The 55,844-nt window shown below is 43.5% G+C and overlaps 1 protein-coding gene across 4 annotated transcripts; it reads left to right on the top strand.

Moving 5' to 3' along the window:
* Nucleotides 1–2,125: 2,125 nt before the first annotated feature.
* AGL (amylo-alpha-1,6-glucosidase and 4-alpha-glucanotransferase) lies at nucleotides 2,126–51,217 on the top strand. 4 transcript variants are annotated; one of them, XM_081865652.1, is made up of 34 exons: nucleotides 2,126–2,392; nucleotides 2,904–3,053; nucleotides 7,193–7,403; nucleotides 10,262–10,428; nucleotides 11,088–11,291; nucleotides 13,914–14,095; nucleotides 15,344–15,455; nucleotides 16,877–16,997; nucleotides 17,612–17,714; nucleotides 17,829–17,926; nucleotides 19,671–19,810; nucleotides 20,270–20,457; nucleotides 22,774–22,897; nucleotides 24,326–24,489; nucleotides 25,490–25,591; nucleotides 26,372–26,527; nucleotides 28,147–28,297; nucleotides 29,413–29,537; nucleotides 29,638–29,750; nucleotides 30,855–30,989; nucleotides 31,383–31,513; nucleotides 32,864–33,000; nucleotides 33,125–33,258; nucleotides 35,346–35,521; nucleotides 36,213–36,315; nucleotides 36,724–36,949; nucleotides 37,721–37,832; nucleotides 38,152–38,287; nucleotides 41,090–41,202; nucleotides 41,589–41,800; nucleotides 43,309–43,406; nucleotides 44,060–44,147; nucleotides 44,257–44,390; nucleotides 47,349–51,217. In XM_081865652.1, the coding sequence occupies exons 2-34, from the start codon at nucleotides 2,972–2,974 to the stop codon at nucleotides 47,464–47,466; spliced, it is 4,596 nt and encodes a 1,531-aa protein (XP_081721778.1). In that variant the 5' UTR covers nucleotides 2,126–2,392; nucleotides 2,904–2,971; the 3' UTR covers nucleotides 47,467–51,217. The 4 variants fall into 4 exon arrangements, with proteins under 4 accessions (XP_081721778.1, XP_081721781.1, XP_081721780.1 ...); XM_081865655.1 differs by lacking the exon at nucleotides 22,774–22,897 and adding an exon at nucleotides 22,257–22,380; XM_081865654.1 differs by lacking the exon at nucleotides 2,126–2,392 and adding an exon at nucleotides 2,406–2,495.
* Nucleotides 51,218–55,844: the final 4,627 nt, after the last annotated feature.

Below are 55,844 nucleotides of genomic sequence, written 5' to 3'. Positions count from 1 at the left end.
AGCAGATTTGCACATGGGGAGGAGGGGGGGAGCCATATTGTACAGTGGTACCTCTGGATGCGAATGAGATCCGTTCCGGAGCCCTGTTCACACCCTGAGCAGAATGCAACCCACATCTGCGCGTCACGATTTGCCACTTCTGCGCATGACATCATTTTGAGAGTCTGTGCATGCATGAGCAGCGAAACCTGGAAGTAACCCGTTCTATTACTTCCGGGTCGCCACGGGACACAACCTGAAAAGATTTAGCCCAAAGCGACTTTAACCTGAGGTATGACTGTACTTGCACTGGCTTCTGCTAGCATGCTCAGTTAGTTGAATCCGGCCCTACCCAGTTGGAATTCAGGATCTGATAATAGACTGTCATTGACAGCAGACGGTTATTGCTGTTGTCGCTGGATCATCACCTTGCCGTGGTGGCTCCCAGCAGGGTCACCCAAAGCGGTAAGGTCAAAGGGGAGGAGCTAGACAAAGAATGATCCCAGAAATCCTCAAAGGCAAAATAGGTGGAAGGTAACAAGCAGTGCGTTACAACAGCTGTGAAGGCAGATGAAGGCCGCAGCAGATAAGAATCTACTGGTCCCCATGATACTCATGCCATCGGAATAGAGCATTACTGCAAAGACTGCATTGGTCGGCGTGCACTGATCTACAGACATAAAACAAATTAACGCGTCTTCCCAAAACCCATCCCAAATCCAAACCCAAGAGAGTCCCATGGCAATCAGCAAATGGTAACGGGGACAGGACCGTGAAATCTGGAAGTCCCTAGTCATGAACCAGCACATGGGTGGCGGATACAGATTCAGATGAGAGCATCAGCACTTCAGAACTGCGAAGCCGATTCCAGATTTAAAAATGTGCAGTTTTTATTGTATGGTTTTATGCACTATTGTTGTAAACTGTTTTGAGATTATTTTATGAATAGTAGTAAATGAATATTTTTGAGTAAATATTTTTTTAAAAAAAAAAAACACCAAGCAGGGTCTGCAAGAAAATGTTGCAGCAGAGGGCACCTACAAAGATATACCAATCTTCTGAGAAAGCATACTACACATCCTCAGAAACATCATATGGTTACTATTGTTGTTGTTGTTGTTTAGTCATGTCTGACTCTTCGTGACCCTTCTCTTCGTTGGTTACTATTAGTCTGCTGTTATTTGTTATTTATTACTGGCGGGTTCCCCCCCCCCCCCCTCTAGGGGCGAATGCTTGAAATTTTATGTCTCAGCTGCCGAAGTAACTTTGCTCACCTCTGGTACTATGGACCTTGACTATGCATAGGTGCTATTTTCTGCAAAAATGACTTGGGCCAGCCCTGCGCACATACTGTATTTGAAAAGAAACTTCCGCACGTGCTCAGAGGCACTTATCATCCAGGTCCCGTGAAAAGGTAAGATACCCCATGCGTGTCAAAGAGTCAGATCATTGGAAACCACCATAAAAAAATCTTAAAAGGAAACATTGGCAACACTGGCCCAGGGTGCTTGTGTTCGCTCCCGCTTCCCACTACCTTCCCCACCTCTGTGGTTGAGAAAACACGGAATATCAACTTGGTGCACAGCACGAAGAGCCACACTTCCTCAATCTGGCCATTTATCGGAGTCCCCGCCATGCATTCCCAATGCCATACACCGTGGCGCTCGGGGGAAATTGCAATTGCAGGGAATAAACGCACGCGCGCGCTCAACTCCGGACATTGTTGGACTCCAACTCCCATGAGCCTCCGCCAGCATGGCCAATGCTAGGAAGAAGGAGAACTGTAGTCCTGCAACCGCAGGAGGCCCACAGTCCCCAGCCCGGAACCTGGCCCAGTTTGGTGCCCTCCTAATAACAACCACAACAACCACTTTATTACTTGTACCCCGCCCATGTGGCAGCCACTCTGGGCGGCTTCCAGCACATCTGAAAACATAAGATGGCAAATGATCACGCCGCCTGAGGTTGAAGGAAGCCGGCAGCCGGGGAAAGAAGAGCCTGTTTTGCAAGCGCCAAAGGGCGCATTTTGCAACGGCCTTTGCGGCAACTTCCCTCGGCTTCGCAGTTCCTCTTCCTCCTTTTCCCCACCTCCTCCTCCTCCTCCTCCCTTTCCTTTGCTGCTAGAGCAGCTCTCGCTGGGCGTGGGGAGGAGAGCATGCCAAAGGCGAAGGCGAGCAACCCTGCGCCGCCGCTAGAGCCAGTCTCCCTGCACAGGGCGAGCGCAACAGCCTCCTCCTTCCTGGAAGCCCTTCAGGCAGGCGGGGCTATTCGCTGCCTTGCAGAGGCCGAGCCTCCTCCCGTTTGGGGCTGCATCCCTCACTCTTCCTTTCCTTCCTCCCTCCCTTCCCTCTCTCCGGTCCGTCTCTCTTTCGACTCCCGCCTCCCTCTTCGCGCGCAGGAGCCGCGTCTCCGGGTGAGTGGCGAGAGGCCGCGCGCCGTATTTATAGACAATCGCAGGCGGGGATAATAGGGGGGACTGGCTCTACAGTGGCGCCGCCGGGGCAGGTCGCATTGTGGTATGTGGGGCAGGTGGTTGGGGGGGGGGGTGGAAAGGAGAAAGAGTGACAGGCGCCAGCCCCTCAGGCCCCAGAGGAACAGCGCCCTCCTGCAGACCCGCACGGAGGTCCTCGGGTGCTTTGCAGCCTCGCCAGATTTGGCTGGGAGAGAAGGGGTTTTTTGCGCGCCCTTGGCAACCTTCCCACAAACCGGCCCCCACCTCCCTCCTGCTCGGCCCTCTGACACCGTTCTCTGCCGAGTCGTTTTATTGCAAAGGGGGTGGGTGAAAAATGTAAGTGCCCCCGTGTCTGGGTGACTTCTTCAGGAGTACTTTCAAGGTGACCCCTGCATGCGCCCATCTCCAACTTTGCTTGCTGCAAAACGCTGCTCTTTTATGTATTTTGTGTATGTGTCTTTTGCTTGCCTAGGAGCCACTCCTTTCTTTCCGAAGCTAATCTCTGTGGCCTGCAAGGGCTGAGAATTCCAGGCAGCCAAGATGCCCCACGGTAAGCAGACAAGAGTGCTTCTTCTCAACGACATGGAAAAGCTGGACAAGACCCTCTTCCGGCTGGAGCAAGGTCAGTGTCCGAGGCGGCTGCTTGTGTGTTCGGGTTTTTTGTTTAACAGGTTGCGTTGGATCCTTGTGCAAGAGGAAACTCAAACAGTTGTTAACTCTTCCATCTCGTCCTGTTTTCCTATGCACAGAGATTGATGTATGCTTTACAGAGGAAAAAATAGATTTTTTTTTTAAATGGAGAGGCCTCTGCCCCAAGCAGCTTACACACAGTCAGCATGCAAACTGTAGCAACAGAGGAGCTTACTTCTGGGTAAATGGATCACATATGGCTGCCAGGAGTTAAGAAATGGGTCTTGTGAAAAAAGTTGGGTTTTGAGGAAGGCTTTGGAGGAAATGAATTAGGTGCATCATCTAGCTGGGACTGTGAACACTGACATTATAAATAACTTCAATAAATAAATCAGTACTTTAACAGACGTAAGAGGCAATGGGAGAGGTGGGTGGAACCATTTAAGAAATGAGAGTTTAGTTGGCTGAGGAGTATGCATAATGCATAAAGAAGTCAATATGATCCATTAATTTTTCTGAAGCTGCTCCATGCTTTGCAAATGGTTTATGAATACAACATTCCTCTGAGTGGTCATAAACTGACTAATTATAAGTTAGGCTCCAGGCTTGCAGTGTTCTTCTTAAAAAACAAAAACGCTTAAGGGCTAAACTAAGTGTGTGTTGGCAAACAGGTCAAAGAGAACAGATCACTATTTCTTTGCTTTAAAGCAGTAAGCAGAGGTGCTCTCAAATTGTGCTGTTCGCTGCATGAAACGGGTGGGTAGAGAATAGCTCAGGAATGGCAGGGGTACAATAAGCAGGGAAGCATTAGCCACTTCTATCATTTCTGCCATACAAATTGTATGGCAGAAATTGTATGCCAGTTCATTTTTGTTTTTCTGTTTTGTAATGGAAACAGAGTTAGTAACCACAAGTTTGCCACTGAACCCTTAGCCTTGGAGGTATGGCATCTTAATGTGCCCTTAATAATTCCCAATGAACACAATGAAAGTGTTCTTCTGAATAAACTTGTGCAGCTGTGTCTAAACATGGCTATAGTCCTGCAGTTAGTTGTAAATCTGCCAGTGTTGTCATCAAGGACATCTGTTACCAAGGTTTCTGCTGTAATTCTAAGCAGTTAGTGGGATTGGCTTCCAGCTAATTTTCCTTAAGATGGATGTGCCATCTTCTAACATGGGAAGAACGTTCTGACCCTGAAAGTAAGATGCTAGGATTGCAGTCCTCAGGCCCATCTGCTGTAAGAGGAAGTACAATGACAGTTTAAGCTGTTGTAACTTTGAAGAAGATTCTATTGAAAGTTTGGAATGTAAGGAAGGGCATTTTTGGATGTGGTGGTGAATGACATGGACTAGGGAAAAATTGGAATGCACTTTCATTCCCCCACAAGAGAGGGGGCATTAAATGTTATCGTAGCCATACTGGAGCCGCTGTTGATAGAGGCTGGTGCGTGGGTTCTGACTGCAGAATTGGAAGCCAAGTCCACAGAGTTGGCTTGCATAAATGTTATCCCAAGTGCTAAGCACCCACTTGCAGAAAATTGGTTACCATGCAGCTACAGTAACATTTAGGACTGCAAACGAATGCCCCAGTTAGCTGGGAGTGAGCTCTGTTCAGTTCAGTAGAACTTACAGTGCAATCAATCCTAACCATACCTACTCAGAAGTAAGTCATATCCAGATTTTAAAAGTTGCACCTCCTCTACACAGGAGATGTTTCTGCAGTCTTGGACAGGGAACACACTAAAATAATACAGTGGTGCCTCGGGTTACGAACTTAATTTGTTCCAGAGGTCCGTTCTTAACCCGAAGCCGTTCTTAACCTGAGGCGCGCTTTCGCTAATGGGGCCTCCTGCATGCCACCGGCGCGCGATTTTTGTTCTCATCCTGGGGCAAATTTCTCAACTCGAGATACTACTTCTGGGTTAGCGGGGTTTGTACCCTGAAGTGTTTGTAATCTGAAGCATTTGTAATCTGGGGTACCACTGTGGTACCTCGGGTTACATACACTTCAGGTTGCATACGCTTCAGGTTACAGACTCTGCTAACCCAGAAATAGTACCTCAGGTTAAGAACTTTGCTTCAGGATGAGAACAGAAATCGTGCTCCAGCGGCGCAGCAGCAGCGGGAGGCTCCATTAGCTAAAGTGGTGCTTCAGGTTAAGAACAGTTTCAGGTTAAGAACAGACTTCCGGAACGAATTAAGTACTTAACCCGAGGTACCACTGTACTTCATTGACCGTGTAGGCTAGGAAATAGGTAGTTTGAAGCATTTGTGCTTCCTGCTTCATCTGTACCATCTTGGGTGCTCGTTTGTACATTAACAAGGCTATCTGTTGCTCAGAAGGAAGCTCCATTCAGGTGAATGAGACTTACCCCCATGTTACTTGTAGAGCATGGAATCCCAAGTACACAAACTGGACAACAGGCTCCATAGAAAAGAAGTAAACATAAAGCATGGTTAGGTTCAGGCTGTGAGAATTTTAATTGCTGAATGTCGAAGAACTTTTGAAGCCTCAAAATGAGTTACTTACTGAATTTTTATTTTCTTAAATTCCAGCTTTTCATTTATAAATTATGAGTCTCAAAAGTGGTTTCCCCACATACATAAAACAAAATCAATAAACAACAGCCGTTAAAATTGACCCAAATAGTAATGTAATCTCAACAACTAGCCAGAACCAAAAATAATTCAACTGTGTTTAACAAATTATGCTCCTTTAAAACTAGGAATTTGCTCAGGTGATTTGATTTTATAATTTGGAAAATGGCTAGGAGAGCACCTCAAGGGCAATGCACTATGACAGTGAAGGAAAATGTAGCTAGTTCTTATCTGTATTTCTGCTCTGCAAGATAGAAAAAAACAATTTGGGAAAACTTTTAAAATAGAAAAAGCCATGCACTTCCACGTAGCAGAAAGAACTAACAGATAGACGGTGTAACTAATATGAGCTATGCATTTTTAGTCTGCATGGGTTTTAGGGAATAAGATATCAGTAGCAAACATCTCTGCAGTCCAATCTATGTTTAGCAAACTATAAACAAACTTGTCAGGCCTGTAGCAAAAGCACAAATGACCTGATCTTGATTTATTTTTATAGACATTGTTATGAAGGCAAAGAACCTTAGGCATAACAAATTATTATTATTATTATTACAATATTTATTAAATTGGTATACCATACCCTATCCGTAAATGTCAGGGCGGTTCACAACACAAAAACACAAGATTAAAAAAAAACGCAAAATGCATGATGAAAACAAGAACAAAAATAAACCCCTAACCCCACAACACATTTAAGATGATATTGGATGTAATCAGCCAGAGGCCTATTTAAAGAGGAATGTTTTTGCCTGGTGCCTAAAGTGTAAAATGAAGGCGCCAGCCGAACCTCCCTAGGGAGAGTATTCCACAGACAGGGAGCCACTACAGAAAAGGCCTTTCCCAAAGATCTTCACACTGCTTACCAATTCATTTCTGTGTCAGTAAATGAAGGTAACAGATGCAGGTGAAATAATCATGGACTACTCATGTATATATTTGTACAACTTCATTCTGGTATTGCTTTTGAGCTGGCTCAGTTCCATATCTCCTTTGAAACAGTTATAAAATGTTGCTCTCTTGTATAATTTCGTAAATTGTGTGTAGTACTTTATGAGCTTTGGAGGCCACAGTAGCCAAGGCTGTTTTGTTTTGGATGAACAGATACTTTGTGTGGTGCTGGGTTTTTAAAGAAAATAATCTTTGTGTGAGTGCTTTGTGCTTTGTTGTTCATGGCTCCCTCTCGCATATGGTTTGCAAGATCTAGGCCTTGGTCATTAGTGGCTCTTAATGAGTGAACAACTATACCGTTCTGTTCATATCTGTAGCTCAATCGATGGAGCTGGTTGATGTCTAAATATTTAATTTCCAGCATTCATCTGCCTGAGAGCTAATGCATATAACCACATTGGGGTCTTTCAACCTGTGCAGCCCTTCCTTTCCTCTGTGGATAAACAGAACTCATGGCAAACAAACCAGCCATTTCCTCAACAGTCCTTTCTGGCAGTTGGCTCATTGAGGCACCGTTCCATGTTGATAAGTTTTAAGATACGGGTGTTTGCGCTCTAACCGTTGCCTGTCTTGCTCTGTTCAGGTTTTGAACTACAGTTCCGTCTGGGGCCTACCTTGCAAGGCAAGCACGTTACGGTGCATACCAACTACCCAGCTTCTGGAGAAGGGTTCAACCGTCACAAGTTCAGGTGCCTGTCGTGGCACAACCCAACTGGGAAAGAAGATGATTCTGACAAGTACTGCAAACTAGATCTCCAGATCTCTGGGTCATACCAGTATTATTTCAGTCATGAGTAAGTAATGGTTGGATCCAGAGGAAGATACCATAAGCACCTCCTGTTTCTTATGCTGTCGTACCTTCGATCTCAGACACCTTGGCTCCCGAACAAATCGGCTTCTGATCATTCGAAGCCCGGAAGTGAGTGTTCCGGTTTCCGAACGATTTTGGAAGCTGCTTCTCTGGCTTCCGATTGGCTGCAGGATGCCCCTGCAGCCAATCAGAAGCCGTGTCTTGGTTTTCAAACAGTTCCAGGAGTCAAACAGACTCCCAGAACACATTCTGTTCGAGAACCAAGGTACGACTGTATTGGGAGTGGTTCACATCTTAACCCTGCTGGCAGTCCTTTTTGTGTGACAGAGGAGTAGGCTGCAAACCTTAAGATAGCCCGGGAGGCTGGTTCTCCATGCAGAGGTTTGTGTGTGTCTCCCCCCACCTCAAAAAGAGATGGGGAACAGTCAAGCAGTTAGGTCTATATGTGTATTGACTTACTGTGTTGAGTGCCTCCCTCAGACATTGAGTTAAGCAAAGCTAGATGCTACCTTTCTTGTGTGGTTAGCAAACAAAAATATATGTTGGTCATTAAAAAAAAAATTAAAAATACTAGGCGCAGTGGGGGCTGGTTCTCATTGGACCACAACATGTGAAATCAGGAAGTTTTCCTCTCCAGTTGTGATCTCTCTGAAAATGTGGCCTTGTGCTGCAGTTAGCGCCGAGGGAGAAGGGAATTCACATTGGCACAAATGGACCTTTTCCCTCCCAGAGCTAACTGCAACACGGGGTGTTTTTTGTTGAGAGCACAGCTGGGAGGGAAGAGTTAAACCTCCCCTCTCAATGTGGTGGCGGCCTAATGAGAATCCTTTTCCCACCCCTTCCCTAGTACTTAATTTGGGAGCGGGGAGAGAGAAAGAGACATGACTGCTAACCAGTCGAGGAAGGTAACATGTAGTTTGGCCTAAGATAACATTTGACAAAGGCACTCCACATAACAAGACTATATATGTAGAGACTAAATTGGCTATTTCGTCCTCTACCTCTTTCTGAGGTGAGAAGAGGCACACAAGCCTCAGGTGTGCATTGCTGACACGTAAATTAAGAGAAGTTGCTAATAAAGGAAGACGAAGACCTCTGGTTTATTGAAAATGCAGTCCTTCATATTGAAAAAAATTGGTGGCATATTCTCATTGCATGTGAATGTCAAAGAGGAAATGTAAAACCACATCTGTTTGTAAGTCATTTAAAAGAAGATCCCAGTACTGTTTTAAAAGTTAAATTCTCAGATGTTGTTTGCTAGGTTTGTCATATTGGGAGGCAGTCTGTGGTATTTACAACCTTTAGGTTTGTTTTCAATAAATGTTGGGTGTTAGTGCTGATCTTCAAATGCCAGGAAAAGATCGGTTCAGCGACTTATGAGGTCAGCAGTTGTGCATGTCATGGTTCTATGTGTTTTCCTTTTTGAAACGCCACAATGCGTTTTTAAAACCTGCATATCATCAATGTTGCTTTGCCAGCCAAGCGCACCAATACTCCTGAGGTATTCTGCCTTTTGAGTGCAGGGTGCATGTTCCAGACCAGCTCATTGACCTTGTCCCATTTTCTGGGCTTCTCTACTCAGGTTACTCTAAAGGCAGGGAAGTGCTCCTGCAAATCAGACATCTATGAGGATACAGTATGGGAAAATGTAATAGGAGACCCAGAATACATACAGTTTCTCTGCAGGAAGATCCTGGAAACTTCTGTGTGGATTACAAGCTGCTTGCATAAATCTTCAGACGGAGAGATACTTAAAAGAGCACCCATGTTATTTTTGCCTTTTTTTAGGAGAGGCTCTGTATCTCAATAATTTACAAAACAAAAACCTTTTACATCTCTTGAGGCAGAATGGTTGTGTGTGAGCTGGAAAGTCTTCTGCTTTGGGCAAGCCATCATGTCCCAGCCTGAATCTGCAACAAAGCCATAATAGTGGCTTATGATCCCCAATATTTTATTTGGGTATTTTTTCATCACTGCTTTTCAGGGCCAAGGGATGACTCGGAGATATTCACATTTAAGGGTCATTAAAAATATATAATTTAAAACAGTTAAATCATCCAGCCACAAATCAAAGCAGTAGCAGTTAAAATTGTGGGCAGCCGTCCTATTCAATTAAAAACAACTTGGAATAGTAAAATCTTTAAGGCCCGCTTGAACACAACTAGAGGGGGTGGGGTCCAGAGGCATGCAGGGCATGTGGAGCATTTTGAACACTATAAATCAGGCTTCCTCAAACTTGGCCCTCCAGATGTTTTGAGACTACAGTTCCCATCATCCCTGACCACTGGTCCTGCTAGCTAGGGATCATGGGAGTTGTAGGCCAAAAACATCTGGAGGGGTAAGTTTGAGGAAGCCAGCTATAAACTGCTTTATAATTATAATTGCAGCGGCAGGGAAACAGTCTCATAATGTCAGGAAGGTCAAAGGTGAATTTGAGATGGTTCCTGAGGAAAACTCCTCAATTCTTTATAAAACATGGGCTAAATGCATTTGACTTTCCTAGCATTCCTATTTCAGCCATTCAACAGTTTTTATTCTATGTTTGGCTTCTTTTAAGAACAATTCTATGTATATCTACATAGGAGTAACATCCATTAAGTACAGTGGGGTTTACTCTTCCGGGTTAGTGAGTATAGACTTGCAGGCTTAAAGGGTTTTTTAAAAAGCAGTATCTTCTGAGCTTCAAAGTACTGTAAATGCTTTCTGATTCCCTTAAAGACATTAAAATAATTTTAGAATAGCAAGCAAAAAATATCTTGTTAGGTCTTGGTAATAATAGGTGGTTGACTCCAGCATTTATTAGCTTTTGTATTGATAAAAGATGTGTGTGTGTTCTTGCAGAGATAAGAAAAGCGGTGGAGGTTACATAGTTGTGGATCCTATTTTGCGTGTTGGTGCTGACAATCATGAATTGCCCCTGGATTGTGTTACACTCCAGACATTCCTGGCTAAGTGTCTGGGACCATTTGATGGATGGGAAGATCGTCTTAGAGTTGCAAAAGAATCTGGTAATAAACACATTGACTCCCAAATCAAATCTTTGGTATATAGCACTGATTTACTGACTGTATTTAAATATCCTATTTCTTCCGGGGAGCTCAAGGCAATACACACATGGTTCCCAGGCAAATCTCCCATTTGGATGCTAACCAGACCCAGACCTGCTTGGCTTCACAAAGCTTGCTACATGCTTTATGAAGTGTTGCTTTCAGTACTCAGCAAGGAGCAGGTGGCACTGTGGTCTAAACCACTGAGCTTCTTGGGCTTGCCGATCAGAAGGTCGGCGGTTCGAATCCCCACGACGGGATGAGCTCCCCTTGCTCTGTCCCAGCTCCTGCCAACCTAGCAGTTTGAAAGCATGCCAGTGCAAGTAGATAAATAGGTACCGCTCCGGTGGGAAGGTAAACAATGTTTCTGTGCATTCTGGCTTTCATCACGGTGTCCTGTTGCACCAGAAGCGGTTTAGTCATGCTGGCCACATGACCTGGAAAGCTGTCTGTGGACAAATGCCAGCTCCCTCAGCCTGAGAGCGAGATGAATGCCACACCTCATAGTCACTTTTGACTGGACTTAACCATCCAGGGGTCCTTTACCTTTGCCTTCAATACTTAAGACTGCCCAGTCTACTATAAGTGTCATGTTAATACATTTCATTCTTGCTTTGTAGGTTACAACATGGTTCACTTGACACCAGTCCAGAAACTTGGTATATCAAGATCATGTTATTCATTAGCTGATCAGCTGGAAATAAATCCTGATTTTTCAACCCCTAACAAAAAGTGTTCTTGGAGTGAGCTTGGACAACTAGTGGAAAAAATGAAAAATGAATGGAATATGCTTTGTATTACCGATGTAGTCTACAATCACACTGGTACGTTCATTTTTGCTGTTATTTGAATTTAACCTCAAGGGTGAAAATGCATAGGGTAATAGTTTCTCTGTCTTATCCACTGCACTTAACAAATGCACACATTTGTATCCAGCAACTTTTGCATGCATGTGGAAACTTCACAAAGACCAGTCGTATCCAGGAGTTATAAAAAGAGAATTTTAAAAATATATTTTTAAGAATTAGTTCGAGCTAGGCAGTAAATTTCCCTTTAGGCTCTGGGTGTTGTTTAAAACTGTATTTTACTTAAATAACCCAGAAAAAAATAGGGGATGGCATTTGATGGTGATCTTAAGATTTGTAACTATTTAAACATTTTTAATTGACTTGTTTTAAAAATGCTTTGAGGGTTACAGCTCCTGCGAGCAAGAAACGTTGTGTCACTGTTACCCAAGAGAAGAAAGCCCTTTCTTTTTTCAGTTTCTGAAAGGGGTGGTGGGGTGGAGGACATTTCCACGCCAATTTTCAGAAATGGGCAAAAGTATTGCAAAAATAGAAGCATTTGTGCTGCTAAGTAGAGACTGACGAAAGTGTCCAAGTGGAACTTAGCCTCATTTTGTCAGTTCAATTGGCTGGCTGCTTTTACCGCTGATGGCAGAGCTCCATGTTTATAAAGGTCAAACCTTCAGTGAAAAGTAAGATCTTCGTGGCTTTAGAATGCCAGGTTCTAAAGGATCTTGAGTTTCAATGTTGGAGGACAATTTTAGGTTAAGGAAGAACAACTTGCACCACAACAGAGCTGCTGTTCTTCCCTAGACAGTTTTCTCTGTTTCCTTGATATCCATGCAAGGGCCAGGCTTTATTTTCTGTCACTCCTATATGACACACACACACACAGAGAGAGAGAGAGAGAGAGAGCACTAATTGAATGCCCCCCTCCAGCAGGCTTATTGAGACACACATATACAGTGGTACCTTGGGTTAAGTACTTAATTCGTTCCGGAGATCCGTACTTAACCTGAAACTGTTCTTAACCTGAAGCACCACTTTAGCTAATGGGGCCTCCCGCTGCCGCCGCGCCGCCGGAGCACAATTTCTGTTCTCATTCTGAAGCAAAGTTCTTAACCTGAAGCAATATTTCTGGGGTAGTAAAGTCTGTAACCTGAAGCGTATGTAACCCGAGGTACCACTGTACCTCAATGATGGGCTGGTGAACCTTGAACTGCTTGCATCGGGAGAATCTTTGGGTCTGGATGATGGTTTGAGATGTAGAACATCATCACTGGATATATTACAGCTATCAAGTGATGAATGCATATTTGAGCTTGCACTTATCCCTGGAGAACTGTATCAGCACAAGTCTCACTCAGTGGAATAACCATTTTTTGAGAAGAGGTGGTTTTTTTTTTTTTGCAGAGTTCCTTGGTTCCTAGATGTGGGTCCTTCAACATTGTCTCCTTTGATTACAAAATTTAATAAGCTATGCATGTAGTACAATTTCAGTAGTTGGCAAAGTTCTCCCCGAAAAGGAACATAACTTGCGTGTGTGCTCTTCAAAATTTTGGGAAATGGTTTTATGGCAATGGCGGGGAAGTGACTAAAAATTAGTGTTGATGCTTTCCTTAACATTGCAAAGTATATATGAAGGACAACATTTAAACTTCTAAAGATCTAGGGCTGGATTCAGCTATAAGGTTCCATTAGTGGAAGCCAGTGCAAGGACTGCCACTAGTGCAATGGTTATCCCCATGTGTAACTCTGCATCTCCCCCAGTTCTGCTCTGGACGGTCAGGAAAAACCCCAGATCACCCCATGATGGTGAGCACAATCATTTCTGCTTGCCCAAAGGAACGATCTCGTTAGCACTACGTTGAAACCTACCCAATACTTGTGAGTGTTCGCATCAGGCTGATTAGTAATGACAGGTTATTGGAAAAACACCTGATCAGTTAACATTAGAAAAGAGGTATAACTTTGGCTGATTGCTGCCATTGAAAAACTCACTTGCCAACTGCATCCGGCAAAAGGCCAAGCTACAGATATGGACTTTGAAACTTGGCAAGGCTTTATTGCTTTAGCACTTGGTTGCTGATTCATATAGAAAAGAATGAGCAACAAATCTCACCGCTGTGGAACGGAAAGATTTATAATATCCCAGTAGTGAATCTTGAATGGAGCAGAATATATGTGCTCAGCTTCTTCTGAGTGTTTTACTTTCAGCAGTATTCCTAGACTTCTCTGTAGACCAGGCTTTCTCCAACTCGGCCCTCCAGATGTTTTGAGGCTATGGTTCCCATCATCTCTGATCACTGGTCCTGCTAGCTAGGGATCATGGGAGTTGTAGGCCCCAAACATCTGGAGGGCAGAGTTGGAGGAAGCCTGCTGTAGACAGTAAGCAGTAAACAAATATGAGAGATGCCTTAGAATTCTGTACATTGTCATTTTCTGCATTAAGAAATTAAGAAGCACCTTTAAAAAACACTAAATGTGACATATCCAATGTAAGACTTCCTGGTTTCCTGTCCATTCAGAATCTTAACTTTCATACATACACTCCATAGAGGTAATCTGCAGGATAATGGAACTGCCATCCTGAGGTGCTATGTGCTTGATATTTAATTTTCCCACCTTGCTCATTGTGTATCTCTTTGTTTTCTCAAACAGCTTCAAATAGCGAATGGATAACTCAGCATCCAGAATGTGCATACAACCTTGTAAATTCTCCTCACTTGAAACCAGCCTGGCTTTTGGACCGAGCCCTGTGGCATTTAACCTGTAAAGTGGCTGGTGGGAAATGCAGCGACAAAGGCGTTCCTCCGCTGCTTGAGAATGAACACCACTTGAATGTAAGAAATAAACACATAAAATATCACTTGATGGGACGCGGGTGGTGCTGTGGGTTAAACCACAGAGCCTAGGACTTGCCGCTCAGAAGGTTGGCGGTTCGAATCCCCGCAACAGGGTGAGCTCCCGTTGCTCTGTCCCTGCTCCTGCCCACCTAGCAGTTCGAAAGCACCTCAAAGTGCAAGTAGATAAATAGGTACCACTCCAGCAGGAAGGTAAATGGCGTTTCCGTGCACCGCTCTGGTTTGCCAGAAGTGGCTTAGTCATGCTGGCCACATGACCTGGAAGCTGTACACCGGCTCCTTCGGCCAATAAAGCGAGATGAGCGCCGCAACCCCAGAGTCGGCCACGACTGGACCTAAGGTCAAGGGTCCCTTTACCTTTACCTATATCGCTTGATAACACGTGCTGTCACTGAATGGAAGGGAAGTCTGATTTATAATTTGTGGAACTTCTAACCGTTTCACTTTTCGGATTGCCTTTCTGTGGGAGGACTAAAAGTTCATTTCCTTCAGTATGGCAGTAGTCTTTTTATATAACAAAAAAGACGGCATCTGTATGCTAATCCTTCCTATTGTACTTCATAATATTTGTCTTAAGTACAGTAATGCTGGGTTAGATCCAGTGTGTGGCAATTCTAAGGTTACCAGATTTTTTTTCAGAGAATCCAGGGATACTTTTCAACTTCAATGGATTTTGTATGGGGACTGATTTGTAAATCCGGGGACTGTCCCCGGGAAACAGGGACATCTGGTAACCTTAAATTAGACTCCTGTTTGCACAGCAGGACTTTCCATTCCTCTCTTCCCGCTCTTGCCTCCTCAAGAGATGTCTTGTTGCACAAGGAAGAGAAGTGTTGTTATGCAACAAGACAGGCTTTGCCCATCTTAGTTCCAGGGTATATTTTTTTTTAAAAAAAGTTTTTCTTTCTGGCTCTGTATTGCAAGTGGTCTTGCCATGAATATTTTGTAGAATAGTGACTCATAAGTTCATATAAAAGTAAGTCATATATGTACTAGGGTTCAGCTAAAAAACTTTCCCTGTTTGTTTGTTTTTCTAAATAAATAAAGTATTTGCTGCTGGATCCTGTGCTTTCCTGTGGAACAGTATAAATGCCTCACAGAGTGTTATGTATGTAATAAAGGAATGATGGCTCGGAACAGTTTTGGCGCAGGAGCATGTATAATTAATTTTTGCATATGGCACTGAATTTTGTTTACCTGCCTGACGTGCTGCTTTTATTTTTGCAGAATGTCCGTAAAATCATTTGGGAGGATATTTTCCCGAAGCTAAGATTATGGGAATTTTTCCAAGTAGATGTTAACAAAGCAGTCCAGCAATTTAAAACTCTGTTGACTCAAGGTAAAAAAAAAAAAACTTATAACTCTCAGCACGAACAAACGCCACCTGGGATCCAGGTAGCCGCGGTTGGCTTTGGCTAGGCCAGTGGAATTTTAAACTACCTTTCTTGTAGCATGTTGCAAATAAAGCTACTTTCAAATGTCCCTTCTGTTCCCAAAAGTAGCTTGTCACAGGGCAGTAGGGCATCTTGGGGAACAGGATTCAGCTGGTGGGGCAGATTCACAGCTTCCCCATCCCTGGCAGGCCAATTTGAGAGGGTCTATGCCCTGGTATCTGATTACCTATTCTTCTTTTGCAGTGTGGCCAGAGTTCAAGTGTAGAAAGTAGCTCAAGCTAAATGGGATGTGTCTGTGTACATATGGTTATACGTGCTGAGAAATGACCATAAGATACATGGGAGTCAGGGGGCAGGTGCGTGCAGGGGACTCCCTGGTCCTGAATGGGGTAACTGTGCCTCTGAAGGACCAGATGAGCAGCCTGGGAGTCATTTTGGACTCCCAGCTGTCCATGGAGGCGCAGGTCAGTTCTGTGTCCAGGGCAGCTGTCTACCAGCTCCATCTGGTACGCCGGCTGAGACCCTACCTGCCCGCAGACTGTCTCGCCAGAGTGGTGCATGCTCTGGTTATCTCCCACTTGGACTACTGCAACGCGCTCTACATGGGGCTACCTTTGAAGGTGACCCAGAAATTGCAATTAATCCAGAATGCAGCAGCTAGACTGTGTGACTGGGAGTGGCCGCTGAGACCATATAATACTGGTCTTGAAAGACCTACATTGGCTCCCAGGACATTTCCGAGCACAATTCAAAGTGTTGTTGCGGACCTTTAAAGCCCTAAATGGCCTTGGCCCGGTATACCTGAAGGAGCATCTCCACCTCCATCGTTCAGCCCAGACACTGAGGTCCAGCTCCGAGGACCTTTTGGCAGTTCCCTCACTGTGAGAAGTGAGGTTACAGGGAACCAGGCAGAGGGCCTTCTCGGTAACGGCGCCTGCCCTGTGGAACGCCCTTCCATCAGATGTTTCGGAAATAAACAACTGTCTGACTTTTAGAAGACATCTGAAAGCAGCCCTGTTTAGGGAAGTTTTTAATGTTTGATCTTCTGTTGTGTTTTTAATATTCTGTTGGGAGCCGCCCAGAGTGGCTGAAGAAGCCCAGCCAGATGGGCAGGGTATAAATAATAAATTATTACTATACTATTATTACGCTTTAGGAGCACTGAAAGCGAACTTTGTGTGTGTGGAAATTTTGATTATTTTAGAATGGAAGGAGTCTGTCCACTGTGCAACAAGTTAGACTGCTGGGTAGCATTTCGATCTGTGAGTTCCTTGGCTTTCAGAATAATAAAGAATTGAGCAGTCATGTAGGCAATAAATGCTTTTAAATTCATTAAAAAATATTCTCTTTCTTAAATCTACAACAGGTGGTTCTAAAGTTAAAACTGACCCCAATCAACATCTTGCAATTGTTCAGGATCCTGAATTCAAGAGACTCGGCTGTACTGTAGATATGAACATTGCATTGAACACCTTCATACCTCATAGGTATGTCCTTGCTCAAAGTGTTTTTAAACACTGAAACGTCTTGGTGGCACATGCTTTTCCAAGAGGGGAGAGTCAGACCTGTCATTCAAGGGTCAGAAAATTGGGTCTGCTCCATTCACAGAAAAACGAGGAGCCTAATAAATGTGCTGCGAAAACTGCACAGCTAGTGGCACCTCGTTCAATCCAGCTGGCTGTAGCATTTGCATAAAACACGCCCACTCAATTTGGTATGAAACAGGTTGCTTAGCACCTGAATTTTCAGTTCTCACTTGGAAGGCTCATTGGCTGGTATGTCACATGTTGTATGGTTCTTCTAGAGTGCTGTTCCCATACATATATTTAATGCAAAGTTCAGTGCAAAAGATGTGCGGAACAAACTATTCCAGATTCACCAAAGGTGAATGTTTGATATCAAAGGTAGTTTGAATGAGAAAAGCTTACAAATAGGCCTTGACTGCCTTGGACACAGATGATTCATTTTACATCAACTTGATGTTGACATTGGAGTGTCAGGAGACATCAACTTCCTCATGGCTGTGCATGAATTAAACTCAGAACTCCCGACACGTTTATTTGAGTGGCATTTCAATGTTTTCATGCATTGTTGTTTTCAGCAATGGGCCTGCAGCAATCGAGGAATGCTGTAACTGGTTCCGCAAGAGAGTTGAAGAACTAAACGGTGAAATGTACAGGCAGACAAACTACCATCAAGAGCAGGTTGTACCAATAAGACATCTTTGAAGTTCATGCTTGCATTCATTTGTTCATTATTTGTAGCATCCACTGAACTGTTAAAGCTGTGCTGAAATGACTGCTTTTACTGGCTTCCAGGCGGCCAATTGCGTTGTGGCGACGGTGAACTATGAACGACTGGCTGGGCATGGTCCTAAATTAGGTCCCGTAACCCGAAAGTTTCCTTTAGTTACGAGGTATTATATCTTCTACACTCAAAAGAAAATGTCTTTGGTGATGGATAAAAATGGTTGTTGTTCGGTAATATGTAATATGTCAGAAAGTAAAGATTGTAGAACAAGACTCTGACTTTGAGTGCGTGGCATGTGAATTTTTGTTTAATAAGCCAAGATATACACACACCCTCACTCAAACATGCGCACAGCCCCTTCTCTCCTCCTTTTGCAGCATGCATGTGTTAAACCTAGATGTCTCCAATTAATCAGTATGCCAGTGTGGTGTAGTGGTTAAGAGTGGTGGACTCGTAATCTGGTGAATTGGGTTCGTGTCGCCGCTCCTCCACATGCAGTTGCTGGGTGACCTTGGGCCAGTCACACTTCTCTGAAGTCTCTCAGCCCCGATCACCTCACAGAGTGTTTGTTGTGGGGGAGGAAGGGAAAGGAGACTCCAGGTAGTGATAAAGTGGGATATCAAATCCAAACTCTTCTTCTCTTCTTCTTCTTCTCTGAATACCAGCTGCTGGGGAATGTGAATGGGAGAGTACTAGCATGCTCAAGTCCTTGCAGGCTTCCTGTAGGTATCTTGCTAGCCATGACAAGGATAGAATGTGGAACTAGAAGAGCCTTTGGTCTGATCCAGTACGAATGTTGTTAACATATCTTCCTGTTGCATCCAACTCTGGTAGCCTGGTTAAAAACAAAGTGGGATCATAAGACACAGCTTTTGAAGTCTGTTTAAAATCCTGGCTCATTCTGAACTTGTTAGCCACTGTTTCTTGGTTTGGGTAAGAGGGGGGACTATGGTTCATTGGAGACTTCCTTGTTGAAATGCAGCATGTGACAAATGGAGGAAAGAAAGGACTCACCTAGGTATTCTGAAAATTTAATTCACCTAGGTATAGTGAAAATTTCAGTCAAATTCTGTGGACATCTAAGATGTGCCGCTGAATGTTGGCAGTCATCTAAATTTGATTGTGTGACTTCACTTGTGCATCTGTTTTTGGATGTTCATGAAGTTTCACTGAAATGGTGAGCGTTCATATGTGTGGATATAATATATATTGCACACAGTGTTCATCAATTAGACCAGTGAGATTTGGGTCTATTTGCTGGGGTTGATCGATGTCAGATTTTGGGGGGCAATCGTCAATCATTTGACCCAAGGCCTCTTAAACGTATTAAAGGCTTGAAGGTCTTTGGAGGTGCAGTTAGAAATTTAAGCACACAAATAGTTTAAGTCAAGAGACTTAAAAACTTGTGTTTCACTGTTTGGAAAGATTTGTTTTTAAAAGAGTGTTTTCAAGTTTTGAAAGCTAGGATTCATCCAGCTACTTGTTTCATATATGTGAAATTGTAGATGTAATATAATCTTCAGTGAGATTGCTGATATTCATAAAGTAGTAGGTTACTATGTGTGGGATTTGGGCCTCACAGTTTGCTAGAAGAGACAAAAAGCTCAACTCGAGACAAAAGTGCCCAGTATTAAGCTGGTTATGGCAGAAAGGGTTTACAATATTGTAGGGATGTCCATTTTTAAAAGTACTTTTTTTCTTTCTGGTACGATGCATTTCAATTGTTATTTTATACAATCTGATGCTCTAAAATGGATGGGGGACCTGTGGCCCTCCAGATGTGGCTGGGCTGCAGCTTCCATCAGGCCTAGCCAGCATAGGCAATAGGCAGGGATGATGTAGCCCTCAAACATCTGGAGGCCCATGGGTTCACTACCTCAGCTCTAAAAAGTACTTTCCGTACTTTACAGCTACTTTACATACCCATTTAAAGAGCTAACCCTGGAAGAAGAAGAACGCATGTTGCATCAACCTGACAAAGCAAGTTATTTTATGGCCCACAACGGTTGGGTGATGGGAGATGACCCTTTAAGAAATTTTGCTGAACCAGGTGGGTGATTCTGAAAGTTATATAAAACTTTTTTTAAATGCCTTTTGCTAGTGTAGGTGAACAGGGATGTTGTGCCCTTTCTCAGTTACACTGCAACTTCTTATTGCAGTACCTAATCTGATTTGTATTAATTTGTATTTATTTAGGGGGAGCACCTGCCCCCTCCTTGGCTACGCCCATGTTTGTACATATTGCATATATGCAAATAATTTTAACAGTTGTAAATATGTTTATTGTAAATTGCTCCAGGTTGCCTCATGGAAAGAGGTTCATAAATGAAATAATAAACAAATAAATAAAACTTTCCATTCTGAGTTTTGATGTTACACAGATTAGTTCCACATGTTTTTCCAGTTTGGTGTATGTTGAAATGGCCTTTGTTTCTATCACTGGTAAGAATGCTGAAAACCACAACTACAACATCATGGTGTAAATTAGTATCTCTCCCCCTTTTTACAGGTTCCCATGTTTACTTGAGAAGAGAACTCATTTGCTGGGGTGACAGTGTCAAGCTACGTTACGGGAACAAACCAGAAGACTGCCCTTATCTCTGGGCTCACATGAAAAAATACACCGAGTTGACTGCCAAATATTTCCATGGAGTGCGGCTTGACAACTGTCACTCGACGCCTCTTAATGTAGCTGAGGTATAGAAAATTTTAAGCGTCTCCTTTGCAACTGTGTACACAAACACACATGAGAGAGGAAAAACTTTGGAACCGTTTTAAAACTTAAGTCTGTTCCAGCTGATGCTCATCACAAATGTTTCATCTTTGTTTCATTTTTCTGACTCCTCGGCTGCATGTGCAGGGCTCTTTGAACTTTGCTTTCTAGATCCTGGATTCTTTTGGTCAGGTTAGCAGTAGAAAAGCTGCTGTTTTTTCCTCAGCTGTGTGCAGGTGCAGCACAGTCCTGGGCATCTGTAAAGGTAAAGGGACCCCTGATCATCAGGTCCAGTCATGACTGACTCTGGGGTTGCGGCGCTCATCTCGCTTTACGGGCTGAGGGAGCCGGCGTACAGCTTCCGGGTCATGTGGCCAGCATGACTAAGCCGCTTCTGGCGAACCAGAGCAGCGCACGGAAATGCCGTTTACCTTCCTGCCAGAGTGGTACCTATTTATCCACTTGCACGTGCTTTTGAACTGCTAGGTTGGCAGGAGCAGGGACCGAGCAACGGGAGCTCACCCCGTCATGGGGATTTGAACCGCCGACCTTCTGATCGGCAAGTCCTAGGATCTGTGGTTTAACCCACAGTGCCACCCGCGTCCCTTCCTGGGCAGCTTACTCAGATGTAAACCCCCAGTGTGCTAAGTGAGGCTTGCAACTAGGCAAGAGTGCAAAAGATAGCAGCCTAGCAGTGTAACCCTGTGCATGTCTACTCGTAAGTGAAGTCCAGTTGTGTTCAATGGGCCGTACTCCTGGGTAAATGTCTGTAGGACTGCAGCCAGAGTCATGGGTTTTGTGGTGCAGCAGTTGGGAGTTGTTAGACTTGTGCAGGTACAGCCTGCTCAGCTGAAATCTCTGCTCAGCTATGAAGCTTGCTGGATGATTTTTCAGTTAGGTCACATTGGAAGGATGGAGCTATTTCCCAGGATTTCTGTGAGGTGACATAACTTGAATAACTCTATACACACACATTGCCTTGAGAGTGATGGGATAACATAGAAAATAAGCAAAGGTTGGAAGTAGTTAACCTTGTAAACCAATGAGCTCTTCAGTAAATCAACTTGGAAAACACAGAGAAATAGGAGTGAGAATAGGGCCTGCTTATCTACACCATGTTGCAATATATATTATAGGTTTTTCTCATCCATGTGCTGTTTCATTTTCTGTTCGCTGGTTAAGATGAAAACGTTGCTCAGAATTTATACACAACTTTTTGAGGTCCAGTTACAAAGCTAGTCTTATAAGCGCCACTGAAAGCAGTTAGACTTGATGTCTGTTGTGATTAATTTGACTATGGACCTACTCACAAAGAAATATGTGAGATAAATTAGAGAAAACAAATTTTCAATATTGAGGCTGAGCACATATTTAAGTTTCTAATTTGACATATTTGAACTTTATTCTTCCTTCTAGGAATGAATAAATCCCCCCCCCGAAAACTTCAGAGTGATAATTTTGTGTATAATCTTATAATCTTGCAGAAGTTTGTCCTGTTACGGGATCCACAGTTGCATTTCTGCACACAGTTATTATGGAACGGATCCAGCCATGCTGGAGGATATTTTAAAGTTACAAAACTTTATTTCAGTTGAAGAGTTAAAAATTGGCAGAATCATGCCCACTCCTTGCTCTCCCCCCCCCACACACATTCTCATCTCTTCAACTTGTTTTATGAACAGTGCTGTAATTGGGTAGCACTTGTGCCATATGCTATTGGAAAGCACATGTTGTAAGGAAGCTGATTTTTTATATATATAAAAAAATGTATTATGATCTGTAGGAGATGCTGGCAGCAGCCAGGTCAGTCAGACCTAATCTTTACGTGATAGCAGAACTCTTCACTGGAAGTGAGGTCATTGACAATGTCTTTGTCAACCGCCTTGGGATTACCAGTCTGATTAGAGGTACCAAAACCATGCTTGAAAGGTTTGTTGCAGGATTGCTGTGTTTTGTATACATATATGAAAGTCAAAAACCTCTTTACGTGGAACTAACTTTGTGTTCTTATTTGCATTTATTCTTGTGTCCTTTTGCCAATTCAATGCCTTTCCCTCTTCCTTCTTTGCCTGTTGTGTGGGTTTTGCCCTCTTTCCCGAATCCTTGGTTTGTGCAATCTTTTCATGCATCTCTCATAACTCAATGTCTTTGGTTCTTTAATCTTGGGCTTTTCGTTTTTGTCTCTTTGCTGTGCTGCATTTTCCCTGTTGCCCAAATCCATGCCTAGCCTTGCATCCTTTCTTTTCTCCTGTTCTGCCTTTCCCCCCTGTCTGTCGCTTCCTTGGCTGTGCTTTTCGCAGTACATGATGGACACGGCTAGAAAATTGCGGCCCAACTTGTATGTAGTGGCTGAACTGTTCACGGGAAGCGAGGAGCTGGACAATATCTTTGTGAATAAGCTGGGCATTAGCTCTCTGATCAGAGGTAGGCTTGCTTCGAATTGCTCTTCCTTTTCTTAACCCTGAATTCAGGCATGATACGCTGCGAGTGAAGAACATGCAAAACACTGACTCTGCATCCATTTATTATAAACACATGACATTGCATTCAACAATATGGCTTCTTTGCACGATAATTGTAGCATTGTGATTGTTAGCAAAGGGTATCTTGTGTATGGAAATAGTTGTGATGGCCACCTCTTCATATATCGCCGTATGAACTGGTGCCTGGAGAACCCATTTCTCATCTTCAACCTGTGTAGACATCACATCACTTGTCTCTTAACCATGGTTAAGGGATCAGGGATGAGTCATGTGGAACGACCTCCCATCAAATGTCAAGGAAACAAACAACTATCGGACTTTTAGACACCTGAAGGCAGCCCTGTTTAGGGAAGTTTTTAATGTTTGAAGTTTTATTCTGTTTTTAATGTTCTGTTGAAAGCCGCCCAGAGTGGCTGGGGAGACCCAGCCAGATGGGCAGGGTAGAAATAAATTATTATTAATATTATTATGTACTTTTTCTCCTATCTGGAGTATGAATGTGCTCTGCCCTTTCCCTACCAGCCCTAACCATGGTTTAGGTTGCAATGCCACTTATCTTAATCACAACTAATGCTGACCATTTTCCTTTTTAACTAGGGCTTACTAACCAGGGCTTGACAACAGCAAGCCCTGGTTAAGAAGAAGCCTGGCGAAGTTTACATAACCCATCGTTAAAAGATCTGAGGTTTTCCTTACAATCTAGTGGTATATCAGTTTTCTGAAATAAAAGAAATATAGATATAAAAGTGGGTGAACCAGGAGATGGTGAGAATGGAGCGTGCGATTCTGTGGTTTATCACCTTGGTTAAGGGACTGTCTTACATTTGTGTTAGTATATGTTTTAGGGTTCAGCATAAAACTTTATTTTTATTTGTTCCTCCTTAGCACGCTGTGAGACTCTAGACCTGTTCAGATTGTGCTTTTATCATCCAGATGCAAGGACAAGGAAGCCTTAGGTTAATGCACACCCCATCCAATTCCACCATCCATACCATGCAAGAAAGAAAGAAATGCCCAGACTGTTCATATGTGGAATTTTCCTAGCCTGGCGCAACCCATTTTGCCTTCCAATCCAAGGATAGGATTGTGGGGTCACTGAATAGACAAAACATCTATTAACTGGCTCGAGTATTGGGTTCTACATGTTGTAAAGAGATTGGACAAGGAGGGCAGCTGTCTCCCACTCATCATACTATATTGAATCTAGCCTCTCTTAAAAGTGTTTTTGGAATATTGACAGTCCTAGCTGTAAGTAGCTGGAGTGATTTAAAGCATTCTCTATAAAGTCTTACCAGGTGTTCAATGAATGATTCTTCGTTTAGATGCTCACATAAGGGGTTTTTCTCGTTCTCCTTCTCTCGTTCTCTAGAGGCAATGAGTGCTTATAACAGTCATGAAGAGGGGAGATTAGTTTATCGCTTTGGAGGAGAGCCAGTTGGGTCTTTTGTTCAGCCACGCCTGAGGCCCTTAATGCCTGCTATTGCTCATGCGTTGTTCATGGACATAACACATGATAATGAATGTCCAATTCAGGTAAGAAACACAGCTGCCTTGATTGCCCAAGTACTGTTTTAACGGCTTATTAAAGCTATATAGACACTATAAATGACTTTATTATGTTTATTAATTCATGAGAGGTAATTAATACTACTTTAAGGTGTATGGGATTTAAGTGTTCTTAATGTTTTAGGCACAGATATATGTGTATGCATGTGTATGTATATGTATATGTGTGTGTGTGTATTTACACACACACACGCACAGTGGTACCTTGGTTTTCTAACATCTCCATTGACGAACATTTCGGTTTTCTAACACCGTAAACCCAGAAGTAAATGCTTCAGTTTTCAAACATGCCTTAGAAGTTGAACATGCCACGTGGCTTCCGTATCAAGGCTTCCGTACTGAATTTCTGGTTTCCGAATGTTTCGGAACTCGAATGGTCTTCCGGAACGGATTACGGTCGAAAACCGAGGTACCATTTTGTGTATGTGTGTGTATCATGCTATCGAAACCTCAAAGACATAAAAATTACAATTGCAGACAGTTAAAATGTTAAATGCAGTAGGAGAAGTTATTTGATACCTAATGTTGCACTTAGCAGTGCTATCCTATGTATTCAAAGTAAGTCCTATTGAATCCTCTGCACACAATCTCTACAAATTCTGCAGAGCCACAGTGTGCCATTTCTGGTACCATGGGTTGCATTCAGTTTTATGGTAATAAAAGTTGAGCCATGTAGATATGATTCCCTCTCCACCTCCCCCCTCACTGTAGCCCCGTGCTGCCCAAAAGTCTCTCTTAAGGGTGAGGGAGAGGGGGGGTGTCCTCAGGAAAGGTCTGGGACACAGCATATGAGCTGCAGTTGGAGAGGGGGAATTGCTGGAATTCGGAGACACTGAGAGAATGGTGCCTTCCCACTTGCATGCAAGGTGCCTTTGGAGTAAAAGTCAGATTTTTCTGTTTGTTTTTTTTTAAAAAAACCTAGTCTTCTGGGCTTTACTTAATTCATACACACCCTTCTCGTTGTTAGCATCGTTCGGCATATGATGCCCTTCCCAGCTCGACCATCGTCTCCATGGCCTGCTGTGCCTCAGGCAGCACTAGAGGATATGATGAACTAGTACCACATCAGGTATGCATGTTTCGTGTCATTGGAGTTATTCTGGCATGTTTTCCCATCCATTATACCTGAAGGAGCGTCTCCACCCCCATCGTTCAGCCCGGACACTGAGGTCCAGCTCTGAGGGCCTTCTGGCAGCTCCCACACTGCAAGAAGTGAGGTTACAGGGAACCAGGCAGAGGGCCTTCTTGGTAGTGGCGCCTGCCCTGTGGAACACCCTCCCATCAGATGTCAAGGAACTAAACAACTATCTGACTTTTAGAAGACATCTGAAGGCAGCCCTTGTTTAGGGAGGTTTTTAATGTTCGATCTTTTATTCTGTTTTTAATATCCTGTTGGAAGCTGCTCAGAGTGGCTGAGGAGACCCAACCAGATGGGTGGGATATAAGTAATAAATTATTGTTTTTATTATTTATTAATTATTCAGAGTTTTGACTGGCCCTGCTTACTCAGCTTGTATCTTGCCGCTCCTTAAAATTTCACCGACTGCCTGTTTTAAATTTTTTACTAGCTTTGATATTTTAAATTCTCCACATTATAATTGCTCCTCATGTGTTCTGGTTCTTCTGAGTGTATTTGTTAATTATTGTAACCACCTTGAAATATTTAATTGAAGGAGATATAGCAGATGTTTTAAATAAAGGGTACGGTATTTAGAACACTGTGCTTTAGACCCTCTAGGAAGAAGTCAAAAGTTTCAATTCCTACTAAATGCACCATGAGTGTAACTTCTGTGAGCATCGGGAGAGAGAAACACTGCAAATGCTATTTTTTAAACACTTTTATTCACAGATTTCTGTAGTCACAGAAGAGCGATTTTATCCAAAGTGGAATCCAGCAGCGACGCTTTCCACACCTGGTGAAGTAAATTTCAAAACTGGAATTATAGCAGGAAGGCTGGCTATCAACAGATTACACCAAGAGCTAGGAGCCAGAGATTTTAACCAGGTAAATGCTGGGCCAGATCCACAGGGCATCACAATGAGGCATTTGTCTGGGGTGCTGAAGGGAACAAGAGAATGAGGCAGGGCTTAGGAGAATAAAGAAGTCTTGACAAGCTGCTTGAAGGCTTCAAGCAAAGGCACCACAATGTCTTCTTCTGCTCCCTTTTCTTAATCAGGATCGGTACAGATCCTGGTTAATGGAAACAGATGCCATACAGTGGTACCTACACTGAAAGACCTACATTGGCTCCCACTATGTTTCCAGGCACAATTCAAAGTGTTGGTGCTGACCTTTAAAGTCCTAAATGGCCTCGGCCCAGTATACCTGAAGGAGCGTCTTCACCCCCATCGTTCAACATGGACACTGAGGTCCGTCTCCGAGGGCCTTCTGGCGGTTCCCTCCCTGTGAGAAGTGAGGTTATGGGGAACCAGGCAGAGGGCCTTCTCGGTAGTGGCGCCTGCCCTGTGGAACGCCCTCCCATCAGATGTCAAAGAGAAAAACAACTACCAGACTTTTAGAAGACATCTGAAGGCAGCCCTGTTTAGGGAAGCTTTTAATGTTTGACGGACTACTGTATTTTAATATTTTGTTGGAAACCGCCCAGAGTAGCTGGGGAAACCCAGCCAGATGGGCAGGGTATAAATTTATTATTATTATTATTATTATTATTATTATTATTATTATTATTATTAATACCTTGGTTTAAGAACAACCCTGTTTATGAAGTATTTGGTTTACGAACTCCGCAAAACTGGAAATAGTGTCCCAGTTTGTGAACTTTACCTCAGTCTAAGAACAGAATCTGAATGCTAGAAGGGCACCAGCGGCAGGAAGCCTCATTAGGGAAAGCGCGCATCAGTGTAAGAAGGGTTTCAGTTTAAGAACGGACTTCCGGAACGGATCAAGTTTGTAAACCAAGGTCCCACTGTATTTATATATAACGTGTATGCATGTGCACACACACAAATCTTCAGCCCACTTCTGGTTCTTGGCCTGCTTGCATGAGACATCTGAGCAAGCGACTTTGGAGTACTCCCTCTTTATCTTATCTTGGGTGGTGTTGTGGTCTAAAACCCTGAGCCTCTTGGGCTTGCCGATCAGAAGGTTGGCAGTTCAAATCCCCACAACAGGGTGAGCTCCCATTGCTCTGTCACAGCTCCTGCCAACCTAGCCGTTCAAAAGCACACCAGTGCAAGTAGATAAATAGGTACCGCTGCAATGGGAAGGTAAACGGCGTTTCCGTGTGCTCTGGTTTCCATCATGGTTTAGTCATGCTGGCCACATGACCTGGAAAGTTGTCTGTAGACAAACACCGGCTCCCTTGGCCTGAAAAGCGAGATAATTGCTCCAGCCCCACAATGGCCTTTGACTGGACTTAACCGTCCAGGGGTCCTTTACCTTTACCTTTTATTCCCCCTGTTTGTAATCCACTTTGTACTTTAGAGTACTCCCCCCTCTACCAACCCTTATCCAGGGCCTCCAAAAACCCTGAAGCCTGCCTTAACATGCCCTGGCCAAGAATTTTGACATGGTGATTATTAAATCTTAATTATAGTATAATCTGAATAATAAGAATCTCTATCCACTTTCCCCACCCAACCCCTAAAAAATGCCCTTTTCAGGTATATGTAGATCAAGTTGATGAGGATATTGTGGCTGTGACGAGGCATTGTCCTAACACGCACCAGTCTGTTGTCGCTGTTTCCCGAACAGCTTTCAGAGATCCCAAAAAATCCTTCTACAGCCAAGAAGTTCCCCAGATGTGTATTCCAGGTAAGGTTACCCCTCTGCGTGGGTGGCACTGTCGTCTAAACCACTGAGCGTCTTGGGCTTGCCAATCAGAAGGTTGGTGGTTCAAATCCCCGCAACGGGGTGAGCTCCCATTGCTCTGTCCCGGCTCCTGCCAACCTAGCAGTTCGAAAGCATGCCAGTGCAAGTAGATAAATAGGTACCACTGCGGCGGGAAGGTAAACAGTGTTTCCGTGCACTCTGGTTTCCATCACAGTGTTCCGTTGCGCCAGAAGCGGCTTAGTCATGCTGGCCACATGACCCGGAAAGCTGTCTGTGGACAAACGCCGGCTCCCTCGGCCTGAAAGCGAGATGAGTGCCACAACCCCATAGTCACCTGTGACTGGGCTTAACCATCCAGGGGTCCTTTAGCTTTTACCTACCCATCTGCATCAGGATTTGAATTCAAAGTGTCCCATTATCCATTTCATCTTTGCAACAACCTGAGAGATAGCAACTGTCCCGAGAGTTTTTTGGTTGAGCAAGGAGTCTGGGTTTTCCCAGTCTTAACATCTAAACACAACATCATGCAACCCCTCCAGCTGAATTAAACAACGTCAGAGACAAAGATTGGTGCTGGAAGTGTGTTTCACCCTTCTGTGCACCTTTTCACTTTGTCTGGGGCAACCCAGTCAGAGGGACAGGGAATAAACAATAAATTAATACATCTATTATTGTTGTCTTGTATGTTGGGTACCATCCCACTCCATGACTACACAATTCCAGGTATGCCTACTCAGAGCTATGCACTATTGAACTGAATGGGCCTTTTCCCCAGGTAAGTCAGTGTAGCATTTCAACAGAAGGCCAAAAGTGCTGACTTAGGGACAGGACTAAAGCATGAGCACCCCCAATGCTGATAACTGGGTGACGTGATCTCAGTTATCAGCATCCCTGACCACTGGTCCTGCTTAGCTACGGGTGATGGAAGTTGTAGTCCAAAAACAGTTGGAGACCCAAGTTGGGGAAACCCTGAGCTAAATGGACGCAGTGGTCTGACTCTGTATAAGGTAGCTTCCTATGTTCCTACTTACACAAAAATAAAAATGCTAGCTGTGGTATTGAGAGTTGTCTGGGTTTTTTTCCCCCCTCTTCCACAGGCAAAATTGAAGAGGTGGTTCTCGAGGCGAGGACCGTCGAGAGAAGCGCTGCCCCTTATAAAAAAGACGAGCACTCAATCAATGGATTGCCTGATTATACAGTTGAACTCCGGGAACACATCCAGGTAAAAGCTGTCTCTCTTCCTCTCGTTTGATTAGCCTAAAAAATTGACTCCTGAGATTAAAGTGACTTACTGAATTCATCTGATTTCCTTCTCTCGGCAGCTCAAGGAAAGTAAAATAATAAAGCAAGCTTCAATTGCTACGAAAGGCCCTAATGAATTCGTCCAAGAGATAGAATTCGAAAAGCTGACACCGGGAAGCGTGATCATATTTAGGTAAAACGTCATTACTTTGGTTGGTGTGGACAGAGTGATGATTAGCAGAGCAATCTAAAATCACTTGGTGCTGGGCTGCGGGTGGTTTGGGTTGAACAGAGATGTCCGTCCACGTAGCCCTACCAGCACAGAGCTCCCCTCTCTGCCTTCCAAAGTGGGACAGCCAGCCTCTAAACTGCATATTCTGGCAGAGGGGAAGGGGCTAAACTGGCTTCACTGGGCATCATTTTAAGTACCGTATTTTTCCGTGTATAAGACTATGCTTTTTGCTTTAAAAAATTGGGTGTTGGTCTGGATAGTGATTGCAGAGGGGGGACGTGCGATTAATGGCAGCAACAAGCAGGGGATTGACAGCGGCGATTTGGCAGGTGATTGGTGGCTGTGGCGTGTGGGTGGGTGGGCTGTTGGTGGCAGCGAGCAGGCAGACAGTTGGCGGCTGCGGCAAGGTGTGCGATTGGCAGTGGCTGTGGCAAGCGATAGGCAGTGTCGGGCAGGCAGGGGAGCGATTGGCAGAAGTGACCTCTCCCACCCCCCAAAACAGCTAAACAACTTACCGTATTTTTTGCTCTATAAGACTCACTTTTTCCCTCTTAAAAGGTAAGGGGAAATGTGTGTGCGTCTCATGGAGCGAGTGCAGGCTGTGAAGCTATCCCAGAAGCCAGAACAGCAAGAGGGATCGCTGCTTTTGCTGTGCAGCAATCCCTCTTGTTGTTCTGGCTTCTGAGGTTCAGAATATATTTTTTTTCTTTTTTTCCTCCTCCAAAAACTAGGTGTGTTTTGTAGTCTGGTGCATCTTATAGAGCAAAAAATACGGTAATTTCTTAATTTGGGGTTTAAAAAAATAGGGGTTGTACATGGGGGCATCTTATACATGGAAAAATGTCGTAATTGTGTCCAATTCAGCCCCAATCATTCTGCTAGATCTACATTAGCCTGCCTCCCCATCCACCTCCCTTGGCCGGCTTGTTCGGCAAGGCTGCAGGTGGGATGGTGACTTTGAAACTTCATTAAGCCCCAGCAGGCAGCAAGCAGCCAGGTTAGGATTTCACCCTTTGCCTCTTCTCCCCCCCCCCCCTGACATTTTGTTTTGGCCAATCTTTGCAGGGTAAGCCTTGACCCGAAAGCACAAGAGGCTGTTGGAGTCCTGCGTAACCACCTGATTCAGTTCAGCCCTCACTTTAAATCTGGAAGTCTTCCCGATGATTGTTCGGAGCCGATACTCAAGACGCCATTCTCAACGTAAGTTCGCCATTCAGTTGAAACCTATGGGGAACAATGCAGAGGCGACCTAAGAGATTCACTTCCGCAGCCGCCTCCTCCAAAAGCAACCTGTAGCCAAATTAGTCCTGAAGATTTAATACCCCAATAGCCTCTTCGGTAGTGTGCAAGTTGTCTATTTTTGTTGTGAGTGGTTTGCTACTTTCGAAACAGAGAAGCGACTTAAGATGCAATCCTAGGCATGTCTGCTCAAAAGTAGGTCCCACTGAGATTTTGCAGCCTTGCACTTAAGGCCGTGTACCCTTTCATATATATTTTCTTGATTTAAATTATTCTAAACCAGAAATAAATTTTAACGAAAGTTTTTTTGTTTTTGTTTTTAACCCGGTCAGTGTATCTCTGTCTCTCTCACAGTACTGCATCAAAATTAACCTTGGCAGACCTAAATCATGTATTATATCGGTGTGATGCTGAGGAGCAAGAGGACGGTGGAGGGTGTTACAACATACCGGACTGGACACCCCTTAAATATGCAGGTCTTCAAGGTAAAAATTGGTTGGAGAGAAATGTATTGTTATCTACATTAGTCAAACTTTAACCACCAGTATGCCTTCTCTCTGAAAGTCAAATGCAGGCCAGCCATGTACAGTGGTACCTCGGGTTAAGTACTTAATCCGTTCTTAACCTGAAACTGTTCTTAACCTGAAGCAATACTTTAGCTAATGGGGCCTCCCGCTGCTGCTGCGCCGCTGAGGCACGATTTCTGTTCTCATCCTGAAGCAAAGTTCTTAAACCGAGGTACTATTTCTGGGTTAGCGGAGTCTGTAACCTGAAGCGTATGTAACCCGAGGCACCACTGTACTTTGGACTGAGGGCACTTGAAAAGCATCCTCATCTCAGTTGGTTTGTTTTTAGCAATTCCAAGCAGACGGCAAAATAGGATGTTCCTCAAGACCTGGTAGCTAGTAGCTCGTCAACCGTGTTTAGCTTGCCATGCCAGACATTGGTTCTCTTCATATTCTGCATTCTGAGCATTAGCACTAGATTCTAAGTTTCAAAAGGCAGGGAAATACAAATATCTTTTAGCAAGCAGTACAAAGAGAAGGTCAGGGAAATGTTGACAGTAAGTTCAATAGGCTCAATTTCGACTTCCCTCCAAACCCTAGTTTATGCTAACCTTGGTTAAGCCCCCCACACACCAAGACTTGAGTTTCTAGGCATATAGCAAGCAGACCGTACTTCTGAACAACTTGTCCACTTTTATTTTCTGTCCGTTCAGTACTTAACTTCGTACCATCGCTTGCTTCTCTACGATGCTGCAGCCACTTGAGGTGAAGCAATGGCCCTAATTGCACTTCATGAATCCAAACATAAAGCAGGCCACAAGTAGCACAAACTGTGGTTTGCAAACTCAATTTCAAATGATAATTTGTTATCCTTGTTTAGTAGCTCCTTACAAGCTGGGGTTTGCAACCTTGCATCTTTAATGCCAAACCATGGTTTGGCTTCTGCTTATTATGCATGAAGGCAGATTCATATCATAGAATGCTTTCAAAGCTGAGCCTCAAGACAGGACCTTACTAAAGAATATGCAAGTTAGTGGCCCACTTTATGGTTTTGTTAAACTTACTCACCTAGGGTGAGCAGTTGGGCAGCATCTCACATGGCACAAGACTGGAATCAGCATGAGCACCAAGGACAAAGGACAGTAGGTTTTTAAAAAGTAATCAGTCTGCACTCTAGTTTGCCTGCAGAATTAAACTCACCTTGATTTGGGTGTCTGGCATTTTCAGAATATTATTTTGCAGCCGTTGCCTTCTTTTTAGACACTCAACCTCCTTTTCGTGATAGTTTCTTGACCTGTAATACAGAACCATGTTTCTATGGTCTTTCAGGAATAATGTCAGTGATGGGAGACATACGACCAAAGAATGATTTGGGCCATCCTTTCTGTGGTAACTTGAGAGCTGGGGACTGGATGATTGATTACGTGAGCGATCGGCTAATTGCCCGTTCTGGCGCTTGCGCGGAAGTAAGTCAAGCAATGCAAAGAGAGAACATTTCCCTCTCAGAAAGGCATTTATACGTTACATGGTCATTTTCAATAATTGGTTTTAATTCAATGCAACACTTTGTTTCCCTTGAAATAACAATAGGTTGGCAAGTGGCTGAAAGCAATGTTTGTCTACCTGAAGAGGGTTCCTCGTTATCTCATTCCATGCTACTTCGATGCCATATTAGTTGGTGCATACACATCGCTGCTTGACTTGGTTTGGAAACAGATGTCTAGGTATGTTTGTCCATACCAAAAAAAAAAATGTGGTTTCACGCAAACACAATTGTATACATTTCTGAACATTTCATCCATTCTCCTAAAGAAGTGAAGGAAGTGTACTATGGCCAAGCCATAGCAATCCTGACCAAAGTCAGAAAAAGTTTCCTCTGCCAGTCTTTCCATATCGGTGAAAGGAAAACGGCTAATACAGTGGTACCTCAGGTTAAGTACTTAATTGGTTCCAGAATTCTGTACTTAACCTGAAGCGTTCTTAACCTGAAGTGGACTTTCCCATTGAAAGTAATGGAAAGTGGATTGATCCGTTCCAGATGATGAAAAAAAAAAACCCTAAAACAGCAATTTAACACAAATTTTACTGTTTCACGAGAGCATTAATCCATAAAATGAAGGCAATAATCAGTGCACTGTACTATAAAATAAATAAGACAGTATTTTAGATGAAAAAAATTAAAATTTATTTCCAAACTCACTGTTTGGAGGGGGCTCAGGGTCCTCTTCCACAATCACAATCGGCTTGGCTCCCAGCATTCATGGAGGCCTCAGAGAACTCCTGCGGCTGGAGCCCAGTCACAGAGCCTCTGCAGCCACCGTGGATGTCGGGGCTTGGCTCCTGGCATTTGCAGAGCCCTGCAGGCACTGCGGATGTCAGGGCTAGGCTCCCAGCATTCGCGGAGGCCTCCAAGAGCTCCGCAGGCCCCGCCGATGTCCGGGTTTGCCTCCAGGCAGCGGCAAGGCCTCCGAGAGCTTGGACAACTTACTTCTGGGTTACAATCGTTCGTAACCTAAACGTAAGTTGAAGCGTTCATAACCCAAGGTACCACTGTAGTCTGTTTCACGTGCTTCTGTCCCTCACATAATGTCTCATTGCTTATCGCTCAGTGACTCGGCCAAGGGCTTGAAATGTGTGGCCCCAGTCATTCTTGGAATCCGATTCATAGCAACACCAGCCAGGATAGCCAATGATCAGGGACACTGGGAGTTGTAGTCCTTCAACGTCTAGAAAGCCACAGTTTTCGCATCCCTTTCGCTTGGATAGTGTAGCATGTCACATATGGTATTTAATTGTGCACATCGGTACACGAGGACTGGGCATGGTGAAGCCTTCTGCGTCCCTGGGATCATGCCCGGTAGAAGATCATAAAATCACTGGCAGATTTGGGTAGTTGGCAGATATTTGCTAGATCAAAAAAAAAAAACCCCAGTTCACCATTCTGGTGCAGATCCAAGCAGTTCTGTCTTGAATAAGGACATTTATGCTCATTTCATGAAATGCAACTGAAATGGGGTTAGCTATTTTTGAATTATGTCAGTTTTGACAAAATAAAAATGAAGTAGGGTACAAGAGAACCATTTGTATGAGTTCTGTGGTATTGTCCATATACCTTAACTCATACTCCAGATTTTTCAAATATCTTAAAGCCACAGAGGATCCGGAACGTTCCATAGCTCTCAACAACGCATGCGTTTGAAATCAGCACTGCTGGTTGCATTGATACTGGAAGACTGAAAAGGGGAAATGTTTGTAGGCTTGAGAAATAAATAGTATTTAATGGAAATCACTGGGTTAAAGCTGACCAAAAGTCCAGAGGTAGCATTATTATCAATTTACGATGGAATAAAAGGTTCACAGGCTATGAAAGACTTGCTCGCAAATTTATTGACAGCTGCGCGAATTATTATAGCTAGGAAGTGGAAGGGGCAAGCAGAATATAAAATGGAAGAATGGTATAAATTGATGTGGGATATAGCTATTAATGATAAATTAACATGTGCCTTTAAGGTAAGATGGGGAATATGCAAGAGAATTGATTTTGAGGAGATATGGAGGGTGTTTGTAGAATTTGTGCTGTTAAAATGGAAAGGGGTCAGTCCATTGCAAGAGGTATTGAAATTTTGGGAGGTTGGATAGTTATAATGGAATGGTCTCAGTGGCAGGGTGCACATTTTTGTTCTTATTTATTTATGGTTATTACTTTGTCAAAAAAAAGAATGTATAAAACATAAATAAATGTATAAAATATAAATTAAAGAATGAATAAAAATAATAATAAAAGAAATAAATAGTGTTCCTTTAATTACAGCTTTGTTCAGAATGGATCGACATTTGTTAAACATCTTTCCTTGGGTTCAGTCCAGATGTGTGGAATAGGGAAGTATCCGTCCTTGCCCCCTCTGTCTCCTGCCATTCAGGATGTTCCTTATAGGCTGAACGACATTACGAAGGAGAGAGAACAGAGCTGTGTTACTTTAGCAGCTGGTAAGTAAAGAAGGAAAGAACATTTTGAATTTGAATGTTTTGAATCCGTTCCAGGTCACTGAATTGGGTGTGCTGGTGCTCTGCAGAAGTTTAGGAAGCCCGAGAGACTTTGCGGAGCAAATATGAACAGCCTTGCTAAAAACTGTATCGATGGGAACGGTTGTGTGAACCTAGTAACAAATGCTGGGTTCATTCCCCAGTGTGTACCTGTACTTTACCTGTCTCCCACACAGAAGTGGGTAGCACCTGGAGGCCCCGAACAAGTAGACAAGCACTGTTAACTAGCCAAGACAAGTGTTAAGTAGTCATAAAGGTCCATTTCAGTTGACACACTAACACAGTGTTTCTCGAGCTTGGGTCCCCGGCTGTTGTTGGACTACAACTCCCATCATTCCTGACCACTGGTCCTGCTAGCTAGGGATGATGGGAGTTGTAGTGCAACAACAGCCGGGGACCTAAGTTTGAGAAACACTGCCAACCTAGGAGCAACAGGGGATATTGCTTGCTTTCATTTTTGTTGATTGATTAATGGTGGAACAACGGTGATTTAGTCAAGGTGTGTGCGTTATAATATAATATAATTTATGTAAGTTACAGGTGGGGAGTTGGGGAGGGATCAACTATAAACAAAAATGAGAACATGTTTGGAGTACCATTAAGTTCTTAAATACATATATATTTGCTGTTTTAGGCTTACCTCATTTTTCATCTGGCATTTTCCGCTGCTGGGGAAGAGATACATTCATTGCATTGCGAGGTTTGCTGTTAGTTACTGGACGTTACTTGGAAGCGAGGTGAGATCAGGTTCACATGTCAGTAGTGACTAGCTGACGTAGCTGTTGGTATAAGGTTACTCCAGCGTAGCCAAGAACTCTTTTTTTATTTTATTTTTATTCACTCTCAGGAATCAATTATGTTCTGGTGCTGTGGTTCTTAACATTTTCCTAACTGAAGAAAATATAAACACACATAATTTAAGTTTAAAGAACAGGAGAACATTGTGTATGTATCAGTATTCAAAGACTGTTAAATAATGGGATCCATATTGTTCTAAAGAGTTTACAGCTCTCAAAAGTAATTTTGTGTCCCTTGTGTTCCAATTATCTTCATTATTCTAGTCACTGTTTGCACTATTTATTTTTTTGGAACCTCTAGGTCGTATGTAAATGTCCTTTTCTTTTCCCTCCCTCCCCCAATTTCAGGAACATAATTTTAGCGTTTGCTGGTACGCTGAGACATGGACTCATTCCCAACTTGCTTGGCCAGGGCACTCATGCTAGATTCAATTGCCGTGACGCTGTCTGGTGGTGGCTACAGTGCATACAAGACTACTGTAAGGTCGTTCCAAATGGCACTGACATTCTCAAGTGTCCTGTATCCAGAATGTATCCTACAGATGACTCCCCTCCTCTGCCACCGGGTCAAAAGGTAATCTATAATTTGCCCTTCTCTTCAAGTTGTGGCTTGACTCTCTTGCTTGCGTGCATGTGTCACGGGCGTGCTAGCTCTGGGGACAAATCTTCCTGTCCTGTACCTCTTCCTCACTCGTGGCACACTATGGCCTTAAACTGATCTGCCAAGGACTGTTCTGCCTTACTGTTGGAGGCAGGATGTCTCTGGGTACCAGTTGCTGGAAATCACAAGTGCGGGAGGGGGCTGTTTCTTGTAGCCTCTACATAATCATCTGGTTCTCCATAGTCATCTGGTTGGCCACGGTGAGAACAAGATGCTGAACTATAATGAGCCTTTGGTCTGATCCAGCAGAGTTGCTCTTCCGTTAACTAATTTTAACTGAACTGTGACTGTCTCCATAGTTAAGACAAAAAACCTTTGTTAAAAATATAATTTTGCGATTGCATAACACAACTTTGGTACTTCTGTTGTGTTGTTTCGGAGGACAAAGTGCCAAATAAATCTCTTAAGTATCATAAAGTACTGTGGCTTCATTCTGTTTTTAAGGGTGGATTTATACACAGAGAAATTAAATTGTTATAACAAAAGAAAAACCACTATGGAAAATCGCAATTTATTTATTTTTAAATTTTTTTTGCTCTCCAGCACTACCTGCTGTCGCATGTTTATAACGCATTCAGAATACTGTTTTTTGACTAATATAGCTGAGTCCTAAGAGTCTGGCTTAACTTTTTTTGCTGTTCCCATTTCTTTTCTTCTTGTATATTTGCACCAACCCAAATTCAGGACCAGCCACTGTATGAAGTGATACAAGAAGCCATGCAGAGACATATGCAAGGCATACAGTTTCGCGAAAGGAATGCTGGTCCGCAGATAGATCGGAATATGAGAGACGAAGGTAGACTCCGATCCATCAATTTATTTTCTGCACCAGTAAAAATTAAATTCTTCCTTTTTAAACCACCCTAAATGTTACTTTCAAAGTGTATTGTATTTGCTTAAGACGATCTGTCCACACATACTACAGGCGCAGAAATGTTTAAATGTATCTTTAAGGTCTCTCTTGTTCTGGAAAGAGATATTTCGTTAAACGTTAATCGTACTGCACTAGAAATCTTCTTTAGTTTTGGCTGGGGTGCTTCTCGGGTCCTGTGTAAGATTGCTGTCTCTTTCTCTCTGTGGGTCTTTGCAAAACATCTCATTTTCCCGGTTGGTAGGTTTTAATGTGACTGCGGGTGTGGACATGGAAACTGGCTTTGTCTATGGAGGGAACCGTTTTAATTGTGGCACATGGATGGATAAGATGGGAGAGAGCGACAGAGCTCGCAACAAAGGAATTCCAGCCACTCCGAGGTACGGTATAAAGATTTTACAGCGTTATTGACATCTTAATAGGTATGGCATAAGTACATGGTGGTTGTTTTTGAATCCTCAATAAAAGTGTGCCAAACAATATTTCTTTGGACCTGCAAAGTTATGAGGAAATGATGTATAGATTTTCAAAACTGTATTTTCAGACCCTATTAGCTGAAATCAAAATGTGTTAAAGTGCCCGTTTTGCTCAGTCACTATATACAATTTAGCTAGTCGTTCATCCACAACTTCTGTAAGGGCTTATGCGTGCAGAACTTTGAGTGCAGGATTTGTCCTGCTTCTGGATTCCAACCCAGTATGTTTAAGGAACCAAGCTGCTTTTCCAAAACATCAGTTAGTAGCATAGTTGTATTCTTCAGCTAAACACATTTTGCCCTGTGCTATTCATTTAGCCTTGTGGGTTGAATAATTATATTTAGTTATATGTGCATGCTGCATGGTTCAAAGGCTACATGGTTTCCCAGCTTTTCCATTTTAATATGCGGACACTTCATGAGGCCGGGTAGGTCAGATCCTGAAGACCCACTTCCAATTCCCTCCACGTGTAGGAGATCATCAGCTTTCTGATGTCTGAACCAACCTTGTCATCAGCAACTTCTGGAACAATATTAAGCTGCAACAGTATTAATCCATGACTGTTCAGATCAGGCCTGCACAGTGAAGGGAACCTCGGAAGTTGCCTTAGTCTGATACAATAAGGCATTGTGGTCGGTCCCTCTGTAGTCTAGTATTGTGTATTCTGTATTCTGACTGCCAGTGGCTCTCTGGTGTCACAGGCAAAAGTCTTTGGATCATTTTAACAAAAGATGCAGGGACTGAACCCGGGACCTTTGAGCATGCGAAGCCAGCTGTCCAGCACCCTGACAGGATTCTACTTACTTGTAACCTTTTCCCATCGTAGTGGGAATAGCTCAAATATGCAAGTAGGGTTAGGAGAATGTCTGTGTCACAAATTAGGCATTGCTGCTCTTCTTCTCCTGGATTTGTGTGTTGAAATCGGTTCCCGCTTTTTGTAGCCCAGTGTTTCCCAAACTTGAGTCTCCAAGTTTGTTTTCGGACTACAGTTCCCATCATCCCTGACCACTGCTCTTGCTAGCTAGGGATGATGGGAGTTGTAGTCCAAAAGCAGCTGGAGACCCGAGTTTGGGAAGCCCTGTCCTAGCCCTTTTGCAGCCAGCCATGCTGTGCAGCTGGTACAAATTGCTGGGAGGGCGAAGGCCTTGTGTGCTGCTGTTGGGCAGTTCAATGAACTGGAAATGAGGTGGGGGGGACAGAAAGCAAAAATGGGAGGCAGAAGAAAGGGAGGTCATGGGTACAGACGCTTAGAGGCTCAAAAAAGAGTAGCAAGCTCTGTGGGGAAGAGTGCATACCTTGGGGAAAAAGAAGGGGTTGGTAGAGAACGAAGGAAAAGAGATGCCAAGTTAAAATGGTAACAAAAACTTGGATGCAGCCTCAATTAAAACCTACAAAAGTGGTTCTTGGAGAGATCTGAGTTGTATATGCTTGGTTTAGACCCAGAATACCGTATTTTTCGCTCGATAACACGCACCTGACCATAACACGCACATAGTTTTTAGAGGAGGAAAACAAGAAAAAATAATTCTGAATGAAACAGTGGATGTATCATTTTTGTGCTTCATGCTGTGGCCACAGACATGTGATCGGACGGTGAGTTTGGGGTAGCCCAATGCAAAAATCCTGAGAATCCATGTGGATCTGTGCTTTGTAACCACGTTTTTGCACAATTGCAGCCCCAGGCAACAGTGGGCGCGTGATTTTTTTGGTGCAGGCTGTAGCCATGGACATGCTATGTGATCTGATGGTGAATTTGGGGTGACCCAATGCAAAGATCCTGAGGATCCATGTGGATCCGTGCTTTGTAACCACGTTTTTGCACCATTGCAGCCCTGTTTTTGCATCAGATCATTGCTATGTGATCTGATGGTGAATTTGGGGTGACCCAATGCAAAGATCCTGAGGATCCATGCGGATCCGTGCTTTGTAACCACATTTTTGCACCATTGCAGCCCTGTTTTTGCATCAGATCATTGCTATGTGATCTGATGGTGAATTTGGGGTGACCCAATGCAAAGATCCTGAGGATCCATGTGGATCCGTGCTTTGTAACCACGTTTTAAGTGGGGAGGGAAGGAAAAACATAGAAGGGACAAGGAGCACCGAGAGGGGTGTGCGGAGAAGCAGCTGGCTAAGAATGCAGGAGAGGGCTTTTACCAGAGGAAGGAAAGGAAGGCAAAAGTTCACCCACCCACTCACCCAAGCCAGCCAGCGCGCTCTCTCTCTCTCTCTCTCTCTCTCTCTCTCCCCCCCCCCCCCACTGCATGTTGCCTGCGAGTCCCTAGACGCAGCTGCAGCAGCACCAGAGCACAGCACAGAGAGGAATTAGAAGGAAGGACGCTCTGCTTTCCCCTCTGCTTGCCTGGAGGGGAGGGGTTTTCTCTGCTCTTTGTTCCGTTTGAGCAAACACAGTAACAAAACAGAAGTAGGTGGGCAGTAAGACCCTGAGGCAGAATGCAGGAAAGCAGCAGCTTCCTCTTTTCAAGGCTTCCTTAATATTTGCCTGATTTTTGCCTTCACTCGCGCCAGTCCAGGGACCACACACGTCAATAACACGCACAGACATTTCCCCTTACTTTTTAGGAGAAAAAATCTGCGTGTTATAGAGGGAAAAATACGGTACATACTGATGGAAGGAATCCTTGGGCAGTGTCATTTATAATCTTGCTTTGTAAATCTTGAAACCTATATCTCTCGTCCTTTTAGAGATGGTTCTGCTGTGGAGATAGTTGGTTTATGCAAATCAACAGTTCGCTGGTTGCTGGAGTTGTCCAAGAATAATATATTTCCTTATTCTGGAGTTACTATCAAAAGACATGGTAAGTAGTCTCATCTGCAATGTACGATGGGAATGGAGAAAATTCAAACCATTTCAAATGCATTATTTAGTTGTAGTATTTACAACAACTCTGCAAGGTCAGTCAGTATTTTTACTACAAAATCATAACTATTATTAACTGTGCTGCACCCAAGGATAATGTTCTGAGTGTGTAGCAATATTTTTGACAGTGCTCTGGTTCAAACATTCAGGCCTGAGGAATCTTGTTGACTACCACTGAACACCAAGCCATAGTACTTATGTAGAGTATATTTCAGGTTCATATTTGTCTTTGAAATTAAACCAACACAGGTCTTTATATATATATTTTTCTGTTGGCACTGAAGCATTATCAAAACCAGTCTTTCACATTATATTGTTTTCCAGGGAAAGAAGAGACCATAACGTATGATCAGTGGAACAGAAAAATCCTGGCACACTTTGAAAAGCTGTTCTTTGTCTCTGAGAATCCAGCAGATCCCAATGAGAAACACCCAACTCTGGTTCACAAGCGAGGCATATATAAGGACAGCTATGGAGCTTCAAGTCCTTGGTGTGATTATCAACTAAGGCCAAATTTCCCTATAGCAATGGTTGTGGTATGTATTGTGTAAACGTACTTTTCGGGGGACTTTTTAGGGGACGCGGGTGGTGCTGTGAGTAAAACCTCAGTGCCTAGGACTTGCCGATCGTATGGTCAGTGGTTCAAATCCCCGCGGCGGGGTGAGCTCCCGTCTTTCGGTCCCAGCTCCTGCCCACCTAGCAGTTCGAAAGCACCCCTAAGTGCAAGTAGATAAATAGGTACCGCTTTATAGCGGGAAGATAAACGGCATTTCCGTGTGCTGCGCTGGTGCTGGCTTGCCAGAGCAGCTTCGTCACACTGGCCACGTGACCCGGAAGTGTCTCCGGACAGCGCTGGCCCCCGGCCTCTTAAGTGAGATGGGCGCACAACCCTAGAGTCGGACACGACTGGCCCGTACGGGCAGGGGTACCTTTACCTTTACTTTTCAAACCACATAAATTTTTTCTCTTCTTCTTTTTAAACTCAACTTACATTACATAATTTAGGCTGCAGTCCTAACTCTACTTACCTAAGAGAAAGTTCTTTTAAATTCACTAGAACATGCTTCTGAGTAGACATGTTTAGGACTGGGCTTTTAGTTTAGCTTTTCTTCACTGGCACTTTACAAGCTATGATGAGCGAAATGTGATTTGGGGGAGGAATCCCACTGAACATTACTTCTGAAATAACCTCTCCAAAATCTGATGGGTCCGTTAACTCGTTATCATTAGATGAGCATTTTGGGTCTGGTTCACCAGAAGCAGCTTAGTCATGCTGGCCACATGACCCGGAAGCTATACGATGGCTCCCTTGGCCAATAAAGCGAGATGAGTCCACAACCCCAGAGTTGGCCACGACTGGAACTAATGGTCAGGGTTCCCTTTACCTTTACTCCTCCCATCTGACTGGGTTGCCCCAGCCACTCTGAGTGGCTTCCAACATAATAACACAGCAAAACATGCTCTGGGTGGGCGCATAATCTATTTGCAAACTGGTGTGAAAATTGCCTGAACTGTGATCAGCTGTGAACTTAAGATTGGGAAAATGAGAAATGAAGAGAAGGCAAAGTTCTCAGATTCGTCCATCCTTCAGTGAGGTCTAGACTCAGCAGAGTTCATCTGCCATAGAACAATCAGAAGTGCTCACAAACCCTGCAGAGAACAGCTGCTAGCCTGTGATGTTCAGTTCCCTATCAGTGAGGTGCTTTGAAATATTCCCACCAGGCCCTGCAATGCTGGTGGTTCTCACATCACCTGGGATCCAAAGTCTCTGGGCTCCAGTTTCCCTGAGCTCTGCTTCCTTCCTTGTCTTGGGAGTCAAGAGGAAAGGTCAACACTAGCAACTTGGAATATTTGCGAATTGTGCTCTATGAAAAATTAGGCTATTTAAACACTGATTTTACATTGAGATTTTAGGTTGCATTGTGGATATACTGGGGAGGGGGTAAAATATGTGTGAAAACCAGGATGAAGCTTGTTCATTTAATTTTCCAGGGTTTTGCTATTGGTTTTTAAGTGGTTTTTTCCCCTTGGTTTTTTTATCAAGGCACCTGAATTGTTCTCTCCTGAGCGAGCGTGGAAAGCACTTGAAATGGTAGAGGAAAAGCTACTAGGTCCACTTGGCATGAAAACTTTGGACCCAGAGTAAGTGCGATAGAAGGCTGATTTGATCTTGCTCAGAATTAGGAGCTAAATTCTGTGCAAGGCAAACACCGAAGTCTCCGTCTCCAGGGCTTCTTCATTAATAGAAACCTGGAGTTCTGTTGCATCAAATATAAGATTCCTTGACAGAGAAACTTTGTTCAAAACCTCCCAGTGGGTAGCATCTATCTTTCCGATATTCCCATCTCAATCCAGCGAATATGATTTCCCCTGTGCTTTAATGAAACCACAATTTGAATACATTTGCCGGGGGGGGGGTTAACTTTGAGCATGTAACTAAAATGGTGCCATGCTCCATGGCTTAAATAAGTTTGTGTCCCCATCAGTGTGAAAAGAAATCTTTTGGAAGAAAAAAATAAACAAACAACCATGCCATTTTAAAAGCTTTTTGGGAGACCAAGCTTCCCTGAAGAGGGAATTACGCAGCTTGTTGCCACCTCTGGAAATATACGAGCAGAATTGATCTGTGTAATGTTGCTTAGAAATAACGGTGGATGGGGGAGGAGATGTTGGAAATGTTTTGATTAGAATTCTTTTGAATTGAGATCTATTCTCCCTAAACAATTCTGTATCTTTTCATGCAGCTTTCTATAATTGTACTTATTTGCCCTTTGTGATTTTTTTTTTGTCTACAGTGATATGGTTTACTGTGGTGTCTACGACAATGCCTTAGACAATGATAACTACAATGTGGCAAGAGGATTTAATTATCACCAAGGACCCGTAAGTTTTGTGCTTCAGCACTTTTTCTCCCCAACAGATTTTGGTTTTCCATTGCCAAAAATGTGTGTCCTTAATTCTGCTTCTCTTGCCTTTTTTATTTTATTTTAAGGAATGGTTGTGGCCAATTGGATATTTTCTTCGTGCCAAGTTGTACTTCTCCAAGTTAATTGGTCCAGAGATCTATGCGAAGACTGTCTATTTGATTAAGAATGCTCTTTCTCGCCATTACGTCCATCTTGAGAGGTAGCTTTTCATTTAAGCATATACACACTGCAGCCAAAAAAGGCGGGGGGGATAATGAAGGAAATTCTTTGCAGAAGAATTACGGGGAATGTAAAAGCTGTTTTTATGAGACCTATAAAATGGAACCAGGGCTTTTCGCTAGTACCAGTGTTTCCCAAACTTGGGTCTCTCCAGCTGTTTTTGGACTACAATTCCCATCATCCCTAGCTAGCAGGACCAGTGGTCAGGAATGGTGGGAATTGTAGTCCAGAAACAGCTGGAGAGACCCAAGTTTGGGAAACACTGAGCTGTACATTTTAGACAAGAGTGAGACCGCAAGTGTATCACGAGCCATTATTAATTTGTTGTGATACTTTCATGCCTCGACCCTAAAGGCTTTTAAATTGGAAAGATCTACTGGCCTAGTCCCATCAGCCGTAACCTGTATGCAGAAGTAGGAAATCACTTGTGAATCATTGCATACGAGACATACCTTTCTGTGTGTAGAGATGGGGATGGAGAGTAGAATGCCCACATCAGGCAAGTACCGTATTTTTTTGCTGTATAAGACTTGCTTTTTCCCTCCTAAAAAGTAAGGGGGGATGTGTGTGTGCGTCTTAGGGAGCGAATGCAGGCTGCGCAGCTATCTCAGAAGCCAGAACAGCAAGAGGGATTACTGCTTTCACTGCACAGCGATCCCTCTTGCTGTTCTGGCTTCTGAGATTCAGAATATTTTTTTTCTTGTTTTCCTCCTCCAAAAACTAGGTGCGTCTTGTGGCCTGGGGCGTCTTATAGAGCGAAAAATACGGTACTTTGCTTGCTTATCATGGTTGCCTGGGAAACTGCAATAACAGATTATCCTTGCAATAGGTTGGAAAGCCAGTTCTTGGTTGGGGAAAGATGTTAAAGTTTGTGGGTTGTAAATCCTTTGACCCACTGAGTCTGCTGCAATGGCCCTGCAATAAATTTCATTTATTGCCACTCCAACAAACTTCAATGGTGCCCACACGCTGCCACTCGCGCTGCCACTCTTCTCAGTTGCCAGATAATAGCAGAGTTCACACGCAGCGTAAAATGGCTTTGTCTGTGTCTGCGTGGTGTCTTCAATAACTCAGCTCGACACCAGTGCTTCTACTTTAACACTCTTTATTTAGAAGCATAACAAACAGAAAAGAAAACTTACAGAATCTAGCTGCATGTTTGCAACTTTCTGTCTCTAACAAAAACGAAACTACCTTGCTCACATTCTCAGACAGACTGCTCTCTGCAGCCCCCAGAGAGCATAAAGGTAAAGGTAAAAGGACCCCTGACCATTAGGTCCAGTCGTGGCCGACTCTGGGGTTGTGGTGCTCATCTCGCTTTACTGGCCGAGGGAGCCGGCGTACAGCTTCCAGGTCATGTGGCCAGCATGACTAAGCCGCTTCTGGTGAACCAGAGCAGCACACAGAAACGCCGTTTACCTTCCCGCTGGAGCGGTACCTATTTATCTACTTGCACTTTGAGGTGCTTTTGAACTGCTAGGTTGGCAGGAGCAGGGACTGAGCAACGGGAGCTCACCCCGTCACGGGGATTCGAACCGCCAACCTTCTGATCGGCAAGTCCTAGGCTCTGTGGTTTAACCCACAGCGCCACCCGCGTCCCCAGAGAGCATAGATCAAAGGAAAATGCCCAGGTCATGTGGGCAATGCACCCAGTGAATAAGAACGCTTCCTGGAATGTTAACTCTTAACTGTCCAGAACCATGACAAAAGAGAGAGAAAATGCAAGGAAGGGGGCAGAACTTGGTCTGGGTGGCCTGTCTTCCGAAAAGTTTTTGGTCGCATGCAGAAATCCATCATGATCTCAGTGTTCTTAATAGTGGCCAACCCCCGTCTTATCAGATGGGCACCGTGAGACACTAATGTTTTCCTTCCCCAGTCTTTGTTGTGTAGATTGTCACTGCAGTAACATGCACACACTGTTCTCTGGGCCAAGGTTTATGCTTTTTGGAAACCAGCTGTTCTGCCTCTACCTGGATCCTGCTGGTTTGTTTTGCTTGGTCCTTGTGTACTGAATAACACAGGCTATTTCACTGAAATACCAAGACAATGAATGTAAATGCAAGCCCCAGTAAAAGGGAAATTGGGCAACAATGGAATGTATACACAAAGTCATCTTAATAATTTTCTCTCTGTGTCCAGTGATTGAGTATAATTGATAGCATTGTTTTGTCATTAATATAGAGTAGAGCAATTTCAGTCCTCGACTATTATTTTGCAGCAGCCTGATTCTCTATTTTAGAGAATCTTATTTTGATTTATGTGGAAATCGTTCCATTTGATTGTGTACTTGGGATGCTTTATTTATTGTTTATGACTATTTGTTATATTTGTAATTATATGAGTTTTTTCATGTTGTATGCTGCCTTGAGCATGGTTTGAACTATGGAAAGGCGGCATACAAACAAAATTATATTTGTATGTAAGAGGCTAGGAGTGAAATTGCTAGTTTTAAGAGTGCCCCTGAGGAAGAACTCATTTCAAAAGATAGTGCTTTTTTTCGGGGGGGGGCACAGGGGTACGCATACCCCTAAACATTTTGTCCCTTTACTGTATTTATTTTCCCCGATTTGAACTATAAAATGGTGATTTTCTTGAGTCAAAATGAGAGTACCTCTAAACATTTTTTAAGAAAAAAAAGCAATGCTGAAAGGCATTGAGCTTAGTAAAGTTTTGTCGTCTAAATCTGCAATTCTCTTTCATCTTTTTCACAGCTGGAAGCTTCCCACTTTTTCTAATGTACATTAGACTTTTCTTTAAAAAGGGGGGGGGTGGATTTGAAATCGGAGCAGTTTGCCAAATAGTTATAATTCCTGGTCTATACTCTTTCACACACACCCATGTGTGCTGTCCTTTATGTGAGATGGGTTGCTTTAATATATTAAAATGCTCGGTAGTTCCAGTAGTGATGCATTAACTTTTTGCTTGTTTGTTTTGGCAGATCGCCTTGGAAAGGTCTCCCAGAACTGACTAACGAAAATGGTCAGTACTGCCCTTTCAGCTGTGAAACACAGGCCTGGTCCATTGCTGTGATCCTTGAGGTTCTCAATGACTTGTAAACGTCTTTGCCTGCCTTGATGAAACTGCAAGCTTTGCCACGAATGCCGTAACCATGCATATCCTGCTTTAGTAGTGGACTGTGCCTGCACTGGCCAGACACTTGTTAGGAGCATTTGATGCCCATCCTTTGAGAATCACACCATGATATTTGTTTTGATTGCGAGGACTAGGATCAGAAAAACTAAAAAGAACCATCACTTGAGAATATAGTCAGATAGGTTTAGATTAAAAGTATTACACATTCTACAGTAACAGGTTTCAAACTCGGGATCTCTCTTTTTTTGCTCAAGGTGACAAGCTAATCAAATGTTGATGTGTTATGTGCATACCTATAACATTCAACCAAAGCTGGTTTCAAGTGGTGAATCGGTGCTCTGGATATAGCTTGCAGAGTCACCTTGAAGGGAGCTGGTTACCTCCTATGGCAGGCATAGGCAAACTCGGCCCTCCAGATGTTTTGGGACTACAATTACCATAATCCCTGACCACTAGTCCTGTTAGCTAGGGATCATGGGAGTTGTAGTCCCAAAACATCTGGAGGGCCAAGTTTGCCTATGCCTGTCCTATGATAAGGGTTGGTTTTCCTCGTTCAGGTAATTAAGTAAAAGTCGCAACACTGATTCCTGCTTTGCACCATGGAGCCATCATGTCAAGTAGCTGCATAGCAGTTTTTAAATCTTGTGTTTCAGAAGCTTCTTCCATGTGACAGGCTGCTTATCTAAAGCAACTTGCTACAACCATAGGGAAAAAATATCTTCTTTCACCCCAAATGCACTTGATCTGGATCTCAGTAGCCTGTATTCAGCTGTGCCATTATATCAGTGCAATTAATTAATCAGCGAGAGACAGATTAGGCAAGGATGTCCCCTTCTGTTGCAAAAAAAAGGAAATGGCTTAAAATATACTGTGGTGACAATTAAATTTCACTGCCTGTTTCTTTAATTTGTGCCTGTAATAGTAATACTTTATTGATTTCAGTGCTTTTTTAAACACTTATCACCAAAGCAAAAGCATAGTAGTTAGAGGTTTATCAGAGAACATGCTGATCAGCTTACTTGCATTCTCTGTTCTTAAAATCACACTCAGTGCAGACAAACAGGTTGGAGAAAATACTATGCCACAGCTATATTGTGATACATATCACTTTTTAAAAGCACAATATATAGTTAATTTGTCTATATAGGCACTTTGATACTAAGAATAATTTAAGGAATCTGAATGGTTGACACGTGGACTACGGCTTCCATTTGATCATAATTGTGTCACTGAATTTCACCTAATATTTTTGGGTAGGATTCTTTTCATCAATAAACAACAAATTCTAGTGTTAAAATTTTATATTGTTTTGACATTTCTAATCATTTACAGTTATAGTAATGGGTGGTTAATTAAAATATTATGTATCTGATTATTATTATTTTTAAGACTCTTATCTAAAGGACTTTTTCTTAGCCTGGTATATATTTCCTCAATCTGTTGGGAAAATTTACTAGCCTTAACATATCACTTGGCATTTAAAATAACTTTCATTAAAACAATTAAAGCTGCAATCCTATATTCATTTGCCTGGGAATCAATCCCTTTAAACTCAGCGAGGCCGAATTCTGAGTAGACTGCACTGTTTCGTTGCTGGAAAACAAGCTACTGAACCCAAAATCCATTTCCTTGGAAATTAGAGCCAATTAATATGACCAGGTTGTGATAAGTGTTACTGGAATTGCCACCTTGAAGAAATTTATGGATATTACATCTGCCCTTGTAATAGGCTCCACCTAGATTACCTTTCAGCAGGCAATGAATCAATAATACTGACAGTTGTTAGAGACTCTCAGGCAATTAATATTGTCAGAAAAGCGAATTACCGTCATAGCGACATATTTCCAAGTTGTGCTATTTAGTATTGAAATCCCTTGGTGCTTGGAGTCAAAGTTGATATGAAAGTGGCAGCTCTCTTGCATTTTTGCTTCTAGAACGCCACTATCTTTCAGGTGCAATTCAGTCACATACTTGCAAATTCACAGTGGTTTTGGCGCTTTTGCACAGCAAACCTTTCCCCCACCCCACCCCACCCCACCCCAAAAATATGGCTTATTGCAATAAGGAAAGAGATGGGGAAATGCACTGAAAGATATAGGATAACAGCTGCTTGATGCTACATCATATAACCTCACAAACAAATCGTTAGACGTTGTATAACCTCCATGCAGATTGTGTGCAAACAGATCTGGGTGAATGCTCAAAAGCAGGTTATCTGGAAGTGACCTGTATTGAGCCCTGTGCTGCCCTGACTGCATGGGAAGGTGGGTGTCTGGTTTTTAATAGCAAAAGGTTTGTTCACGGCTTAAAATTCAGTTTGCCAAATTGCATTTGTTACTAAATAGATTTGCACATGGTTTGGGCATTTCACAACATTGAACAGGAAGAGTGAGTTGTCAGTGTTTTCCGTTCCGTTGAAGTTTTTCTTAAGTTGCACTGCCCTGTCTGAAAACAACAGATATTTTCATGTTAATATATTTCTTATTTTGCAGTGATGTTAAAAATGCTTAAATACATTTCAGTTCTTCACCTGTACAAATAAATAGCATACCTTAAGATTTTTGAATTATGCTAACTGTTACCAAAAAAATTAATGTTTTTAATGTCAATTGAAATGCCTTAATTGCGGGGGTGGGAACTAAGCATTATTTTGCCAACAGTGCTGTTGACCTAAATTTCACTGTCCAAACTTGGTTGGGAAGAAAGGACACTTTTGTATGAAAATATCTATTCTGCTACTTAGCCAGTGAACTCAGGCATTCATGATACTTGTTTCTGTCAAGATGTAGAATAGAAAAATCTGCTGTGGAACTCATAGTTAGTATGTGCTTGGAGAACAATATTTAATAAAGATAAAGAGACTTAACAATTAGGAGATACTAGTATCTTATACTACTGTGCATCTTAAAGCAGTATGCAGGTAACTTGCAACCTATGCAAGGGTTTGGCCATGGGGTTCCACACATAAGTGCAAAAAGACGTAAAGCCAGGAACCCCCGGGACCGACCGCCCTCCCCCCCAAGTTGGAGGGCTTGCTTGGTTTTGGGGGAAAGGCTGGAAGGGCTCTAGGACCTTACCAGAGCCCTCATTCCACCTTCCCAAAAGCTGGGTAAGCCTGCAGTTGTAGCTTTGATGGGAAGGTAGGAAATAAGCAAATGGAGAATGGATTTCTTCTGCTCTCCATTTCCCACCCACAAATGCAAAGCTACAATCGTGTAAGTAAAATAAGCCTGTGAGTTACCTGTACACAATGCGAGTTTAAAATGCCACTGAAGTTTACAGCTTGTTCTAGCAGGCATTGCAAAGCCAACAGGTTAATGCCCACAACATACGATTAACAATACTTTCTGTAGGTAGACCGAAAAGGTAACTGCATATCTTCCACAGTCTTATCTTCTGCCATGCATCCTAGCAATCAGTGTTTCATTCTCTTTCAAACAATAGAGCAAAAGCCATCTGGGTATCTCATCTGTACATGTTGCTACTGCTGCTTAACTGAAATAGCGATGTAATTTTCATTTCAGAAGGTACTTACCAAACCTAAAAAACAATTTAAAAGGGAATCATAGTTAATGCTGCATGTCATATGATGAGAAGTGCAATTGTTGCACACATGAGTCCTGTGTGTCTTGTCTGGTACAGTTATTTTTGTTACATGGATGATTATTTTCTGCAGTTATGTGAGTGACATACAATAAAAGTCTAACAAAGTTGCATGTCCCTTCATTTATTAAAATATAATCATAACTGGTGGTCCTAGCAAGGGATCATGGTGGTCCAGTGAGAGTTGGAACCTTTTATTAGAAAACAAGAGCCAAATTTGGCATCTCTGGCCAACTGGTGTTCAAAAGAAAATGATGTTTCTGGGCAGGTCAAAAAGGAAATTGATGCTGGAGTGCCTTTTGCCTGTAGTCATTCCAGGAGTTTGCCCTGAACTCATTTTGCAGGAGTCAGGATGATGAGTGGTAAGTGCACACCATCTCAAATCATGTATTTAGATGATGACCTTGGTTGGAAAGAATAAACTACTTACAAGAGAAAGCCTAAGCATCATGAGTTTAATGGGACTTGCACTTTAGTAAGCATCTGAAATCCTGGAGGGTCACTGCCTGTCAGTGTAGACAATACTGGGCTAATGAACCAATGGTCTGACTCAGTCTAAGGCAGATTCCTTATAGTAGAAACTAGGGGCCAGCGCCAGCTCACCCATGAGGCAAGGTGAGGCAACTGCCTCAGGCGGCAGAATCCACAGGGGCAGCAGATCTGACCTCCCACTGCTGCTGCAGTAACAACAATGACTGTGGTGCACTCCTTCGAGGCCAGATCTGCCACGCCACCCCCCAATGCCACCTCTACAGTGGCCTCGCAACAAATAGGAAGCACTGCTGGTCTCCCACCCCTAGAGAGGAAATGACAGGGGCTGCCCTCGGGCGGACTTGGGTAATCTGCCCCCCTGAGCGTGGTCAACATTTGGCACACCCAAATGGAGCTGCTCAACTGTGGAGCTTCTCAATTTTGTGCCCCCCCTCAGCTCGGTGCCCTGTGCAGGGGAGACAGTGTTCAGACCACCCTAAATCTGGTACTGCTGGGGTCTCCTGAACCTGCCCAGTGTGATTCAGAGTACCGCCCTCCTGTGACAGCCTTTGATTCCCACTTAAAACATCAGGTAAGGTCAATTTGATTCCGCACATGTACACCTTCCCTGTGTATATTATAATAATAATTATTATTATTTTTACCCCGCCCATCTGGCTGGGCTTCCCCAGCCACTCTGGGCGGCTTCCAACAAAACACAAATACAATAACCTATTAAACATTAAAAGCTTCCCTAAACAGGGCTGCCTTCAGATGTCTTCTAAAAGTTTGGTAGTTATTTTTCTCTTTGACATCTGGTGGGTGGGCGTTCCACAGGGCGGGTGCCACTACCAAGAAGGCCCTCTGCCTGGTTCCCTGTAACTTGGCTTCTCACAGCGAGAGAACCGCCAGAAGGCCCTTGGCACTGGATCTCAGTGTCCGAGCTGAACGATGGAGGTGGAGACGCTCCTTCAGGTATACTGAACTGAGGCCGTTTAGGGCTTTAAAGGTCAGCACCAACACTTTGCATTGTGCTCGGAAACGTACTGGGAGCCAGTGTAGATCTTTCAAGACTGGTGTTATATGGTCTTGGCGGCCGCTCCCAGTCACCAGTCTATCTTCACTCAATCCTTTATCCCTGGCGGGGAGGCGCCATTTTGTGGTTTGCCTCTGGTGCCAAAATGTCTTCAGCAGGCCCTGCTCTGGGATGTACAAGGTAACTGCCTAGACCCCAAAGCAACCACTCGATCTCAGGATTGTGAGTTTGAGCCCCACGTTCGTCAAAAGATTCCTGCGTTGTAGGAGGTTGAACTAGATAACCCACAGGGCTCCTTCCAACTCTACAATTCTACGGTTTAATGGCGGCCAGAAACTGCATTATGCTGCTACATAATTTATCTGAATCCCTTGACATGTTGAGAGGGCGGTACTACTTCTGTCATAAGTGCGCCATCATTTTAGAGTACGGATTGCTTTCTTTAACAGTCTGCTAATGGATGCTTTTTGTCATGCAGTTGCATTATGTTTGTATAACATTTAGTGCATTCAAGGCTAAGCACCTGACCTGGGCCGTCTAAGCAGAACTGGAATGCAAGTAAGAAATAATGATTACCACTGGAAAGTTAATCTCTTAAGGATCCTGCCAGTATTTGCTTTTGCGCTGGCATGGAAATGAGGCTCTAAGCCTATGATGTGTCAGAACATGTATTACAAGTATGTTCAGTTTTATGAAAAATTCCTTACATCGCAAACATAGTCACACATCAGCCCCGGTGGGAAATCCTTAAGGAAGCAAACCATAATATACCACATCAGTACAGAGGTACCTCAGGTTACAGACGCTTCAGGTTACAGACTCCACTAACCCAGAAATAGTACCTCAGGTTAAGAACTTTGCTTCAGGATGAGAACAGAATTCGCACGGCGGTGGCAGCGGGAGGCCCCATTAGCTAAAGTGGTACCTCAGGTTAAGAACAGTTTCAGGTTAAGAACGGACCTCCAGAACGAATTAAGTTCTTAACCCGAGGGGCCACTGTACTTTAAATCATGATAAATATTTGTCCACTAGCACAGTGACAGTAGCAGTTTTTTTTCAGCAATTTACATTGGTGCGCATTAGAAATCCATATTCTGTTAATGTTCCATGTCTCTCGGCCAACATCATGACTCAAGGCTGAATGTGAAATTTGCTCAGTGTGCAATTTGTACCTTGCAACAGCAGAATAATTTACTCACTGTTAAGTTCAAGCACAGATTGTGTTTTTACATCTTGTTTCAAAGACGGCGTCTCTGCCCCCCGCTTCCCCCAGAAGAGCATGCGAGTGGAAAGGGTTTCCTCTGGTAAGCTAGATTCTAACGCACTGTACCTTAGTGTAAAAAAGAAAAACCTTTTAAAACCTGGACGGAATTGAATAATGTGAAAGACAGATATAGATATATCTATCTGTAAGATTGATATATCTATATCTGATCACTGAAGAATTGATGCTTTTGAATTATGGTGCTGGAGGAGACTCTTGAGAGTCCCATGGACTGCAAGAAGATCAAACCTTTCCATTCTGAAGGAAATCAGCCCTGAGTGCTCACCGGAAGGACAGATCCTGAAGCTGAGGCTCCAATACTTTGGCCACCTCATGAGAAGAGAAGACTCCCTGGAAAAGACCCTGATGTTGGGAAAGATTGAGGGCACAAGGAGAAGGGGACGACAGAGGACGAGATGGTTGGACAGTGTTCTCGAAGCTACCAGCATGAGTTTGACCAAACTGCGGGAGGCAGTGGAAGACAGGAGTGCCTGGCATGCTCTGGTCCATGGGGTCATGAAGAGTCGGACATGACTAAACGACTAAACAACAAAAAATCTGTAAGATTACAATCCTGCCAGTTGTACAGACTAGGGGCAATATTAAACTTGGTGGTAAAGGTAAAGGTACCCCTGCCCGTACGGGCCAGTCGTGTCCGACTCTAGGGTTGTGCGCCCATCTCACTTAAGAGGCTGGGGGCCAGCGCTGTCCGGAGACACTTCCAGGTCACGTGGCCAGTGTGACGAAGCTGCTCTGGCGAGCCAGCACCAGCGCAGCACATGGAAACGCCGTTTACCTTCCCGCTATAAAGTGGTACCTATTTATCTACTTGCACTTAAGTGTGCTTTCGAACTGCTAGGTGGGCAGGAGCTGGGACCGAATGACGGGAGCTCACCCCGCCGCGGGGATTCGAACCGCCGACCATGCGATCGGCAAGTCTTAGGCGCTAAGGTTTTACCCACAGCACCACCCGTGTCCCTAAACTTGGTGGTACTCTGCATTAATAGATGAACACATTGTGTAGAACATACATCGCAGAAGCAATTTAAAATACCTAGGGAAACTAGAAAGGCCACCATATCTCCATCTCGACCATCTACAGCTAGCCAGTGTCTTGGAACAGAGTTTGAAGCATGTACATTTTGTTCCTGCGAGACAGATGAGCAGCGCTCATGATAATAACTTGTTCACATCTAATGGCTGTTCCATTTGTGCCATTCATTAATTTGCCTTGAGAGTTATATATCCTAAAGACTCAGAAATTCAAGCGTCGCAAAGAATCCACCCGGCGTTTTCCGTGCCATGTGGTGGTGTGCCAAAAGCTGTTTGCTAATATCCTTATACAGCATTTGTTTTTGCCTTCCCAACCCCCCCACCTGCAGTTCTCACGCCCCCAAATGCTTCCTAGAATGGTTATTAAAGCAAAACAAGTTAACGTCTCCACACAACCAGGTTGCCTGGCAAAAGGCTGCTGTTTCATTTGCAGTAAACGTAGTCTGGTGGGGGGGGGAATATATGTATAAACGTTAAGGCCAGATTTAGTTGTCAAAGAATGGTCACAGTGGGTTTAGAGTCTTAGATAATTTATTACGGTCAAAGACCAGCTCTAATAACATAACACAATAAAAACAGTGTTCATAAAGGTAAAATATACAATCGGAGCATATTGCAGTAATAGCTCATGAGTTAAAATTGAGATATATACATAAACCCATACAACTGAGATTTGGGCTACCATAAAAAAATTACCCTGAGGCGCCCCAAAGGGCAACTTCAGCATTTCCCTAGTAAGCTATTTTATTCTAGAGCAGCCTTTCCCAACCTGTGGGTCTCCAGATGTTGTTGAACTACAACACCCATCACCCCTAGCTAGCAAGGCCAGAGCTCGGGGATGATGGGAGTTGTAGTCCAACAACATCTGGGGACCCACAGGTTGAGAACCGTTGTTCTAGAGGATGATATGTGCC

Source organism: Podarcis erhardii (genome assembly GCF_964252035.2).
Source record: "Podarcis erhardii genome assembly, chromosome: 6".
NCBI classification, from domain to species: Eukaryota; Metazoa; Chordata; class Lepidosauria; order Squamata; family Lacertidae; genus Podarcis; species Podarcis erhardii.
This window is presented reverse-complemented; position numbering and strand designations above follow the sequence as displayed.

Coding starts and splice junctions, on each gene's coding strand:
- AGL (XM_081865652.1), top strand. CDS start 2,972: ATGCCCCACGGTAAGCAGACAAGAGTGCTTCTTCTCAACGACATGGAA. Junction 25,592..26,371: donor ATGAACTAGTACCACATCAG/GTATGCATGTTT, acceptor TTTTATTCACAG/ATTTCTGTAGTCACAGAAGA. Junction 33,259..35,345: donor GTTTGGAAACAGATGTCTAG/GTATGTTTGTCC, acceptor CTTTAATTACAG/CTTTGTTCAGAATGGATCGA.